Here is a 72,089-nt window from a genome sequence, read left to right as displayed (position 1 = left end):
AACAAATGTCAACACATATTTATAATAATTTACAATAATATTAAGTTGAACCTTATTTAATTCAACCTAATACAATTATGTGTAATTTGTTGACATAATACATTTAATTAAAGTCAACGTTTCAGTTTGTTCAGTATTTAATACCACCGTACTCATTTTTATACAAATATACTTGATTTTGATTAAACTAATATTATGTGTATCCATCATTTGTACGACCATGAAATAACTTGACACTAACACAAGTCCAAAATAATCAATACAAAACATTTTTTTAAAGTATTTATCTCCAGACGTATCTCTCTCTGCTGCTTCAACTCCCGAATGTCCCTTGTGGGGATCAATTAAGACTCATCTTATGCTGATATATCTGTCAATGTGATTTCTGGCTTCGCCCCAGCACAATGTAGGTGCAATGGGAGCAGATTCACCCATTGCATTAAAACATGTCATTGTGGGTCCTGGTAACAGTGTTTAAGAGAAACTCACAGACCTTGCTGTGGACGGTATTAATTAAAACTACTGTATAGCCTTCTTTCTTCCAAATAAATAGTTCCCATGGAAGCTGCCGACTTTGTTGTTTGCAAATTATTCTTTTCAATTGCCTAGGCTCTCTTAACTCTACACATCGGTGCAAACACAACCCTCGGTATTACACAAAACAATTCAAAGCACCCCTTGAGACTGCTAACCGGTCGAGGGGGAGAGTGTTTCAGGGCATTCAGATGGAAAGGAGAGTTTGACATGAAAGACCTGGAGATTATCAAAGAGCTTTAAGAGAATAAATTGGCTTGACTCTTGTTGGAAAAAAGGATTATTGGTGAAGAAAACAGATTGTTTAATGGCCATACTTTCTGACTCTGGCCCCTTTAGTTCTTGGACCATTACCTTGTGGCCACACTTACCCAGTATAAAATCTGGTCTTTCTACTCGCCTCCCTATTTTCATTTTAAATCCTGTCATCCCAAGCAAGGGACTGAGACTGCAGGACGATTAAAGATTACCCTCATCTCTCCTGTGTGCCACCCTTTAGCCAGCACGGGATCATAAATCCTCACACTCTTCCAGTCACTGTAACACAAAACAAGGTTCACAGAGCAAGGACATCTTGGGATTAACCATTAAACAAGGCCAAAAGTAGACCTTTGTCCCTTGGACTGATTCTAGAGCAGGGGTGTCAAACTCAAGGCCCGGGGGCCAAATCCGGCCCACAACTTCATTTTATGTGGCCCACAAGAGCTTGCAAAAAATATATGTTTATTATACGGTTACATGCCGATTTACAGAGGCACGTTGCCCATACATGGTGCACAATGCATCTCAAATTTGACTTGTTTCTCAGAATTTGACTTTTTTCCATCTAAATGTCACTTCTTTTTTTCAAAATATCACTTCTTTTTTTTGATTGTGACTTTTTTTCCAGAATTCCATGCTTTTCATTTGAAATCATTTTGTGACATTCTCACTGAAGAGACGAGCAATTATTTTCCCTAGACTTCTGCTTTCAGTCGTAGTTAATCATGAAGTTATTATTACTTTACCCAATAATAATCCAATGCAGGCAATAATGTAATATAATACATTATTTTATATATAATATATTTATATATGTATTTTTATAGTCTTAAAGTTACAACCGGCCTTTTGAGTGCAACCATAATGCTGATGTGGCCCGCGATGAAATTGAGTTTGACACCCCTGTTCTAGAGTATCTCCAACTACTTCTCATCCTCGGTTCTTTCTTTGCCTCCACTTTCATGGTTAAAAACTTGATCCTGTAAAAAGGTACTAAACTGGAATGATTTTGTTCCTGCTTGTGGCGTCAGGGTTTCATGCGAAAAGCCAAAAGGATTACAGATATTTTCTTTTGAAATACAATGTGTTTTGTGTTGCATGTGAATAAAGTAAGAATATGCTTGGCTTGAAGACCTGCAGTGCAGACCTGTCGTATTTGAGGTATTGTTTTCCTTACAAGATAAAAATCAGTTTCTACTATAAACATATATTTGTGTGTTAAACAAATAAACCATACAAGTAAACGCAGATAACTTCAGCTGAGCTCTTATAAACCTCTTGGGAACTACTTAGAAATCAGTTGAGGCGTTCATTCCTAAATGTGTTTATTGTATAGTTACTAAAAGATAAAAATCAGTTTCTACTATAGTATAGTAGAAACAGATTGTTATCTTGTAGTAACTATATAAGAGCTCAGCTGAAATTATCTGCGTTTACTTGTATGGTTTATTTGTTTAGTTTCCTTTCAGGCTAGCATCTGAAACAGGGCCGTTCTATGGAAGCAAACAAGAGACAGAAGTATTTGAATTTGTATCAGACACCGAATTTATAGCATTGAAAATAATTACTTTGAAAATCATGTATCTGAATGTTTTTGCTCCGAATTTACCTATGTGAAATAAAAATGTAAAAATTCAAGTGAAAAAAAGTAGAATGTTCAAATTCAGATGCCAAAAATTCAAGTGAAAAAAATTCGACGTCAAAAAATTCGGTGTATAAAATTCGATGTCCAAAATTGCGATGCAGCATCATCCGGGCTACTCAGACAGGAAAACCAATCGAGCCCTAATGCAATCAAACCGACTTCTGGCCTATCAGAGCACGGCTTTGTCAGTCATGTGATCACAACAACCTGGGAGAAAAATGAAGGAGAAGAGTGGGGCTCGCCGCTCGGGTAAGTAGTCAGTTTGTGCTCTTTATTTTACAAGCAGTGAGGGCTCGACAGCATTTGTATCTTACATTAGCTAGCTAAATGAGTGAAGTAGCCTTGTGCCTTGCTGTTAGTAAGCTCCGTAGTTATCATTCATTGAAGTGAATCACAACGTTACCGTGTCCTTTTGTGTTTGTGTGTGTGTGTGTGTGTGGGGGGGGGGGGGGGGGTGACGGTTTGCAAAGTAACGTAACGATCACTTCTGTTAGATAAGTCAAGTAGACACTACATTATACGAAATAGTATCTTGCAAAAGCCCTGCATTTAAACATGTTAATGTTACTTTAGTAAAAGTATGCTAGTATAATTAGGAAAGTGTTGTTAAAGTCGACACAAGTTATACTATTATATAATTAGTTTTATTGTTATTACCGATGCACGAGTTGACTTAACTGTTGTAGTTGGAGCTCATTTTGAACAATGAGCTAACTAATTACTTTTATAATGGTTTAATGTGCTGACTATGTTCTACATTAATAGATGAAGGTCTGGTTTGTTCAAACTCTCAAAATAGTAGGACATGATGTAATAATTACCCAGAGTCCGAAGTGACACCTTTACAATGTTAAAGCTGTTAGATAAATGTAGTGATGTAAAAACTAAAGTATTCAAGATAGTGTAGTGGAAAAGAGAATGTTTTAAAAAAAAAAAGTTACTAAAACAAAATCTCTTGTTTTGGACTGACAGTAATGATTCAAGAAATAGTAGATACATAAATAAATACACACACATCTGATTTGTTGTGGATGCAACACAACAAATGATGCTCTTACCTGTGATGCCTGCTCCAAACATTATAACCAGACTATCATTCAAACTATAAGTAACAGTTCTGTACTTGACTTTAGACATACAACTCAAAAGACAAAATCAACACGATTTATTGAAAGACCAATCTTTATTTTACGGTGCCTCTCCTTTTGTTTGTATTATTAAACCCTGTCAATCTAAAAAAACTGAGCAACTCAACAGTTAACTTTATATTTCTTATTGTCCAAAGCATCTATTACACTATTTGTTCCCCTCTCATATTCACAGGATGGATGATTAGAGACTTTGTGGGAGACCTCAGCTTTATGAACGTCCTGTCTGTTGGTTTGGCCAGAGAGGGCTGAGGGTCTTTCCCTGCGAGGAGGACCTGGGGGGTGTACTACGAAGCAGGATTTTCTCTTAGCAGCTAAATTCAGGGGAAACTCCGGCTTTCCGGTCCTACGAAGCTGGTTCTCTTTTTAGCAGGCTAGATCTCCATGGTAATATATGCTAAGCAGCTAACCTGGTCGGGACCAGGTTAGGTTGCAGGCTAAGAGCTCAACTCAGTGGAAGCACCGCCTGCTGACCAATCAGAGCTCAGTGTGCGGAGTTTAAAGCGATCAAGTCATATTACAGGAGAAAGGAAATACAGAAAAGCTGCCGTTGCAGGAAAGACGGCCGACAAAAATCACCGACTGTGTGAACGTGAACATTAATAGAATATCACCTCCATCTTCAGAGCAATCTGACTATTATAACATTAGCGTTAAGAAAGCTTACTTAAATATCGGCCACAACATCAGTACCCGGATCAGAGTACATTAAGTACAGTCCGCGGCATCACTTCATAATGTATCATATATCTCCTGATCTGAGTCAGCTGAGCCGTATCTGGCCGTGCAACACTCACAGTGTCACAGACTGTAGGCAGAAGTATTATTTTAAGCAACACATTAAGTTGACGAAACACTCGAGACAAATGTAATTGAAGTCAGATCGTGTTTTAGACGGGCAGTGATATCATAAACCTGTTAATGTACGCATTCAAACACTTGTTCTGTTCCCAGCTGTATTCACCTTGCAGCTGCAGCTCTGAGGCTTTTATCCTGGATAAAGTGTTTAAGTCATGGATGTTTAAAGTTTAACTTCTTCATTTTTGACTAGTATTAAAGTTCACTTTTCATTCAGGAAGTATGACGCTGCGCTGTCAGTACGCTTCTCCATGTTTGTGATTGGTCGAATGCTCCAAATACCACCCCTTTCATGTGAACGTGCACCTAACTAGATAGGACACGGCTGGCTTGAGCGATCCACTTGATAACCAGCGTCGTAGGACAGTTTAGCGAGAGCGCGTATGTTTTGGATTAGGCCAACCGGCTAACTCAAACATATCCAGGTTAGGTTGAACCAGCTTCGTAGTATAGGCCCCAGGTGAGGTTGCAGGCTAAGAGCTCAACTCAGTGAAAGCACCGCCTGCTGACCAATCAGAGCTCAGTGTGCGGAGTTTAAAGCTATCAAGTCATATTACAGGAGAAAGGAAATACAGAAAAACTGCCGTTGCAGGAAAGACGGCCGGCAAAAATCACCGACTGTGTGAACGTGAACATTAATAGAATATCACCTCCATCTTCAGAGCAATCTGACTATTATAACATTAGCGTTAAGAAAGCTTACTTAAATATCTGCCACAACATCAGTACCCGGATCAGAGTAACATTAAGTTGAGGAAACACTCGAGACAAATGTAATTAAAGTCAGATCGTGTCTTAGACGGGCAGTGATATCATAAACCTGTTAATGTACGCATTCAAACACGTGTTCTGTTCCCAGCTGTATTCACCTTGCAGCTGCAGCTCTGTGGCTTTGATCCTGGATAAAGTGTTTAAGTCATGGATGTCTAATATCATAGTTGACTTTTCATTCAGGAAGTATGACGCTGCGCTGTCAGTACGCTTCTCCATGTTTGTGATTGGTCGAATGCTCCAGATCCCACCCCTTTCATGTGAACGCACACCTAACTAGATAGGACACGGCTGGCTTGAGCGATTCACTTGATAACCCGCGCCGTAGTACCGTTTAGCGAGAGCGCGTATGTTTTGGATTAGGCCAACCGGCTAACTCAAACATATCCAGGTTAGGTTGAACCGGCTTCGTAGTACAGGCCCCAGGCCTGAGGGAGGAGGACCTGCACCAGCTGCACCTACAGAACTTAGCCCATGCTGGGCATAGCTATTACCACCTGCACAGGCCTAGCCGGTCACTTTATTTGACAAAATGTGTTTACTTAATCAATTAACAGATTAACATTTAGTGTAATTTATGTATATTATTTCATTTGTATTTAAAAAAAATTGTGATGGTTCATGCTTGATAACTTTTAGTTCATATTTCAATAAATTGTATTTGCATTTGCACTCCTTTTGTCCGTTATTCTTACTGAAAATGTTAAGTTACACATTCACATCTGACTGAAGATTGGCACCATTTATTTGGGTATATCCAGTCTCTGATAGTGTTACGTTATTATGAGAGTGCTCCGTTTGATTCTGAAATTGTATATATTTATATAAATATATACATATATATGTGTGTGTATATGTCTGCATCTGTAGCCTGTTATTGTCTCATTACACCGCACTGTGAATGAATCAAAGTAGATATAGAAGTGGTCATGAACACACACAGAGGCTGCTGTGCCTCCTGTCATCATTAATGGACGTCTCTTTAAAATGACCGCTCAGAGGAGAGGAGTTCTCCTTTCTCTAACCGCCTGCTGCTTCCCCTCCTCTCTCCTCGGTTCTCCTCCTCTCTCCTCGGTTCCCCTCCTTGGCTCCTCCGCTCGCATCTCCTGTGGGTGGGACTAAGTCTCGAGGAGGGCAATTAGTGAAATGAGAAAGGGCCTAAGTGTCTCTTAGTGAATGTCCTGTACTGCTCTTAAATCTCATCACATCAGCTTCTCCTTTCCCTCTTGGATGTTCTTCTGGACCCTCAGAGAAAGAGAACATGGTGAAGCAGTCCTGTCTCTCAGGCATGTCAAAAAACATATTATTGCAGAGCAAGTGTGTTATTTAAGAAAGAGGTGTGTTTGTTTGTTCAGGGGCTATACATATAATGATTTTTTTATTTTAATGTGTTTTTTAAATCCAACAGTGTACTACAAAGATAATCAGATTATGAATAAACCGTTCTAAATTCATCAACATTGAAATAAATGTATTATTAAAATAATATTGAACTGTTATCAAAACGTAGTGCAACTGTAGAAGCTTGCTCTGTCCGGTTGTCTCACTGAAAGACAAAGGGTCGCAGCTCTCACTATGTTCAATAATTTTGCCTTAAATACATTGAAATGTGAAAGTTGAACAAAAAAGTGATGTTGCTTGGTAAAATGTAACCTTTAGCTAAGAAAGTACACTCCACATCACTGATGTGTAGGTGGTCTAGTATTCAGTCATGTTTAATGGCATGTGTATCAGTGTATTAGAGTCATTACTTTATGCATTCTTTGTAAAGCATGAAAAAGGTGTACCTTGGAATCCGTGCTGAAGTTCTCTGCTGGTAGGAGTCCAGATCTGTCTCTCCTCTTCTGGTCCAGCCTGTCTGGGTCACCTTAAGGACACTTTGAACAAACAGATGTAAAGTTACATGCATGGCTTACAGACTTCTTTACATGCAAACAACTTTTTATCTTCTTTTAAAAACAGGTCATAATCTTATTGTTCTACTTAAGAAATTGCTGGATATCACAGTCCTTATACTGTATCAGTTTGATTGAGTATTATTGTGTAGGTCCTTTTTATTTTACTGTTACTTTGGATGAGTTTTTAATAAGTCAGTCAAATTCATTTGTTTTCATATGCCATATTCATATGTATCTCACACGTAAGGGAAAGACACAAACCTATTGAACAAATGCAATGGATAAGCTTAATTTTCACTGAAGTCACACATAACGTCATGTCTAATATTTAAACGAATCATTTCCTTGTCACTAAAGCATTGACTACGCTATTCATCGTCCTTAAGTTACATGTTCTGTTCTACAACCACGATAAGGCTGTTTCTCAAGTGTGAGGATAATACAATTAGGCATTGGGTAATAATAATATTAAAAACAACAATGTTTGTGTCGTTCGTCGGATAGGCGGTTAGCTTCAATAAATAACTCCAGTTCAACAAACCATATTACAATATCTAAGGGAGCGTTATTTCTGGACCATCTTGAAATGTGACGCTCATATTTTAAAGATACACACATTTCATTGTGAGGTTGATTTAATATACACTAAGCCTCTCTTCAACAATACGTTGACGTTAGCTAGTCTATTGTATGCTATAGTAGAGCATAGCGAATTTAAACGAACCTTAACAATGCATACACTAACCTAACTATCTAACGTACAAGGATGACCTTATTTTAGCAACCTCGCACAGAAGCCTTTTGGTATACAGTAGCATCCCACTTAATGTTATACACTCTTGGATGCTACGCATAGCATCGTTAGCACAGATGGAGCTACGATTGCTCAAATGCTAACCCAACTCTAAACATTCATTAACGTTAGCTTAATAAAAACACCAGTAACATAACATAAGTACTTTATGTACTTATGCAGGGTTGACTTACCCAAGAAACTGCATTCACGGTCGGTCTATTTTAACCGCAGATAAATCCTATATTTGCATGACGAATAGTCCACCAGGAGCCAACACAACAAACACGGCCGAGTTCAAGTAGTGTTCTCCTCATGAGCTGAGCCGCTGTAGCATCACGGAGCCAATGGAGCTAACGGAGCTAGCAGTGAGACAGAGGAGCCAGGAGAAGCAGCCCTGTTGTCATGAAGGGGGAATGTAACTATATACAGAATATGTTTTTGTGGATCCAGGCTAGAAACATGTTCATTTTCTGATGTTAAGTTGGACATTTTAACATAGGGTCTACGAGAATTGCTCCCATATGCATCCATCGCCTACAGTTTGCGGCATTGAGCTTCACAGCACTGTCCCCCAGAAGTCGGGTTGATTGCATTCGGGCTCGATTGCTTATCCTGTCTGAGTAGCCCGGATGATGCTGCATCGCAATTTTTGACATCGAATTTTATACACCGAATTTTTTTACATCGAATTTTAAACACCGAAATATTTGACTCAAATTTTTTTCACTTTAATTTTTGGGATCTGAATTTCAACATTTTTATTTCACATAGGTAAATTCGGAGCAAAAAACATTCAGATACATGATTTTCAAAGTAATTATTTTCAATGATATAAATTCGGTGTCTGATCACATTCAAATACTTCTGTCTCTTGTTTGCTTCCATACATATCTTCCGATAGGCGGACTATGCAGAGGCATAGGGCCCCCGCGGCCACTAGGGGGCACAGTTCACATGCGCCGTGTTATGCATGGCTGCTGCACCTCGCGGGAGTGTGCACAGCGTAAAGCCAAAACTCACAGACATTTCAATGATTTGTATGGCACAGTTAGGTTTGGAAACGGTATAATTTCCTTTTTGGAGGGCATGCACAACACGGCAACACCCATAAGCAGCCTGGCTGCGGAGAAACTTTGGCGCTGTTCCGAGTTTGTTCTATTCTGTCAAAATGACGGACTGCTTTCAGATTTGTCCGTCATAGACGGAAAATATTCGGTTAACGCGACCTCTGAACATGTTAAAGAAACATGTGAGTTGTCTGACTGAAATGGGGCGAAGCCTGCGAGCTAGTTCAGGCAGTCAACTCGAACACTTATGCTGCATTCATACATAACGCCCCTTGCCACTCTACAACCAACCAAACAGAGTTCTCCTAATACGCTGCTCTATTTAACCTGCCAGATCTCTCTCTCTGCTTTGCTGCAGCTACTGTACGTCACTGCTTGCCTGCCCCACCACCACCCCAGCTTCCACCTGTAGGCTCGGGGGTTAGTTATGTATATCTGTAGAGTGATGAGACCCGAGCCTAGATGCCAAACTCAATTATATGCTGCTTCTAATAAACATGTTAAAGAAACACGTGAGTTGTCTGACTGAAGTTCAGGTACAACCCTGATCAGGAGTCAGAGCGTTCAGCTGGCTCCCTCTCTTTGGAACCATCTTCCTGTTTTTATCAGAGCTGGTTTCCGATGACTCCGTATGTATGTCCTCCTAGGTCCTCCATTTTATAATATTTTGTTGTATTGTTTGATTGTATTTGATTGCATTTTTGTTGTCTTTTATCCCATTATATTTTAATGTTACACTATCTTGTCTTTTTATTATTTTCCTGTAATTGTATTTTTTCTTTTAGCACTGTCATTCATGTTTGTTAATCTGTAGGCTCAAACACATTTTGTGATATTGGGCAATATAAATAAACTTCGATTTGATTTGAAAAGTAAAACCAACCTAAAGTTTTGGTAACCCCATATTGCAAAAGTAAAATTAAGTAAGGGAGTGGGACAAGGAGGTTGGGGTATAAACTGTAAGCAGGGGAGCCCCTGTAAAGCTCACCCGGTAACCATTAGGGCTCAGTCCCGTTGCAGACCACATCGTCCCCGCTGTTTCTCCAAAGAAGATGGCCCAAAGAATAATCTCTAAAAAAAAAGATATATATGACAGAAAGGAGAGTGCCAGGCTGTGTTTGTACACTCATGAATTATCATGCATGCCAGGAGCTTTTATTATTTAAACATGTCTTTAACTGTCCTAATTCTGCCAGGTAGATTAATTTAAAGTCATATAATAATGATATGCTATTATAATGAGAACTCCAGGCCAGGAAGCAGGTCTTTGAGATAAAGATTTCATTTTGTTGTATCGCCACGCTGAGCTGTTATGTCAGGTGGGGAAGGGGGGCATGAATTATGGATTACCTTCATTCAATCAGGAGAGACGGTGTTGATTTAAGAATATATATTTATTGCAGAGATACACAAATTAATGTAATGGTGAAGTTGGTGATTAGGCCCCGTTGCACAGGAGTATCATTCGGGAGGGTAGAACCGATCCGATGAAACCCCCCTGGGGTCTAGACACTGGTGGCGATGAATGGATAGTTGGGTCGGTCTGAAGAGGAGGGGTTTAGCTTGACCCTGGATTCAGAGGGACAGGAGGTGAAAAGGGGTGGAGGAGGGTTGCGTAGAGTCACCTGAAATGACAGCTGTCAGAGGGGGGAGAGCAGACTTAAAAGGTTTGGCAGAGCGCTATGATAGGCTCTTGGGAATAGAGCGATTGGTTAAACTGGAGAGTGACGCCCCGATCTAGGGTGACCAGATGTCCCGCTTTGCGCGGGACTGCACAGCATTTTCCCGACTTTTGGTGCGTCCCGCAAATTGAGACGATGTCCCGCATATTTCATTTTGATTGGCTAAAAAGCTTTTCTTTAAAATCAGATTCATCCAATGGCTGTTGAGAAAGCAGGGAAGGCTATCATCAGGGGCTGTGTTTGCTGTCAATCAAACTGTAACACACGGCGCGGCGGGTGCTGGTCAAGTGTTAACCAATGAGAGTAACTCACTCACACCCCCCCCCCCCACCCCGCCAAACAACAACAACGAACGCAGGCGACGCAGCAGGTTATGGAAAATGGAGGAAACTGAAACTACAGCTAAGAAGATGCACATACAACAAAGACTGGGAAGACACTTACCCGTGGGTGCAGCCAGTGCAGGGCGACTCTCAGAGAGTTTTGCAATCTTTGCAAGAGTAATTTTTAAATTTCACATGGCGGTGAATACGACGTCAAAAGACACAGAAAATGCGATTCTCACAAGAAACGTGTCGCTCAAAAAGAGACATCCCACTCTATGGAGACATTCCTACTCAAACCAAAACATGATGGTCACTCAGACAAGGTAACAGCAGCAGAAATAACCAGTGTTTACCATACGGTGCAACACTCCCATTCATACCGGTCAAATGACTGGTAACAAGCTAGCGCCGACCATTTTTCCAGACTCTGAGATAGTAAAGAAAATGTCATGTGGTCGTACAAAAGCAGCGTCCATAATAACAGATGTGCTTGCCCCTGCCTCTGTGGAGAGTTGTTTGACAGAGTCAAAAGCCGCGTTCACACCGCAGGACTTTCCCTGGTACTTTAGTTATTTAGTTCCGTTAGTACCAATAATGTCGCGTTCACACCGCCGGGACTACTCAGTGCCGGGAACTCTTTTGGTACTTTTTAGTCCCTGCTAGAGAGGTGGTACGAACCTGGTGACAAAAGAGTGCCAATTTCTATTCTATTTCTATTGGCTGGGCGAATTGCAAACCACGCCCCGTTAGACTCTGAATTTGTTTTGTTAGGCAGCCATTTTTTTCCTCGCTACAAAACCACATCCACACCTGAGCGAGTGGTTTTTTTGTACTTTAAAGCAGTTATGACCACACGTACTACAACACCGGAGCGGTGGAATGATGAGGAAGTGTCGGCACTTCTGGCAATTTACTCCAAGGACGGGATGCAGCAGCTTCTACATAAAGCAGTTCCCAACTCCAAATGTTTTGAGCGATGTTCGCTACTTGAGCTGGGAATCGTGCACAGTGCACACGGATGCCGGGTAAAAATACTGACACCTAACTTGCACTAAGGCGTGTCTGCTGCTATATATATTGCCACTGTTACATTGTTTTGAAACTACTTACACTTTATTTTACATTTCACACTGTTATTTAACTTCAATTTACATGCATACGACACACCTGGAACAGCATGATGCCGTTATTGTTATGTCTTGACTGTGCAATAAAACAAACAAACTGGCGAAGCTTTATTTATTGTGTCCCACCCCAAATTTGCAGAATAGAAGAATGTGAGAGCAGACAGGTGGTTGAATTGATCAGAAACACAAGTCTTACTCACATAAACACAAGTAATTTATCATGTCATTTGTTTTAGATAAATAAGGGAAAAACACCAAACAAGGGTTGATGTCCTTTTCCAAAATCAGCCTGAGGGGGTAATATATAATAAATACATAAAGATAAAGTCCATTGTTATAATGGGGTATTTTATTTGTAAATTACCCTTATGAACTCCATCATGTCTGAGGTCGGAAAGTAAACAAACGCCTCATACAGCGGATGGGCTTTATACCCCCTCCCCCCGTGTAGTTCTTCTTCTCTCGTTTTTTTGTTGTACTCGCCGTGAAGTGGTTTTGCGGCCTGCCAGTAAACCCAGAGAAGAAGAAGACGAAGTGACGTCAGCGTAATCGTGCCTCAGGGAAAGTACTGCGGTGTGAATGCGATTGGCACTAGCCCCCTGGCGGATTTAGTGCCGTGGTACTTTAGTGGTACTTTAGTGCCGGCACTAAAGTGCCGCAAGTCCTGCGGTGTGAAAGCGGCTAAAGACACCAGTGGTTCTAGGTGACAAAATAGCCCACACACTCTGTGGGGGGGCCCACCTTCTGTTGCTGTGATGGACAAAACTGAAAGCTATTTTATTTTATGTATTATTATGTTTCTGTTCCCTCCTGGCCAGTGTTGGTCTTATTCTATCTATTAATTTATGTTGTGCCTACTTGTACAGGTAATACACTAGTTGAATTAAGAAGATGCATTTCTAAACACTTGAAGTGAATAATGCCTGCTGCCTTAGTTTACTGTTCTTTATTAAAAAACTGCATTTTGACTTCACTTTCTGCTCAGTTGTTATATATTTGTTACGTTTTTTTTATTCCGGGAGTTGGGGGGTGCTGTTGAGAGGGTGTCCCACATTGTCCCACACAACCATACTCCTTGTCCCACATTTGGTTTGTTGGGATCTGGTCACCCTACCCCGATCACTTATTGAGAGGAGAGAGAGGAGTTACATGGGAATAGTGGATAGACGGTCTTCCTGGTTGAACTTACGCTGAGCTTCATGTTCCTCAGTCTCAATAGAGGTTTCTCAATACTCTAATTTCCCCTCCTCGACTCCTATCCTTGATACTTAGTCCCGCCCACACAGGGCCGGCCCTGACCAATTTGCCGCCCTAGGCAAGATTTTAGCTGGCGCCCCCCCCCCCAAAATGCAGACACTCACTATGATTCGCACGTGCATGGTTGTGGCATGACCACAAAAACAAAGATATTGACACAAGATGTGTGCAACTGTATTTAGTTTCCTATCCATTTGAACATGATTTAAGTGTGGGGGGGGGGGGGGGGGGGCTCCTCTAGGGGGGTCAATCTGGTGCACTTTGAGAGCAACATGAGGAGATCTATGGATACATCTCTCAACACCCATATGAAACAGAACTGTAAGCAGATTTTCTTTTTCTTTATGGATATTATACAAATCACTCCCCTTTCAAACTGTATTCTTGTTTATTAATAACAACATTTTTGTACTGTCAGTATTTTATACCTGTTTTTCACCTGTTCTCTTATTTTTGTATAACTATAATGATCATATAAAGGTGTGCCTTTACCTCACTGAGCTGAGGTTATCAGAGCCTCTCAGTCTTTCAGGAGAGAGCTATCTAAAGCTCTCCCCCTCGCGGCCGCTTACACAGTAAATTCCAATGTTAATAAAAGCACACAGAAGCTGTGTACGTTTTTTGGGAGTTTGATTTATTTTAAATGAATACAAATACAAAATTAAAACCTATAATTGCACACTAAAACCATTATTTCAAAAAAAGAACAATTTCACATAAACCTTTGGTTTTTACTGGGACTGGGGCAGTTCAACTTGATTTTGGGGGGGGGTGTGTGCCATAGTTTATGGATGCTGTACGCAATATAGGCGTAGTTCTGTTAGTATAAGATAATAAGATGTACTTTGTTGATCCAAAATCGGGAAATTGTGTTGTTATGAAATAACTTTTTTTTTTCTTCAATTTTCGGCGCCCCCTATGGGTTGATGCGCCCTTAGCATTCGCCTATACTGCCTATGCCGAGGGCCGGCCCTGCACGGCCCACAGGAGATGCGAGCGGAGGACTGAGGAGGGGAAGCAGCAGGCGGTTAGAGACATGAGAACTCCTCTCCTCTGAGAGGTCATTTTAAAGAGACGTCCATTAATGATGAAAGGAGGCACAGCAGCCCTCTGTCTGATGGACGACTTATATATTTACTTTTAAGTCATTGAGAGTGCGGTATAATTAAGCAATAGCTCACGACAGGCCATGTTATATGCTCATTATATCACAGCTAAGGGGCGTGGTTTGGCCAGACGCAAATTATGTTTGTCAATTTAAAAGATGTCGTAAAACTGTGAAGTAACACTTTTTTTGTGTGAAACCGCTCAATGAACTACATCTCCCGTCTCGCACCACACACCAAGACGGCCGTCACGTTGGCACATTTCACTTCTTTCTTTCAGAATGAGGCGAAAAGTATTAAAAGAGGTGAAAGTCACTACAAGTGGAAATTATTAGTTAAGATTGACAAACATCATATGTGTAATTCGTGGCACAATTCAAACGGGATCGAAAGATAATCTTTCTCTCTCCATTGAAGTCAATACAAACTTTTTCCGAAATAAGGTCCCATGAGTCCCACCGGAAGGGGAGGGACTTCGCCTCTCTATATCCAGGGGATGCATGCAGAGCTGTCATTGGCTGAGATAAGTCCGGCCGTGTGTAACGCCTCCACCGTTCCCGGAAATACATCCGCGGTGGACCCATCAGTGTATCCTCGATCATAGCTCCTCCAGAGAGCCTCGTTGTGCAATTAGAGAAATGAGATGTCCTTCAATATGGCGCGCTGAAATCCATTTCCGGGTCACTACCAGAGGACCGAGGAGTCGAGGAGGGGACATTAGGGGAAACCTCTAGTGTGTGTGGATGACATACTGACCCCAGACTGGACTGCATGATACATTAGATTGGTGGAAATTAGTTAGAAAAAAAAGATTTCCTAATAAAAATAACTCAGGATGTGTTGGTCAACAAGTGCGTCATCGGGCTCGGAAAAACTTCTTTCAATTGACTTTGATTTGGTAAGAGACGTATTTTAATAAGCAGAATTTCTTTTGAGCTAAATAATTTTTGAATCGATTTTTTGAATGGGCGTTGTGGCCAAGTGGTGGTACTACAGCTTCCATGAGGTCAAAATACTTTTTCCCATTGACTTACATTGTCAAAGAGAAATGTAGAATTGTATGTCAAAAATGTGCCAAAAAACATGCAAATGAAGATACATCAACTTGACAACACATACGGCCACTGTACATACCCTTGTAAATCTGGGTGTTCCCAGTGATGTACGTTTGGATTCATGGGCCACTGAGCAACTTAAATAGGAGTGAACAAGGGTGTTTCTCAATGTCGAGTACGCTTGCTTGGTAGCACATGTCTTCCGAGCGTCTTGCTTCAGAAGCGAGGCAAGAATACTTCCAGGTGTGCGTCATATGAGAGGCCCCGCCTTACATTTTCCGCCACAGATTTGGGGAAATTGGTCCGTGCGCAAAGCATTGTGGGGATTTTAAGACCGCGGAGTCTACACGTGTTTCTCCAAACGAAGTACGCCAGGCTCGGTAGAATTCCAAGTATGCTGGACATTGGAACAGTACTTCGGCGGCAATCGATGACGTAGTATGCTTGAAATAGTGGCTCTGGAGCAGCCTTCCTCGACATTGAGAAACACCCACTGTATCCATCCATCACACAAGGTCAAGGTTCAAGTTCCTGTTTAATCGTCATTGCAGTGTGCCGAGTATAGAGTTATATTATACTCTACTAGACCCTCAGAACGGGACAATACATTTCAAAAAACGTGTCACCTCCAAACTTTATTTTGTACATCCATGTCTGGTAGCAGGACAGCAGTCATTCCATGTTGTGTTTGACACTAGAAAGTTTGTATTTTAAAAACACTGACAAAAAGAGCAGAGGTTATTATAAAAATGGTATTATATACAAAATAAATTGCATGGGCTATACAAAAAAACACAGACTATACTTTCAATGAGACCTCTGAGGGATCCTAGCACCACAATCACACGTGAAGAGCAGGTGGATGAGATTAAATAACAAAATATTCCTGCTTTGAAATATCTAGGCACCATTCGATTTAAATAACAGCGCAACATACGCTAACTTCCCTTTTGATGATTCCTCTCAACATACCCTAACCCAATACCTCCGTCTATAGACTACAACCATCAAAGACCAGTTCTTTATCGTCGTCCACCATGGCAAACCCTTTTTATATTTATTATTATTATCACTTTCTCATCAATCAAAATGTGAACTCATTTCTTATTAGGGGCCAATCTTTATTATAAATATGTGTAATTTGTAACTAGTTTACCGTTGACTTCTATTCAAACTGAAGTATACTACATTTTGACAGGTTATGTTTCCAAGTCGACAAATCAATAATGTAATTGTGTCTAGTTGTAATTCTAATAAATTATATCTACAAGTAATTTCTACTAGTAAATATGTTAATTATTCATATCAACAACAAAATTGTTACTTTTTGACATATGTTGTGTTCAAAATATCATACATTCTAGAATGAATCATTGAATGTTCAAAATGTCATCATTTACATTTGGTTTGTATTTTTAACTAGTAAGAATGTGATTTCTGGAATTGAACAACAAAATGTGCTACCCAAAAACAGATGTTATATCAGTCATTGTTATTCTAATATTAAGGGGAATATTGAAAATATTATTAAATTAAAGATATCTGTAAATCAGTTGTGACGTGTTTAAATGTAATATCTACATGTGAAAATATATTTGTGACATGTCAAAACATTTCTACAGATATCTCAAATTAATTGCTGGCAAAATATTAAAAAGGATTTGCCATACTTCTACTTTTCTTTGACAACTTTACCTTTTTCCTCTATAGAAATATAATAAAATAATATGTATGATCAGACTAGTCAGATTACAGTCACACATACAAAAACCCCATTTGCCTCTAAAGAATTGGCATAACGGAAACATGCATACAAATAAAGTGATAAATATTGAATCCTATGTAAGCTGCGATAGAAGCCTGTTCAGTTTGGAGCTCCTCAACCGTGTCAGTTCAAATACAATACATATTACAAAAGCAATAAGAGAGCTGCCTCGTGGTCGATATATGAAATAGACTGGGAATTGGTTTCCCCATTTCTGGTGAGGGGTTGTATGGTTTGTGAGGTATGATTTTGTCCCTGTATGTAGAGAAATAAACTTGGTTAGAGCTCGGGTTTCCCTTGACATTTAAATCACTTCCCTACAGACATCTTAAAGTAAGAAAACGGCCTAGAAAATTGCTATCATTTGTACGAAATCCCTTTTAAAAGGATGTTACGCTCAGAAAATAATGTCATTCTGAGAAATGACAGTTTCTACGGGAGATACTTAGGGCCAAACGAGAAAGAAGTGTCGGGATGTGACCACAAGAAAAGAACATTTTGAGTTCCGTCTTTCACTTTAATCTCAGGATTCTGAGTATAAAGTCACAATTTTGATTAAAAAAAAAGTCTTCTCAGGATTCTGACTTCTTTCTCAGTGTCTTGAGATTAAAGCCAGAACTCAAAATGTTGTTTTACTTTTGCTCACATCCCAAAGTGTGTTTCTCATGTGGCCCTAATCGTCTTCCGTACAGTTCGGTGGAACAGTAGCCGTGAAATGTTTAACACCTTAAACCACCTTGAGGTAAGGGAAACATGAAATACTTTAGAGGGCAGCAGTTCAGTGTTATTGTAGAGAGGGGGGGGGGGGCCAGCTGTCACTCCGCCGCCTGTGCTTGCTGCTCCTTGTTGAGGATGATGCTGATGATGTCGCCCTCGTGCTCCTTCATGTGCTCCATCAGACGCTCCTTGCTGGTGGACTCGAAGCCGCAGATACAGCAGCAGAACAGGAGGACGCAGTACTCCATCCCAGAGCCGGGGGCCTGACTGGAACGCTGCTGCAGCAGAGCGGAGTCCTTCCTCTGGGGGCTCAGGGCTTCACCGGGCCACTGTGAGGGGTCCGCGGTAGGTGTAGGCAGGGTAGCTGAGCTGTCCATTGCCAGGCCGGCTGCTGCCTCCACGGGGCCCTTTGTGGGGGGGGCCCCCGCAGGCCGCTCAGCTGCTGACTCCATCACCGCCGGTAGCTTCTGAGGAGCTCTGAGGAAAGGAAGGAATCAGCAACAGAGGGAGAGAGGTTAACTGACTGCTGCACATCTCACTTTAAGGACATTGTTGGCTAATTAAGGAACGTTTCATAAAAGCACACCGCCCATTTTTGTTGACATCTGTTGGATATATAAAAGTGACTTGCAGCCAAACATCTATTTCCCTCTGACGCAGAGTGACAGATGACGGTCACTGCTCCTTCGGCCAAACACACTTTAAAGGTGCCTTACAAATTAAAGCTATATGATGATTATATTTTTATATTATATGTTATTTTACTTAATATAACATTCTGCTTTGTGATAAAAAAACAACATGATAATATTTGGATGCTTACTAAATAAGAATATCAGCAATAAATAATAGAGAACATTTACAATTAAACAATCAAATGTAGTATATGCTGTACACAAATACAAAATCAAGAAACATTTTTTTTTTTCCAACTGTGCAATATAATAATAATTATAATAATTATTATTATTATTTTTATTATTAATGGTGTCAGAACAATCATGAGCCTAGAGGGAAACCACTTACTAGGGTAAAATGGCCAACTAATATTAAATTAGCTTAAAAGTTGTTTAAAAAGCATACATTCAATTCATAAAAATACTCTTACATTTATTTTGTAGAGCTTGAAAGTAAAAGTGTATATGAAATCCAAATATTGGCTTTTATCAAGGGCTCACAAATGTATTGTAATATGTATACATATAGAAAGGACACATGAAGAAGTGTTTTCCAGGGTAGATGTCTGCTGAGTCACAGAGATGAACCTGAGAGAAACTCAGAGTACAGCCACGGCTGGAGCAAGTAGTCTGGTGGTATGGTACTATGGTACTATGGTAGTCTGGGTACTAGGGGTAGTATGGTACTATGGTAGTCTGGTACTATGGTAGTATGGTACTCTGGTAGTAGGGTACTATGGTACTATGGTGGTCTGGTACTAGGGTAGTCTGGTACTATGGTAGTATGGTAGTGTGGTACTCTGGTAGTATGGTACTATGGTACTAGGGTACTATTGGTGGTCTGGTACTAGGGTAGTCTGGTACTATGGTAGTATGGTAGTATGGTAGTGTGGTAGTATTGTACTGTGGTAGTATGGTAGTACGGTACTGTGGTATTCTGGTACTGTGGTATTCTGGTACTATGGTAGTCTGGTACTATGGTACTAGGGTAGTTTTGGTACTATGGTAGTCTGGTACTATGGTAGTCTGGTACTATGGTACTATGGTACTAGGGTAGTCTGGTACTATGGTACTGTGGTAGTATGGTACTATGGTACTAGGGTAGTTTGGTAGTATGGTAGTCTTGGTAGTATGGTATTATGGTAGTCTTGGTAGTATTACCGGCTGCTCTGGGTGATGGCCTCGTTGATGGCTTTGTTGACCTGCTCGTAGTTTAGTTTGGTCTGGCTCCGGCGTGCTTCCACATGTGGGATTTGAGGGAGGGGGGGTGACTGCACACATAGCCACACAGGGAGCACCTGGAGCAGAGGGGGGAGAGAGAGGCCACAGAGTGAGAGGGGAAGTTAATTCAATTTGCTTCCTGATTTTATTAAGTCAAAATTAATCCTTCTAGCAGGAGAATTCATTCTGACTCGAGACTCCACACGGAGTACTGAGCCTGACAGAGAGTGGAGGGAGGAAAGAGGATTTACTGTAGACGAGTGAAGTAAATAGACTGAATTGTATAATCGCCATAAACAAAGAACGTTTGTTGGTTTTGGTCCCTAAAAAAACAGTTGTCAAGCCAGGACATCCTAAACTGTGGCTCCAGAGAGGGCATGTCGCTGTATTATCTGCTGCTTTTGCTGAGCAACTTCAGCTACCGCTGAACACAAAACATGTCTCGATTTCGAGCTTCAACATTAAAGCTAAAGTGAATAAAATGTGTTTTCTTTTTCCTACAGACTATTTGTTCTACTGGTGTTTCATCAAATAACATCCTTACACGTCCCACCTGGTGAGGAGCTTTCCTGCGCGGTTTCCCTTATAAATCACAATCAACTAGAAATGTGGCGCAGCTTTTGCGGGCTTCACGTAACGCACATATTTGCCTATAGATAGTCAAAGAAACGGCCCTATTAATATCCATTCTGACTGACTGCATGGAGAAGATCGCAGGACAGAACAGCTACAAAAAACTCCCACCGTGTCAGATGTTGGTTCTTTGGGGAGGCGCAGACAAATGATTTCAACCAGAGTAGCAGCATGAAGGTCGGATCGTCACCAAAATAAATAAATTAGTGGTCCGAAAAAAATTAATTACAAAAAACACATAACCTTCCTCAAGCAGTGTGTCAGTGTTGATGTGCCGGGGACAGGAGACCCCCCCCCCCCCCTCAATGAGAAACTGTAAGAAATAATCGGGGAATCCCTCCGGAGTGGAGTCATGACGACTGGATCAGAATTTTTTTATTTTATTTCGTGGTTTGTGTTCCAGCTGTCGATCAGCTGTGCGCAGCGTCTCCACTGCATCTCAAGCCCCCCCCCCCCCCCCTCCCCCCAGCAACTCTATCCACCAGTTAAAGGAAATAAAACTAATGTGTTATATTAGCTGTACAAACTTACCAAATTGGTGTTCTTAGTTTGCATACCTCCTGTGTTTTATGAGCGACTTATCAAGTCTTGGCGAACGGCATTAAACATGATAGTATAAACCATGCTCGTATCCACAACCTATAGAAATGCAACACGGCGTCAGTTTAGACGTAATTCTGTCCTCCTGCTTACCGTACATTTAATGAGAAAACATTTCATAAACCCTAACCCAACATATTCGAGGTGGTTTTCAATAACATATCCGTATTTATTTATTTCTCCAAGTTAATGTTTTTGTGTGCACTGAGGAGTCGCAAACAGGCGTTTGTTTAATCATTTTAAGATTGGCTTTAATCAATGTGTGAAAATGAATTATTCATATATGAGAAATGAAGAGGTAACATTTTATTTATGGAATTATTTCCACATATTTCTCTCCATTCTTCCTTCTTCTGCCAACGGGGTCGCAGTTTCTCATCCTCTTCCGTTTATGTGCGTACCGGTACGGATGGGTCAGAGTGTCCGTGGAGGATCGCACATTTTCCCGCCAAGTTTCTTTTTTATAAATCGCAAAGACTGCTTTAGAAATTGGCATAACGCCATCTTTTGAGCGTACACTTTATATATGTGTGTGTTGTACAGTCTACGAGCTCTCCGGTGATAGACAGATTGATCCAATCACCTGCAAAGTATTTTTGAAAGTGCCTGCCTTTTCCAAATGGCTTCCAATGGAGCTTCAGATGGTTTGGTGAAACCAACCATCTGAGTCAGGTTAGTGATGCTCCATCACATGTTTCCATTACAGGGTGAATCTTAAACTGAAGCTCGACTTTAAAGCGACCCAACGGAAGTTTCATGTAAGTTCATTTCTTCACTCGTAGCTCGGGCTGCGGGGGTGCTAGAGACGGGAGCATGTTGATGCGACCTTCCTAGCCGGAGATATGGCCGGATTTTACAATAAACTTCCGTTGGGTCGCTTAAAAACAAATATCACAAATCGAATCGCAATATTTGTCAGAACAATCACAATTAGATTCTTTCCCAAAATCGTGCAGCCCTACTATCCTTCCCCACCCGCACCAAGCACCGGACCTGGGGGGACACACAGAGCGGTTTCCAAAAGTTGAATTACTTTTACAGGTACCTGTAAGTCTGAACTTACTGCTTCAATTTGCCCCACTTTTAAACACTCAAGTCCTCTTACTTCATGAGTGCCCTTAACAGAGTGTATTTTCTAACGGCATTCTACACCTGCAGGTACGGATGAGTGTTTTAGTGAAGTGGAAATCACCAATCAGGGGCTTGGTCAAGGTACATTTTAAGGATGACAGAGAGAGTATTTACTCCCCATCACTTTCTCCCCCTGCCAAATAGAAGCCCATTCCTTCACAGGCTGCTGGGACCATGCGACACAAAGTGCTCACACGCAGCTGGAGCCCCACAGAGACTCTGCTAAACCTCAGCTTCTCTGGGCTGGGCACAGCTCTTCATTCTCACCTCGGGGGTCCTGCAGGGGCTCTTATCACGCCTCTGTGTGCTGGATTCTCTCACCTGTACTGCTCCAGCAGCTGCACGGCCTGGTGCTCCTGGGGGTGTCTCCTCATGTGGCTCTTCAGACTGTTCATGTTGGTGGTGGCAAAATCACAGCTACAGCACCTGGAGAAAGGAGAGATGAGAGAACATGAGTTTAACAAGCGAGCCCTCTGAGGTATGGTGTTGCTTTTACACTCATAGCCTGAAGGGGAGAGAAGGGATTAGGCAAGATAGTGAATGGCACTTAAGGAAAAAATTGATCCGAAACGTTTCTTCCACTTTGTGTGTGTCCGGTTGGGGGAAAGGAAACTGTCTTTTGTTAGTTGCTTCGAGACACATAATGTACAGGTCTGCAGAAAACTCACCACACCTCAACTCGCTGCCACTTACAGTGCGTAAAAGAAGTCCGAGAAAACAAAAAGTTGCACCTAATCAATGGGGGAGTTACTGGGGCTGGAACAATAAAATGTGGCATTTAACCAACAAAAACAATAAAAATCAAGTACTTGCAACCAGACTTGCAGCCTTGCGTTTCAATAGTCATTGTTTGGATTAATTTATTTTAGACTAAATGGGGATCAATGCATAATATATATACGACATACAGAAATATGTTTTGATTACTTTTTCTAATGTTTTTAGTTGTACTGTGGATAATTTTAAATACAAGTGAATTGCTTCGACCTCATAAAAAATGTATTTGTGTTCCATGTTGTTACGTTTGAATTTTATTACATTTCAATCAGATTAAAGACAAATCATAATTCATGTCAAATGTGAACACTTGCGCAGTGTGCAAAGTTAAACCGCGTAGTGTTTGCAGTATTTACTTACTGCACCATCACTAAAACATCACTGGAAATGATGTTATGTACCTGTAATTATTATAGGCATATACAAACAGCCCAAACAGTGTCAGACACATTTTCAGTAGAATGTGATATTTAATGCATTAAGGGAGTGAAAGCTTATGATTCTTACAACCTGGTAAGTGAGTTTGTCTCACGCTAAAAAGAGCAAAGTTTCTGGCATTTTTACAGCACAGTTACACAACAACAGCGAGCACTTTAAATGGAAATGTTTTGGCATTTCATTTCCGTGGTGGAGAGGAATGAATACCAATGGAGCTTCAGTGCAGTGGAACATAATCGTAATGCACTGTTGCCAGGTACCAACAGCTTAAACTTTATTTATGGCTGTTTACAACTAGATAGAATGTGGAATAGTAGCCCTTTCATTACCCCTCGACATAATAGTATTGCAGGAATGAGTTCTAAACCTGGGAATGAGTTAGAATTGGAGCACTCCCCCTCTGGAGGTCAACGGTTTTAATAACATGTTTTTGGTTAGTGTTCTGTGGTTAAGGTGGGCTAGGTAATTTTGGAGAAACCAGCTCGATGCGCGAGAATTTGAAAATACACAGCCGGAAAAAAAACTGCCACTTCCTTACAGAGCCCCTCCTCCAACACACACGAACGCGTGTGAGAGCATTCCATGGAATATAACAAAAGTTTATCTCGAGCCGGTTTTCTCAAACTTGCCTACCCCACCTTTAATACAAGCCAATGAGATTTTACGTCTACAACATGAAATAAGTCACCATATTACATTACATTGCATTTAGCTGACACTTTTATCCAAAGCGACTTACAATAAGTACATTCGACCAGGATAAGTCAACGTCTGAATCTTTTATGTGTTCTAAAAGTGGTAGTTGCTAACAAGTGGCTAAATAAGACTAGACACTTCCGAGAAATTAGCCAACTTTAGCTTAGCGGTGGTGACGTGAAGTAATGCGGCTGTTATATGGTTAGTTTATATCCTAAATGTAGCTTTTACTTCTGGTAATTGCATGTACACCTGAAACTATTACAAAAGAGGAGATTATTCTGCTGAACGTATAAGTAATAAAAGTGCGTTTGCCACAAAGCTTATTTTCTGCAATATTATGAAATCCATTTAAATTTCATTTTTTTTTTTTTTTTTTTTAAATGGTGATCTTTTATGTCATTAAAAATAGTTATTGTCCTAAAACTAAAGCATTATTTTTTTTAGACTGCTTATCAATAGAATTATACAGGGTAAAAAGCCGATTATCATGAATTATAAGTATGTTTATATTACACCGTGGACATTGGCCTCATAGAAAGTGCTTACATTTATTTTAACATCACTACATTGCAGATGTGTTGCTCTACAACAGGGATAGGCAAATGGCGGTCCCCACCTTCACTTTTTGCGGCCCTCAGATTAATTTATAAACAACGTAATTAATTTACCGTCTACTAGACTCCTAGTTACGTCGCGAACTGCATACATGATTTCGTTCGGCAGCCAAATACCGCAAAATAATCTGTGACGCGTTTGTGTGTATTGTGTTTGTTTCCCGGGGAAACACTCACAAGAAACACCGGCTGTTGTTATGCGTGCTGTGACGTTAAGTTACCGCTTGTAATTATGCCTTTACAAGCTTAAAAGTTGCATTTATCATCTGAATTTGGCGAAACAAGTTTAATATTCTAAAAACCAAGACTTTGTTTATTTTAAATCAGATGAAAACAAGCTGTCACGGACCCTGCCGTGTTATCTATGATTACAATACGCTTTTCATTCATAATTTCAGGGGAGGGAGGGGGAGCGGCGCTGAGGAACAGCAGAGTGCGGGTTGACAGGTGTCTGTGTTGACATTCCCCTTATTGTGGAATAAGGGGAATGCAGAGACGGGCTATAAGTGTCTTAGGTTCAAGTTAGACAACTAATGTCTGGGTTAGTGTTCATGACTTCATGTGTATGTCATCTTGATGGTTAATCTTAATGCACACACATTTTCCGTGCTTTCTAATAGTTTAAAATAGTTGTATTCCACTGTTAAAGGTGGGGTAGGTAAGTTTCAGAAACCGGCTCGAGATACACTTTTTGTTATATTCCATGGAATGCTCTTAACATCCCGATAGCAATGAATATCTGAAGTGCTTTGACAAAAAATCCATAAAAAATGTCATCTGTTGAAGCCGTAATACTGTAAAAAGTACAACCAATCTTGTGCACGCACAAATGTATCTCGTGCCCTCATGGGCGTGCATTGCGCGTTCATGTGTGTTGGAGGAGGTGCTCTGTAAGGAAGTCTGAAGGAAGGGGCGGATTCTTTTCGGCTGAGTACTTTCAAATTTTAGTGCACTCGAGCCGGTTTCTGAAACTTACCTAACCCACCTTTAAATAACCTGTTCGATACAAACATGCCACTTGTCAAAATTAAATAACATTTCTGTGAACTGATATTGTTTAGTGAGATTATTAGAGGATGTTCCCTGAAAGATTGTAAAATGTCAATGAAGATGTCAGACTTAGTATATTTGTTAATAATTACATACAATGTGTGTGTGTGTGTGTGTGTGTTCCAAGTGAATCTGCGCCCCCCTGGTGGCCAGTACATACATTATGTGGCCCCACCACTAGTGCTACGTACCGGTACGCCGAACCGGTACTGGACTTGTAAAAAGTTTCGGTTCAAGTCCGGTTAAAACCGGAACGTCGGGAACCGGTACTGGACTCGCAAAAAAACTAGCACTTACGTATATTCTCCTTTTTGTTCTAAACCATCTAAAACCTTCCATAGATCGAGAAATTTGCACTGAGAAAAGACGAAAAACATCGTGTCGGCTTCTGATATGGCGGCCATTACTGAACTCACTAAGTCTCGCAACTGCTCGCGAGATCTGTGTGACGTCTAGGGAAGCTAGCGATGTGATTGGCTTAGACATAGTGGACAGCGTGGGGCTGCTGGTCGCCATATTGGATATTTGGTAGTGTAGCCAACTCCTTTGTTTGGTGAAATAAAGTGTTTGAACTTTGTAGTAGTTCACTGTAGTTGCTGTCATAAGTCATTTGCAGACTAAGTATTTTTACATTTGTACTTTGTAGAGAAATGTCGACACAAGTTGGAAGGGAGCACAATAAACCTGACGAGTTTGAATTTGAGTTTATTTCAGCCTCTCTGAAGAACCAGCAGCTTACCGTGGTAGAGAGGTTTGTGTGCCCTGATGACCTGGGGGCTGTGTTGTCTGGAACCTTGTGTTCCTGGTAGGGTCTCCCATGGCAAAATTGGTCCCAGGCAAGGGACCAGACTAAGATTGGTTCAAAAGACCTCATGAAAGAAAAAACAAGAAGTGAGGATACCCGGCCCGGAGGAAGCCCGGGGTCCCCTTCTGGAGCCAGGCCCAGAAGGAGGACTCGTCGGCGAGCGTCTGGTGGCCGGGCTTGCCACGGACCCCGGCCGGGCCCAGCCCGAAAAGGCAACGTGGGCAACACCTCCGCTTCTCCGTCCCGCGGGCCCACCACCTACGGGAACAGCGATGGGGTCGGGTGCGCTGCCAGAAGGGTGGCAGTGAAAGCGGAGGTCTCGACGGACCAGACCCGGGCGGCAGAAGCTGGCTTTGGGGACGTGGAACGTCACCTCTCTGGGGGGGAAGGAGCCGGAGCTTGTGCGGGAGGTGGAGCGTTAACCAGTTGGATCTGGGTTGGGCTCACCTCTACGCACAGCGTCGGCTCTGGAACCTTACTTCTGGATAGGGGTTGGACTCTATTCTTCTCCGGAGTTGCTCAAGGTGTGAGGCGCCGGGCGGGTGTGGGGATACTCACAAGTCCCCGGTTGGGGTGCTTCGTTGTTGGAGTTTACCCCAGTGGATGAGAGGGTCGCCTCCCTACGCCTGCGGGTTATGGGGGGGAAACTAACTGTTGTGTGTGCTTATGCACCCAACAGCAGTTCAGAGTATACGGCCTTCTTGGAGACCCTGGAAAGAGTCCTGTATGGGGCTCCTGAGGGGGACTCTTTAATCTTGCTGGGAGACTTCAACGCACATGTGGGCAATGATGGAGACACTTGGAGGGGCGTGATTGGGAGGGAACGGCCCCCCTGATCTGAACCGGAGTGGTGGTTTGTTACTGGACTTCTGTGCTAGTCATGGATTGGCCATAACAAACACCATGTTCGAGCATAAGGATGCTCATAAGTGGTACGTGGTACCAGAGCACCCTAGGCAGAAGGTCCATGATCAATTTCGTTATCGTATCATGGGACCTGAGGCCGTATGTTTTGGACACTCGGGTAAAGAAGAGGGGCGGAGTTGTCAACTGATCACCATCTGGTGGTGAGTTGGGTCGAGTGGCGGGGGAAGCCTCTGGATAGACCTGGTAAGCCCAAACGTGTAGTTCGGGTGAACTGGGAACGTCTGGAGAAGGCCCAAATTCAGGAGGCCTTCAACTCACACCTCCGGCGGAGCTTTTCGGGCATTCCTGTGGAGGTTGGGGGACATTGAACCAGAGTGGTCGGTGTTCAAAGCCTCTATTGCCGAAGCCGCGGCGGGGAGCTGTGGTCTCAAGGTCCTAGGTGCCTCAAGGGGCGGTAACCCTCGAACCTCCTGGTGGACACCGGTGGTCAGGGAAGCCATCCGACTGAAGAAGGAGGCCTTCAGGGATTTGTTATCCCGGGGGACTCCCGAGGCAGTTGCAAGGTACCGACAGGCCCGAAGGGCAGCAGCCTCATCCGTGGCCGAGGCAAGCAGCGGGTGTGGGAGAAGTTCAGAGAAGACATGGAGAAGGACTTTCGGGCTGCACCAAAGTTGTTCTGGAAAACTGTCCGACACCTCAGGAGGGGGAAGCAGGGGACCATCCAAGCTGTGTACAGTAAGGATGGGACGTTGTTGACCTCAACTGATGGAGTATTAGGAAGTTGGAAGGAACACTTTGAGGAACTCCTGAACCCGACAACTCCGCCCTCTATGTTAGAGGCAGAGCTGGAATATGACGGGGGATCAACACCAATCTCCCGGGGGGAGGTCACTGAGGTCGTCAAACAACTCCGCAGTGGCAAAGCCCCGGGGGTGGATGAGATCCGCCCGGAAATGCTGAAGGCTCTAGGTCAGGGATCACCAACTAAATTTGTCCAAGGGCCGAAATGTAACCAATAGACACTATCGCGGGCCAGCGATTTTTATATAGTCCAGAATTTTATAAATAGTATTCAGATTACTTTTGGAATACTTTCTTTTTCCATAACAGATGGGTATGTTTTGGTGCACAGGAGACACTTATTTTACTGTTTTAATGGCTTATCAAGAACTCAAACACAACATCTTGGTGTCATTCTGGACAGCTTTCTCATCTGCACACCACATAAAAAACATCACCCGGACTGCATTCTTTGTACCGTCTTAAAACCTGTCCTTGGAATATGTTATGAATTGTAAGGTGTCCTTGGGTGCTTTGAAAGGCGCCCCTAAATAGAATGAATTATCATTATTATTTATTATCTGAAACGATGTAATAACTTTAAAAACTTTTCCAGTCACTTGCCCTATGCATTCAGCAGCAGCAGGCCACTCACTTTGATTTCATCCCGTTATGAAATGTCATCATTTCGACAATAAAGAAATGATACATTAACGTTATCTTGCAAATGTTATCTAACCATCTCCGTTTCTAACTTTCAATATATTTTAAAAGAGATCTTTCTCTCTCATCTGCGTGTGGGGGCGGGGCCTCACAGACACGCTGCATCTCTCTCTCGCTCACAGACATGCCGGTAATGAATATTACATTTTGTGAGGAAACTTTTCCACCAATAATTCCAATAAGTATTCCAAAATGTATTCACTTCAGGTTTACGAAAGTAACTGTAATCAGATCACTCGTTTTTCAAATGTAACGCCAGCAGAATACAGTTAGCCTACTTGATTTTTGTATTCTGATTACGTAACGCCGTTATGTATTCCGTTACAACCCAACCCTGCTTCTAGGCTGCTGTCCCGCAGTTCCAGCCTCTCTGTTGGACTCTGTCGCAGCGGGGCTACTGCTGTGGTGCGGAGCGCATTAACCAGACTCTTCACAACGAAGGATCACTTCTTCTTCAGGGGAGGGAAGGTTTCGCAGTACGCAGTCTACTGTCCCGCAGCTGCTGCTTCTCTGTTGGACTCCGGTACTGCATCTTACTCACGAGACGTTGTAAACAAAGAAATGGGTGGGGGGCGAACGCAGTAACCACTCCGCCAACGCCACAGTCACCCCCGTCGTGCGGGCCGGATGAGAATGTCTGGCGGGCCGCCAGTTGGTGGTCACTGCTCTAGGTGTTGAGGGACTGTCATGGTTGACACGTCTCATCATCATTGTGTGGAAGCTTAACACTGGTTGTGCACAAGAACTTCTGGTTTTTTCAGTATAAAACAGCATTTAAACTGACGGTATGTTTATGGTACTTTATGCCATCAAAACATTGATTTAATTTCTAACAAGTCCCATTCAAATCCCCCGTGTTTCCGCCACCTGCTGCACACCTTTTAATTCTCCATTGTGATACTGCACTTTAATGTACTTACGTTTCAAAGGCTAGTAAGCTACAGTTTTGCAACTGTTTCAATAAATGAAACTAATTTTCTCACCACATCTTTTGATTCATTTTGTCCAGCATTTGCAAGCTGTATACTCTCTGTCAGAGCCATATATTGTATAATTGATGCTTTCAGTTGAATTAATTCAATGGAACACTCACAAGATTCACCAAAATCACACTGTCCCCACACACACACCACACACCACACACCACACACACACACACACACACACACACACACACACACACACACACACACACACACACACACACACGCACACACACACACAAACACCACACACACACTACACACACACACACACACACCCACACACAGCACACACCACCACACACACACACACACACCACATCCACACACCACAAACAACCACAACACACCACACACCCACACACCCACCACGACCACACACACACACCACACACACACACACACACACACACATCACACAATTAATATTTTAATAATCTTTCCTTTCTATGTTTTTTTTTTTGTAGAGGTGTTTTTTTTTGAAACTTAGCAGCCTGCATTGGAGAACACAGTGAAGGCGGTGTGTACGCGCTGGTGCTCGCACTTCTCAGAGGCTGCCTCCTGATCCTGCAGCCATTTCATGAAGTGAAGGTTTTACAAATACAAAAATAGCTCTACACCCCTGGCCGCAATGTCCTTAAAATGAAGTCCCGAGTTCGAAATATAATGTATGCACTGCCATTCTCCCCACATAAACAAACATCTACGATGAAACCTGTTGTCTCCTGTGTGCTCCACTTCCTATTGGCGCAAAACCGTTAACTTTCTCTGCGCACGAGAGGGCTGAGACCTTATGCCAACCAATTTTGATTTATTTTGGATGAAATAATATGACTGGTATACGTGCGTAAAAAAAAACTGACGCAATAGCCCCGCCTCTCCTGCTCAGAGATCAGGCTGCTGGGCTGTCAGAAGAGGGGGAGGAAAAGAGAGGCTCCGTTTTTTTATTATTATAATAGAGACGTTACTCATTTGTTTTAAAAGCTCAATAAATAACAAAGACCTTTGACCGGCACTTTTCATTTTTTTCCGGAAGATTTAAACTTTAATGGACATGTTGACCGGCGAAACAAAATCTTAACTGAAACTCTGCTGCACGGTCCCCTCGGCCCTTGGAAGAGGTGGGTGTTTTTTTATCTGCTGGTGGACTACCGGAGAGATTTACAGCAGGAGCAAACGCTTGCCTCGGGGAGGGAGAAAAAGAGCCAGAGTGTCTACAGCGGAGAATAAACAGAAGGGCAACCATGGTAACCATGCGCGGAAAGTCTTCTTCGCTGCTTTTGTGGCAGGACTACAGCGCCACTTACAGGCCTGGCATATTTACAACAGCGTCTCCAGTGTTTTCGAGCGGTCTTGTGTGAACGGACACGTTTCTGGTGCCTATTGCGTGTGGACGGAAGACTTTTTTGATAACGATTGCGGTCCGTTTGCGTTATTGTCCTCGTGTGGTTCCAGCCTTAGACACAAACGCCCAGCTAACACTTTTGTGTGAACACAATGGGGAAGTTCTAACAAGAGTTGGAGGGAGAAAAGCAGTGTGTGACAGAGGCCCGATTCAATCTGGTACCTACAACTTAATTTACTCACTTTTACTCTGTGAGTACTGTTTTTGCGTTGAAGTGGAGGGTCTGCCCATAAAGGGCTGTTCCAAACCAACAAGTGGAGAGTGGGCGTTGTCTCCAACAGGAAGTTCTTTAACCCTCAAACAGGAAGTTATTCTTACACATTAAAACATAGATCTTCCCTCAGACTAACCCCTTGATCCACCGGGTCCGTCTGCGCCACGGTTTTGGTCCGGCCTCCTCCGACGTCATACCCTACCGGGCGCATTTCAGAAGCGGAGCGTCTTGCCTGCTGGCTCGCAGTTTTTGTTGATTTGGGCATATTTGCTTGACAGGCTACTTTGTACAGACAAAGTTAATAATAATTGTAATATCCCAGTTATAAACGACATGCATTAAAGATGTGTTGCTGTATTTTAGTGGTAAAAAAATGCATTCATCATCATAATTATTCTATATATATATATAATTTACACAGTGCCTGTAAACCGGAGGAGAACGCTGGCATTTCTCCTCCTACTTGAAAGACTACGGAGGGATAGGGTCTGCAACGTTTTATTTTGGGGATGGGCTGGATGCTCTGACCATTCCACTTCCTGCCCGGCGCCTCTGCAACGCGTCGAAAATATCCTATTTTGAGCGGAGCCCAGCGTCGAGACGCTTCTGGTACGCTTCTGAGCCGTAACGCAGCGTGTCTGGTGGAATAGCACCCATTGACTAGAGTGGCCGCAGCCGTGCCGCAGCCGTAACACGGCGCAGACGGACCCGGTGGAATCTAGGGGTAAGTTTTAAGTAAAACTATAGCTTATCTTCCAGTGCATTATCGTGGCCTTCCATTCATTCATTTACACTACTTTCATTCTTTAAATGCAGTTGGTGGACACCTGATTTGGCAATCAAAAATACCACGCTTTTAATTCATTTATTCAATTAAAACAGCATTTGATAACTACACTATTCTGTAGACCCAGTTTATTATTTAATATGGAATCCATAGGCCTGTATTATTGCCTGTATTATATACTTTGAGTGTGTCTGAGTCTACAGGGAGCTCTGTGCTTCGCTCAGCCTCAGCAGGTGTGTACTGCCATCTAATGGACATTTCTGAAATGACAAGTGCATCTCAGACAGACTGACAACTACTTGGTTATCTTACTCTGCCTAAAACAGGAGCTAAAATATAAAAATGCAATATTCACTAACAAACACTACTACACAGGAATGAGGAAATCAATTAACGACAGAGCCAACATTTTTAAAAACACATGAAATGTACTTCTAATATGCGGAAGAGAAATCAAACTGGACAGCAGAACTCAGAGTGTAGTCTAAAGAGGCAGGATAATGTGTGCAGGATAATTAACACAGATGTATGTAAAGTTCATAACTAATTTGCAACAGATTAAAAAATGCAATCAGTCCCCAAAAAATATGCAATCAGCCGCACTAAAAACACAACATAATGTCTTCACCACTAATGTGCCTTCCTTATACAGTAGCTAAATGTCATGGGTAATTTCAGCAAATATCATTAACATATTTAACAATAATTCAGAGAATGAGTGCAAAAACACTTTTTGTTTTATAAAACTCAAAAAGAAAGGGAGAATAAAAGTCACACAAGGTCGAAGCTACAATAACGTCTATTGGAACTAATGCCAACTGCAGATTTGAATATTACAATAAATATTGTAATAACACAGTACCATGTCCTGTAGTAACAATAAATGGAGCGCAGGTTTAAGTATATCGTTAAGTAAAACACATAAGAGCTCATTGTATTTGTGACATTTAGGCAAGTTTTGATACTATGAAGACCAATTTCAAATCACAAAATTAAAACTAATATATACAAAACTGATAACTCCCTATATACTGTATGCTTTACTCCAGTGGAAAAACTGAAAATCATCGAGTGCATGAAGTTTGAGTATTTGATAAATTATTTATAATGTTCATGTTCTTGTTACATGGGTACTTAATAATTTACATAGTGTTATTTCTCTTGCACACACACAGAATCTGCCTATAAACAGCTGTGTACGCATGACTCAACTCTGGACTGATTTCTGATGGCAGCTTCCATTTCAAACCAGTTCCGACATATTCAAACGCACAGATTCTCCGAACGCCAAAACATTCTCCATTCCCTCGCCGTTTTTTGATTAGCAAAGGGTAAAACATTCATGAGTCATCGTGTAGCTTGTGAATGTAGAGTTATTTGAAGCTGTATAAATAATGGAGGTATGCTGTCTTGCAATCAACTGTTGATAAACTCTCCCTCAATTGATTCTATGTTGTACATATTATTTTCTACATTTTCTGGTTGTGGGATTAAAGTCAGTGTGGCTCCAAATAAGGGAACGCTGCTCCACCTGGGTGTCTCCATTTATTTGAGATTGAAATACATTAGTCTAGTTAGTGTTACAGAGGGAGGACGGTGGCTTTTCAATGTCTTGTCCATACTAGTGTCAGGGTTCATACACTTTTTCACCAATGATTTTCAATGACTTTTCCATGACTTCTCAATGACCTTTACCTCATTTTCCATGACCAAAAATTCCCACTGAAAATGGTTTATTTGAAAATGGAACAGGAAAATAAGGTCTGCATATGAAACATGTTGTGCCTATCTAAAACAAATCAAATAGTAGGCTTACTAGCTTCTACACGCTAAAGCAACTGTAGTCAGGGAGGCAAAGTCATCAGGTATGAAAAAGGTGGCAAGGACCCGACCCCTGACCCCCTGAAAGCAGCAGTGTCAATAATAACAGAAATGCCAAAGAGTCACATCTAATAGAAATATATAAAAGCATTTATTTTAATTGTGTAGCAGTCAGTTTATAATTCTGGCAGCACTGTTGAGCATTTTGAAAATGTATTGTCATGCCTGTGCAAGGCTTAGTCTTTCTATCTTTATAGCCACTGGTGTAAAGTAACTAAGTTCATAAACTCAACAAGTACTATACGTGGGTACAATTTTGAGATACTTGTACTTTATTTAAGTATTTCAATGTTTTGCTACTTTGTACTTCTACTCCTCTACAGTTCAGAGGTACATGGTGTACTTCTACTCCTCTACAGTTCAGAGGTACATAGTGTACTTCTACTCCTCTACAGTTCAGAGGTACATTGTGTACTTCTACTCCTCTACAGTTCAGAGGTACATGGTGTACTTCTACTCCTCTACAGTTCAGAGGTACATGGTGTACTTCTACTCCACTACAGTTCAGAGGTACATGGTGTACTTTTCCTCCACTACATGTATTTAATACCTTTAGTTACTCTACAGATGTGGATGAACGATGTGAAATATAATCAAGTGTTAAATCAGACTTTAGTTCCACCTGGAGTAAATCCACCAGCTACCCTCCAGTATACAAAGTCATTCAAACTAGCTGCACCTTCACCAGCTTTGAGAACACTTTCATGATCAATAATTATAAAACATATCATATATATTATTCTGAAATGGACCAATCTGCACAACGACTACGTTTACTGTCGCTACTTTCACTATATTTTGATGATAATACTTTTCTACTTTCACTTGAGGAACATTTTGAATGCAGGACTTTTACTGTAACAGAGTATTCCTACACTCTGGTACTTCTACTTTTACTCAAGTACAAGATCTGAGTACTTTTACTTTTACTACAAGATCAGAGTACTTCTACTTTTACTCAAGTACAAGACCTGAGTACTTCTACTTTTACTCAAGTACAAGACCTGAGTACTTCTACTTTTACTCAAGTACAAGATCTGAGTACTTCTACTTTTAAGAACAACATCTGAGTACTTCTACTTTTACTCTAGCACAATAACTATACTTATACCACCTCCGTTTATAGCCTATGAAAAAAAACTATTAGAAAACGAAGGCTAAAGCTAACGTTAGCGGATAGTGACAATGTATGCTAGCTAGCTAGCTCAACGATTCCTTAATGATATTGTGACAGAAAAACATTTCAGTTCACATCACGCTCTGCCGCTCTGCTCTGAACACCTGAACGGCCCGTTCTAACAGCTGTTCACCAGCGGTGCAGTCTGTGCCACAGTGACTCCGCACAGTTAACGAACGCACCGTAGATAATGTAGCTGACCCTCATACCGGAGCAGCAGAGTTCAACCGACAGGCAGGAAGACTCGAGCACACAGCTCGCGCTTCATATATTAAAAAATAACACCATGCGCGTCATGATGGCACATAACAGCTCGCGACCGCAGATTATTTTGGCGATGAGATAAAATGTAAATTATATTTTAGTTACATTTCCATGACTTTTCCAAAACGTTGGGAAAAACATCGTATTCCAGGGCCTGAAATTTGCATTTTGAATTTCCATGACTTTTCCAGGTTTTCAATGACCGTACGAACCCTGTAGTGTCTTTGTGTCTTGATACCCCTTTTCCACCAAGGTGGTAACAGGGCAGGGTTGGAACCGGTGATTGTGAACCCTTTTCCGTGTTTCCACTGCAGCAGTGTCAGCTTTCAACCCAGAAAACTGGTTAAACTCGAACAGACTATCTTCTCAACCCGCACCAAAAACCTAAAGTCTTGAAGGTCAGAGGCTGGGGCGTGATTAGTCTAAACAACAACGGTTCATGCAAGTACGGCAAAGAGTAGAAAGTTGTTACAGAAGCAAAAAGTCCCAAGACCACCAACCAACTCATAACCGCCCGAATTGATGTCTTACAATACTGAAGGTTTAATTAAAAGATTGGCCGAGAAAACAAACTGTCATTACAAAACAGCTTCACTGTCAGTTCTGCCAAACTCTCCCCCTCTATGCATATTTCATTAGGCTGGTCATACATATATATTCCTTGAGTGTCTACATGTCTAAACGCTAAATATAAAGGCGCCACCTCAAGATTAGGATGGATGGCAAAGCTGTTAGTTTGCCTGTTGTGCCCTCGCTGTGTCCTGGGATCTACTTAAATGTTGTCGAAGTTTGTATATTGTTGTACAGGCCAGTGACCAGGAGGTGGCACAATAGGTCATAATATCATATGCATCACAGCCAGAACTGTGATAAAGTAAATACAAATGCATTTCAAAGAGGACATATTCTTGTCATTTTCAGATTCATATTTGTATGTAGTGTCTCTACTGTGACATGTCTCCATGCTTTAATGTTCACAAAGCTCTTTATTGTTCTCATACTGCAGCACCTCTTTTCACCCTCTATCTGAAACCAGAGCCCAGTCTGATCTGATTGGTTAGCTGGCCGGCTCTGTTGTGATTGGTCAACCGCTTTGAGCTGTGTCTGATAAGTCCCATCCCTTAGCATATCTTGTCAAATGTGTTGGAGCACTAGCCAATAGAATTGGCATGTTTTATGTCATTGCTTTAAATCACATGGAAAAATCACAATGTTAAATGTATTGTCTCTCACTAACCTTTGTTACAAAAACTCATTCTTAAATTCTAAATGAACAATTATCCTACTTCGGTTGACAAGCAATGGTAACCTTTAAATGCTTTTAGTTTACTCCTGAGTTTAAAAGTCCCATGTCATGCTTTTCCGGTTATTACCCGTCTCCTTGTTAGTCATGTGGCTTGTTCTGCATGTAAACGGTCTGCAGAGTCACACACCCTCAAAGTACACCCTGTAAAAAAGACCTGTCTGTGCTGCCCCAGAACGCCTCGTTGGAGATTTCTCTTTTTCCATTCTTTACTTCCTGGGTACAGTGACGTAACGACGACCAAATGGACCAATTTGTGGAGCATTTGTGTCTAGTAGACCTCAACAATGGAATTATGATCAGTAGAAATGGCCATGACATGGGACCTTTAAACATTTAAGACTACCTTCAGGAAATGTAGACATTTCATAACTGTTCATGTTCATGTTCTTTTATTACTTGCATTTCGTGGTGCATTTTTTGTAACAACTCACCGATAAGGCTTGTCAGAGTTATGAATCCGACGGTGGTTCCTCACGCCGACATAAGTGGAGCTGGTGTAGTCGCACACATCACACTTATACATATTCTGCACACCACATTCTGTAAGAGAGGACAATTCATTTAAAAATAAAATGAAGCATGTGGCAACACAAGGAAAAGTCGCATGGAGGGCAAACTGGTTTGTGTCATGAGATGATTGAAATATATTGTAATCATTTCTTACCACCCTAACACATAATGGGGTTAGGAAAGCAGATCTTACCATCATCTGTGACCCGCTCAGCGTCCTCCACCATGGAGACAGTTTCAGTGACGGGGGGTGAGGCCGGGACATGTCCTCGCTGAAGCTGTGCTGCTCCCTCTCATGGCTCCTTAACTGACTTCTAGGAAAGGGAAACACACATATCCAGCATTGAGATAGTCAGACATGCCGTCAACTACCCAGCTGCAAACTTATGAGGTGGCAACTTGAGACGAGGACAATTAAATACAGACAAAACATGATAATTCATAATGGTTTCCCCATTTATCGAAAACATTTGATTGTGCCTCTGTAAGCGTGACAAACGTAATGTCCTTCTATTGAAATAGTCCTCACAGCTGGGCAATGTGTATCCCTAATATATCAATGATCAGATTGATTTTAGAAACACAATATGGCCTTTTCCTGGTTTAAAATCAATCAGAATACTTTATTTATCCCAGGGGAAATGTTGGTTTAGTGACAGTTGCTGCATTTTAGAATGAAATAAAATATAAAATGTAATAAAAAAATATAAAATAAATTAAAAATATATGAATTTCATTTAAAAAGTGCAATAAAAATATATAATGAAATAAATATATTAACATAAACAGAAAAGGTTACAGTAAAATATCCATCAAAATGTTAAAAAAAAATTGATGTTGTCTACATATTATTGTTCCACTTGGTATCTGCAGATTTACCACTGCTTGGCAATCAGTGCTATATACGACATTCAGAGTGCACGGCTCTCTCCTCTGACATCACAAGCAAACATGGGAGTAGTTGGAAGCACTTCAACTGCTACCAAAAGCTGACAGTGTCAACCTGAATGGGAACCAGAGGGTTGGCATTATGCTTTTGTAAGAAGAGCAGTATGTGTTATACGAGCGCAGAGAGAGGATGTGTAGGAGGTCAACTTATTGTGGTAAAATGACCAAAATAAGTTGCTAAAACCCATCAAATGTGTTTCTTTCCATTAACCAAAAGCCCAAACTCATTAAGAAATGGAAATGAAATGAGTAAATTTACAAACTGCAGGTTTTTGGAAATATCTACACAGTTCTACCCTAAGCCAGCGTTCAAATTGTTTCTGGGAATACATAAAGAATTTCCCCGCACAGGAACCAGGATAGGACATCTCTTTCTATTTTACTATAATGAAGACCTGGGAGGCCAATTCAGAGTACAACATCAGCTGTTTCAATGGCTTCTATAACGCTAAACATTATAATATACTATTAAACAATCGTCCAAATGAAAAGCTGTGTGAGCGTTGTCTGCTCACCTTGTAGTGGAAGGCATCTGGGCACTGCTTGCACTGGTACATCCTGGTCTTGCAGTGGTGGATCATGTGGCTCTCCAGGTCCTTGCTGTCTGAGGCGATGTGCTCGCAGATGGGACACTGATAGGGCTGTCTCTGCCTGTGCACCCGGAGGTGCTGTTTGATGTACCCCTTATTGCCGCTGCTGTAGCGACACAGGCGGCACCTGTACGGCCTTTCATTTCCGGGGATGTAGTCCACCAGTCCCCCGTCGGAACTTGCCACCAACCCGTCCATTCCGGGAATGCTACACATGTAGCTCGCCGCTCCGTTTCCTGTCACCACACTCTCCACAGCTCCGTTATGGAACTGAGCGTTGTCCTGAAGCTCCTTTAAGATATCCTCGTCGGAGGCGTTCTCGTCCGAGCGTTCTCGGAGTCTCTCGATGACGGTTAGCAATGACAGGCTGATTCCCACTTTAGTGGCAGGGCCCTCCTCGTCTCCCTCCCCCAGGCACAAGGACCCCAATTCTTCTTCTCTGGCCTCGCCGTGAAGCTCTAAGTCCAACAGAGCTGCGGTCGTCTCCGCGTCAGAAGTCCTCTGTGTCTGGGCTGTGCTGGTCCTAAGACTTACCTTTGTGCTGGAGGGGGGGGGCTCGGTGGTCCTCATAGGCATAGCTACCAGGACCTCAGCCGCCAGAGAGTGCAGGCGCAGGGACTCAGAATGTGTCCTCTTTCGACCAGCTGGGGGAATGTTTTCATCCCGTGGAGAGTCGCTACCCACAGCAACAGACGGTTTAAAATCTGCTACTAAAGGTATGCTGTCAGGAGTGCTACCCAGAATGCAGCTAGACACTACTTCACCCTTTGCAGCTCCCACATTGCCCTGCTCCTCATTCGCATCCAATGAGTTCTTCTCCATGTCCACGTGCGGGCTAAGAAGAAGCGGGTTGGTCGCCATGACGGAATCCTCGGCTGAAGGAAGGCGTTCCACGATCACGTTGATGTGTCCGGCACTGTTGGGACTGCTGTTGATGATCTTCTGTGCCGATGACAGTAAGCTGTCCGTGACGAAAGCGCTGTGGTGGTGATTACCGATCTCCACCTTGGCGTCTGCCTCCGTCGTCACCTGCACCTCTACCATGGGCTCCTCTTTGATAGGGTACACGCTTTCCTCCTCTTCCATTTTCAAACTTTCTTTGAGATCGGAAACTGGACGATTCAACGCGTCATGTTTATTCTCAGCATTCATTGGCTCGCAGAGCTGGAGCTTGAAGGCAGTGGGCAGCTTTTGGAGGCTTTTCTCTTGAGGAACTGGTGAAAGAAAGACTATTTCCTCTCTGGTTGCAGCACTGTTAGGTGCAGGCTGGGACTCTTTCCTTGGGGTATTGCCGTCTTCCCCCTCGAAGATTGGGTAAGAACAATCCACCAAGCCGGCATGCTTCCAGGCATGAGTTTTGAGCATTCTCTGCTGACTGCAAACATAGCTGCAGATCAGACAGCGATACAGCCCATACTCCTCGAAGCTATACCACTTCTTCTTCTGCGGGAGCTCTTTCGAACCGTCCAATGGGCTACTACCGTTCCAGTCCCCATCCTGCGTTCTTAACACCTCCTCCTTGCCCTCGCTGTAGGTATCGGACAAATTGCTCGTCAGGTTTCCTCCGTTGTCGAAGTGCAGCCTGACGTGGGCCTCCAGCTGCCCCTGGTCTCGAGAGGTGAAGCGACACTCGGAGCACATGAGGATGAGGTCACTGTGCTGCTCGTTGTGGTGCTTAAGGTGCTCTTTCAGCATAGGCAGTGTCTGGGAGAGGTAGGGGCACAGGCTGCACTGATAGCAGGTCACCGTCCGTTTGTGGTCGCCACTGTTGGGGTTGTTTGACGCCTCCATTAATGCGATGTTGTTGTTATGGTCACCTTCTATTCGCACCTCTTCTGCGTTATCCTGCACCTTACAGTTTCTCTTAACTTTCTTTAAAGGAGAGCCACCTCTGCTCCCTCTCGCCCCCTCCTCACCTCCTCCCCCTCTTTTCTGTCCCGCCATGGTGCAGCGACGCTGGGGCCGCTTCTCCACGATTTTGCTGAGCTTCTCGATGACCTGGATTAGAGAATCTGCCGCTCGTTTCTGCTGAAGACTCTGGGAGGCGTCTTCCTCCACAGCATGCTGGGCTGAGGGCTGAGAGAGAGATCCCAGTGCTGACGGAGCGGAGGAGGAACAGGTGGTGGAGGAGGAGTGTGTGATGAGTACAGCATTGCTGACCTCCTCCATGACCTGGCAGACAGCAGGGGAGAAAGACATGACTTTGTTAACTGCTTGGAGTTATAGATTGTGCACTAGATTTATATACTGAAATGTATGAACACATTATTTAAACTCACACAAACAATTTCAATGATTTTTAAGACGTAGTATTTTTGGACCAAATTATCCAAATGATTTTTAAATCGATTATCTGTCCACGTAACGTAAATGATTACTTTGTTTTAGTATGGGATAACATTCTAAGAAAGGAAAGTCCTCCTCACAGTTTGTCGTAGTGACAATGACATCTTCAAATTGCTTGCTTTTCAGCAAGTTATCAGTTTACGATAAATTAATAATCGACAATTTTTGCAAGCCTTAACATTTAAGTATGTGTGGATGCTTGGTAGATCAAATAATTATTGTTATTATTTGAATTATGATTAGCGAAACAGTCACACGTTTTCTTATGGATTCATTTCATAATATTAGATATTGTCAAGCATCTATAGAAACGACGAACAATAACAGTTTGTAACTCGCAAGGGTTAATATTGACTTGACAAAAAATTGCTTTGGCTCATATTCACATTTTAAACTAAATGTTGTCAACTCTTATCTTAACTATTAAAGAAGAATTCAGTATTTCAAATCATGTAGTCATGGTGACTTTTGAAAACGTATTTCACATTCATAGAAGACAAACATTCCCTACGTTTCTGTTCTGCTTCTACCACAACTTACACTACTGTGCGTTGCAACATTTTAAAAGGAATTTAGGTAAAAAGGCATTGCGTGTAGTGCTGCGTACCTGGACTCACATTCAGGTTCAGGTCCGGACTCAAGTCCAGAGGTTCAGGTTCAGGTCCGGACTTATAAGTCCGGACCTGAACCCATGGCTTGTGTCAAGTTGTGTGAGTAACTAAAGTGAACTTATTGTGAGCTAATTATCAATTGAAAATTAACTCATAATCAACTCAAATTCAAACTCATCAGGTTTATTGTGCTCCCTTGCAACTTGTGTCTACATTTCTCTACAAAGTACAAATGTGCCACTTAGTCTACAAATGACTTATGACAGCAACTACAGTGAACTACTACAAAGTTCAAACATTTATTTCATTTACCAAACTAAAGTAACCAAACAGTCCCTGAGCTGACTGAGCCTAAATCCCTAAAACGTTGCTGAAAGGTAGAGTGTAGAGTAGACTATACGCATCACACTGTTACACACCTAATATACAGTATAGGCTACACTCTAGTGACTGTACAGTCAGAGTGTACTGTACTGTCTGTGCACCATGTATTTTCTACAACTCTACAATACATACTGTTAGAAATTAAAATCAATGTTGATATGGCGTAATTTTGAATTAAAAACACTAATTTAAATCACTTTTATTCTGAAAAAACCGAAAGTTCACACTATTAACTTAAAACTTTTATTCTGAAAATTCTTCACTTCCGGTTAGCATTAGCATGTGGCGAAATTCTACGTTTTCAAACCGTAAATCGAAGGTGAAATGACATGTGATGTTGTACACTGAGCACACTGGGATTAGCACTCATTTATTGACGCTGAATAACGTTTATCAGGGAATGTTTAAATAACCACAGACACCAGAATATACGTAAGTGCTAGTTTTTTTGCGAGTCCAAGTACCGGTTCCTGACGTTCCGGTTTTAACCGGACTTGAACCGAAACTTTTTACAAGTCCAGTACCGGTTCGGCGTACCGGTACGCAGCACTAATTGCGTGCATGTTTTCTAATGCCATGCATTTAGTAAGGGATAATGTCGCTGCACATTATCCCGCTTATTACATGGCCATATTCTCAACAAAGTAACGTTATGACTCCCAATATTAATTGAAATGCTTTTATGGATTTAGAAAATGATTTTATTGATTTAAAAAATAGTTGTATTGATTTAAATTGACATGCATCCACTAAGAAAAATAGTCCGTTGTTACCGTTTGAACTAACGTAGCAACGGCAGGAACTGCTTCGATAGCGTTTTTGAGGAGCTTTTTGATTACAGATTTGAAAACATCGCTGCTTGCTTTAAAAGTAGCACAATTTATTATGTCAAACCTCGGAAAGTATCTAGATATCCCTGCCCTAATGCCAAAGTAACTGCACACTGAATATCTGTCGCCATTTGATGTCTATGTCTGGACCGCTGCTTAAAAAGGAGGGTTTCTGCCCCGTTACTTCTCCGCTGTTTTTCATGTCCCAGTTCCCAACTGTATACAGTTAAATCGACCGGACTTCTTTCTGAAGATGTGAGCGTCCTTAACAACGGTCAATAAGTCCTTGACAGTCTGTCTGTTCGGTATTAACAACGTGTCACATGTTCTGAATTGACCAATCAGAATAGAGTATTCAACTAAGCCATGTAATAATAATACATAATGTGTTATGTTGCTGTACTGCACCCTAAGGCCAGGCTGATGAAATAGGGAGAAACGTTTGCAAACACATGTTGCTTGTTAGCAAACTGTATGCTTGGTTATAAGCATGGAACACTGTGTATTTTGAGAACTGATCATGTGATTTCATGTTTCACACTTTTTATGTTTATCAAAACACTCTTTGTGCGGCTCTTTGCATCAAACGTTTTCTACAGTGAAAGTAAAGCATTTCAAAATCTAGCAAGAGTCTAACAGTGACTATTTCTAGTATTGACCTTTCTATTAAGGGGGGGGGGGGGTAGTAGTAGTAGTAATCAGCAGCGAACCGCTTCAACACGTGTATTTCGGTTTATTCACGGAATTAATTTTGTTATTCTACAGTATTGTTGTTTTAGAGTTATTTGTTAATGTATATAACCCAATTTATGTTCTTTGAAATTGAAAAGGATATTGCATCGTGTTTGTTACTTTCGTTGCACTTAAAGTGGACCTATGATGCTATATTTGAATAATATATTGTTGGGCCATACCTATATAAAACATGTCTGCACATTTTTTTTTCAAAATACCAAACAGATCATGCATTTTAGCCATGCCTCATTTCGCTCTATTTGCTCTTTTTTTAGCCCTGTTTTTGCAAGGGATGAATCTGTGAGAAGTCTTCTTTGCTGCTTTTGTGGCAGACTACAGCGCCACCTACAGGCCTGGCATATGTACTACAGCGTCTCCAGCACTTTCGAACGGCAATGGCCATGGCTGTCTCCCCCTAATAGGTGGAGAGTTGGCCATATAGGCGGAGCTCCTCGTTCCTGACCTCAGAGAATTTCAAATCTGTATCAGTCTGGATCAGATCCGTTGCAGCCCCGTTTTTAGAGATTTGGGTATGGAGGAAAAGAGAGAGGGTTGTGTTTTCTGACACTTTAAGTGTCATTTGGCTTGGCTTCCTATATTTTATGGACATGCTTTTATTTTGAAGGAGAGTTAGCGCTGTTGACAGGAAGTTGTCGTTGCTATGGAAACAACCTGATGGAAATTAACGGAGAAAAGTCATATCTACATATAAAGACGGAGAAAGTAAACGATAAAGTGTATGGTTAAGTGTTAGCACCCCCCGAAGAGGCACAAGCTCTTACGTTGATATTGGAGATTTTAATCAATTCAATAAAAAAAATGAATAACGAAATTGAAACCCGAATAGTACTACAACGAATGAATATTCGGGTACAGCCCTAAAAAATAAGATGTCTTTTTTCTATTTTACAGTATTTAGTGAGGGAGTTTATAAAAGGGAAGTAACACAAAAGACTTAATCAGCGTGATAGCTTAACTCATTTAATGTAAACGCTGTCCTTGCAAACATGTGCATCTGTTTACATCTCAGCTTGAGGGAAAGTGTCACAACTCCTGTGGTTAAATTCCTTTTATCTGTGAATCCAAAACTTCCCTCCTTCTCACTTTTTAACCTCAAACTGCCTTCCTCTTTTCCTACTTCTGCTTCTGTATGATGATCAAAATAGTAGGAAGGATACACATTCAGAGAAGGGTAACCACATGCAATAGTTGTTATGAAGCTATCATCCAGCTTCACTCAGAAATATGTGAGCGAAGCTACACAAGTACTTGAGTAAATGTACTGTACTTAAGTAAAATGATGAGGTACTTTACCTGAGTATTTGAATTTTATGCTACATTGTAATTCTACTCTACTACAATTCAGAGGTAAATATTGTACTTTTACTCCACTACACTTACATAGTTACTTTGCAGATATGGATTAATAAATATAAAAAACATATAATCAACTCTTAAGACCTTAGTTACACCTGGAATAAATTCACATGCTACCTAGCAGTAATACAAGTTCCACATGTACAAGTTTGATCAACAAATTAATACATCAAGGATTATAATGAAAATATACACTACATATGATTCTGAAATGGGGCAATCTGCATAACGAGTAGTACTTTTACTTTTGGTTCTTTAAGTTTATTTAGAGATCAATACTTTGGTACTTTTACTTGAGTAACATTTTGAATACAGGACATTTACTTTTAACAGAGTATTCATACACTCTGGTATATTTTACTTAAGTACAACATATGTACTTATTCCACCTCTGAATAGCACTTTTATTGGAAACGCCCTCATCAAAGCATCTTAAACCTACTAAATTAACAACTTATAGTCAGATAACAAAGTGTGTCACTTGTGGAGATAGAAGCTAGGCCACCTGTGGTTCATATGGTTCACTTTGTGGTCAGTTGAGCCTCTCTGGACTCTCATGAGGTTCAGCCGGTTTCAGATGAGCACCTGTTATGTCAGAATCTAAAAATATTTCATCCACTCTCAGTCCCCTGTAGAATGAGGAGGACAGCTCCTACAGAAACCTCGAGGAGCAACTAGGCTAAATGTACTACTGTTAGCTGATATGCTAATGCTGCTACGACAATTAAGCCAGTTCAACATGAACAAATACATTTAAGTAAACAGGAAACACTATTAGCTTCACAGTTAGCTTCATAGCCTGCTGTTCAAACACAACACACAAACACACACACACACACACACACACCACACACACACACACACACACACACACACACACACACACACACACACACACACACCCACGAGTCCAAACACGTTGCTAGCACCAACACACACAAGTACAAGGACATTTTTACTGTGTTTTCAGTTAATGTGTGACGCAGAAGCGCGTGGCTCTGTTTTTAATAAAGATATACTCACTGACACGGAAAGGCTCGATGCTCTTTGTCCTCAACACATAAAACTGTTTTGATTTATTCGTCAGCCATAAAAAGTGGCCTCCCTTTCTCCCACATTGCAAAATGGCGAGGATGGAATATCAGTCACGTGACCTGGAGTTTGGTCAGGTGACCAATGCGGACCGCTGAATGACAGGTTCCCTGGTGATACCTTCAAGTTCTGCTCGTAAAACACCGCGTCGTGTTTTCGAACAAGGAAATGATTACGTTTCCGAAATGATTATCCTCTACTGCGCAGCTACAAAATCAGACATACAATGTAACAGACAGTAATCAAGTATCATTTGGAGCAGGATTAAATCAAATCAAGCATTTTTCAAACAATTTGTCATGGCTTTGAGGGGTTTGAGTGAAATTGTACAAATAAAGTGCCCAGTATTGCCATTGCGAATAAAACAGACACAATTAAAATGAGGAATAACGTAACCAAGTAAGATTTATGCTCTTAATTATTGATATCATTTCAAATTATTATCGAGCAGTGAGTTTTTTCAAAAGTGAATAGCTTTCTTAATGGGCTTTTTCTATACATTTTATTTGTAAATGCACCCCTTCTATGTCCTCCCCTAATAAAGCTGCATGGCCTATAAACGTTAGCATGCAACAATCGAGCTGTTTTTTCTTAGGTTAAGAAATTAAGTTGTGTAGATAACTTTAATGATGTAATAATTAAAACGGGCGCCCACTGCTCCGAACACTAGGATTGGTCAATCAGTCTATGGTCAAATGCAGAGAAACCATTTCGTCACATAGTACCTGTAGCCTACTGTGTAACGACAATAAAAGTGAAAAAACAACCCTAATATCTTGGTTAAGGAAATAGAGATGAAACTGAATGAAAAATGCACATGTGAAGTTATAAAAGTGGGAAAAAACAAAGCTAATGGTGAATAAAATGTTGAAGAAGGACCCAAAGAAAGAAAAGAGAGCAGAGCTATAACCCACTTTCTGTCCACCTCATGTGATGTCTAAAGTTATGCCTAATTATTTTTCAAAGCCTATTGGAACTCCAGAAATGTATGGTTTTACCGTTTAAAACTATTTTCTGGGGAGGTTATGCTTTGGGTAAGTTGTATTGCATTTATCGATTTTAAGGTTGTGATTGGGCTGAAAACGATCACCACTGACTGGCACGCGTTTTCAGTTAATGAGGACAATGTGATTCATCATCATTGTAATAAAGGTTAACTGTAGCTACACAGCGTTTTTCTTAAATGGTAAATTGAAAAGTAATGATGAACTTTGGTTGAGCAGGCAAAATTCACAAACACTAGCTTGATATATTTATATTTCATTTTCAATACATTTACAAATGAGTGCCTTATTTTAATCTTCCATCATATTATTGTTGTTACACTGACAGAGTACACGTAAGAGCCGAGCAATGAAAATGACTGTAATTCTTTAAACCAAAAAGCCAACAGGAAGCAGAGACATGCTCTTATTTAGCTGATCATTAACAGTCTTAGAAACATTAACTATATGTTATGATCAATGGTGCAGCGCTTATGTAAGTCCACATAGTTCCACGTGGTCCAGAAAGGAAAATTGTAGCAGGAAGTAGATGACATAATATTGTGACTAAAAGACAGATGGGTCTATTCACTGATCTGTAATGGCGTTATTTGTTGAAGGTTGTGTACATGTATGGTAATCACTAGTGCATTACAGCAGGTGTCAAGGCCTCTGTGTGTACTTAATTTAATTTATAACCTTTTGTCTAATACTGCCACCTAGTGACACAAAGTGAAACTGCATAAAGGAGGAGGATAAAGAGGAGCAGAACGTGCACACTTGTTGTCAAGAAGTGTGCAAGAGAAGGATATTTGTGCACACTTGCCTCTGAGATCCTTAATAATACTGTTTTGGGCCAGGTCCGAGCACACACACAGCCAGGCTGCGGGGGGGGGGTGTGTGTGTGTGTGTGTGTGTGTGTGTGTGTGTGTGTGTGTGTGTGTGTGTGTGTGTGTGTGCGCGCTGCGCTGCGTGTGTGTGTGTGTGTGTGTGTGTGTGTGTGTGTGTGTGTGTGTGTGTGTGTGTGTGCGTGCGTGCTCCGGCCAAACTCGGGCCGGTCCTCGCCGTCCCGCAGACCCCACGCAGCAACCAGGAAACAACACAAGCAAGCCAGCTCACACTGTCCGCTCCAGCAGCGAGCCGCGCAACATCCCGCAAACACGGCACCCAGACCCCACGCAGCATTCTCATCTGTTAGTCATTGCTTGTGTCATTTTCTGGTTGCTAACACGCATTATGATAACACATTTCCGCTGTAACGGTGGTAGACTCATCAGAACAGAGTGGGCGAGCTGACCAATCAGAGCACACTGGGCTCACAGGGGGGGGGGGGGGGCAGGAGCTCCAACAAGCCGTTTAGGACTCAGGGCCCTTCTCACTTTGGTTAAATGGATTCCTTGCATCCCTCACTTGCGTCGTTTCCCTGTGACTAGTCCCTCCCACCAGGGAAGCATGGAGAGATGCAAGGAACCCACGAGAAGCAGGGCAATGAGTTTTAAGAGCAATGGGACCATGGATGTATAATCCTCCTCGGTCCTTGGTCTCACCGGAAGTTGATTTGTCTGCGCCATCTTGAGTACCGTCCCATCATGGCTCTTATTTCTGCCGGAGGACCGAGGATCGAGGAGCGATAATGGAGGAGCGATAACCGAGGAACCATCCTCCGATGAAATCCTCAGACACTCGCCCCGCCCCCTTACTGTGTATCGCTCACTGATTGGACGATGCAGTTTATATCGTGTTTTGTTTCAATTCATGTTTCATTTAGTTACAAATATTTGATATATCTGAACAACAAAGTGCACAAAAAGCATTTTATTCATTTATTGGAAACATTTTCATGATCACTTTTTTCGTTTTACATTTATTGTCATTTCCATAGAGAACCGCAGACGCGTCCTAAAACCCGGATGTAAACTCCTTCCGGTTCCTTCGTCAAAAACGCAATGCAATTTCTCCATAGGATTTTGGAAAATAGCTCGAAATAAAGTCTGTGGTTGACACACATTTAAGAGACGGATCACGTTTTGTTCAGTCGGATAATATCCACATGTCTATGCTACTTTTATAATTTTTGAATCATAAATCTAGTCTCCAGAAGCAAAATGCTAACGTTATGCTATAAACGAACTACAAAAAAGTACAGCAGCAGGGTCGCACGACTTCAACGTCACGCCAACTTTAGATCGTTTCAACTGACTTTCGCGCGCTTGCATATTTTAACAAAGCTTTTCATTTTAGCCACACTGAATTTCACTAGAAGTCATGGCTGTGTCAATTACCAGTCTGATATTGTTTTTCAAAGATGACAAGAAGAGTGTAGATAGAGGAGAGAACCACTACAAGTCAGGACACGTACAGCAGTGCAGCCTAGATGAAGGTGTGCTTACCGGTGTTGTCAGGGCCAGCATGAGAGACAAGGTTTATAGAGTGTCGGTGAGTAGTGATAGCAAGAGTACCGTTAACCTAGAGTTAATTTATTCACATTAGTGACATTAATTCCCATCAACAATTCCATTTTATGTGTCACATGAAATCTTTATTACAAATATTAAACACCAGAAAACACAGAAATATCCATGAAATAAACATACAGTATGCTATAAACAATTAAAGGGATAATTGGGAAGGCATTACAAATGTAAATATATTTTAAATAATAAAACAATCCCACCACCACAGGTATCTACAGGAGAAGAGGGAATTCTCTCCACAGAATGTGAATGCCCACGTGGAGAATGGAAATGCAGTCATGCAGCTGCATTAGCCATCTTTGCCATCCACACTTTCAGCTGCACTGACACCCCGTCAGTGGAAGAAGCCAAAGGCAGCTAAATGTACGCATTCAGTGGAGGAGCTATTTCCTCCAACCAATAAGTCATTCAACCCGCTGACAAGAGAGCCCACCTCCGAAGATCGTGACTGGCTGAGGGACAGACTCGGGGGCAGGTTCTCAGGAATGTCTTAGCTTCTCTCCCCCGAGCCAGAAGAGGAACACTACAGCTTGGAAACACTTACTGTTCCTGAAATTATCAAATCTGTTGGGCATCAGGGACCTGAGGCAATTGTGGCAAGCATGGCATTGTCTGAGGAGCAACAGAGGGCAATTCAGGTGGCTACACTGGTCAGCGAACCAACCCAAACTGGCATTTGTTCAGGAAAGGAAGGTTGACTGCCAGCGACTTTGGAGCTGTCCTGAGGTCAAAGCGTGTGACTGCTGCCCTTAGTGCCAGGGTGCTAGGGCAACAACAGGCCCTTGATGGTGTTTTGTCTGTGCAGTGGGGGACTATGAATGAATGTGAGGGCGTCAGGGCATTCACCACTGCAACCCAGATGCAGGTCCATGAGTCAGGTTTGTGGCTCTCCCAATCAGGAGTGTTGGGGGCATCTCCAGATGGTCTGGTAGGGTCTCCCGCTGTGCTGGAGGTAAAGTGTCCCTACGGAGCCAGGGAAATGACAATTAGTGAAGCATTGCAAATCAAGGGCTTCTGTGTCAGTAAGGAAGGAGTAACATTCAGCCTGCGTGAGGAGCATCCTTACTGGCACCAAGTGCAAGGTCAGCTTCACCTCACTGCAAGAGAGACTTGCTACTTTGTGGTCTGGACTACGAAAGACAGTGTCATCATTCCGATAGCCCGAGATGACAATTGGCAGCCTAACCTGTTGGCTCTTGAGGACTTTGTCAAGGCCCACATGCTTCCAAAGCTGGCACTGCCGGAATAATCACCTTTGTCACTGTTGTGGTTATTTTCTGAAAAAGACAGAAAAACAAAAAAGCATATTAATTGACTTGTTCCGAGTTCAGAGAGCACTGCTGTTAAAATTAAATATTTTTTTTAGAGAAAACTCATCTTCAGGATGTTGTGGTTCCCCTTTGAAGATCTTTCTTGGAGCTGCTGCGATCCTTGTTTGAGTCGTTCATACGTTCGATGAATAAATCTCTCATTTTCAAATATAGTAATTTTAAGAAATTGTGAATAGTTTTTAATTTACATTTACTCACCTTTGCAATGTTGTGGTTGTTAGAGTGTTAGGTTTCTGACTACAGAGAATAACATATTTACAAAATAATATTTCTTAATAAAAAAAGGCAGTCCATGCAGAAAACTATTGTGGTTTCTTGATTCAAGCCTGCCTCTGAATCCCAAATCATTCTTTGGAGTAACGTTTTTGATAGAGAAAGACAGAAAACAAACATGAGCCTACCCGAGAGGCCAGACTGTTCAAGGTAAAAAGACAGTTTAAAGATTTATATTTGCAGATATTATCAGCACATCTGAGTCAAATTAACATGTGTATTAAACAGAACCTAAATAAAAGAAATAAAATGCACCCAGTTTAAAGACATTGTTTGAGTTTAATGATGAACTCAAAATGTAAAACAAAGTATGAAACATGTTTCTGGATTGATTAAACAGCAGAATCTAAATAAAAGAAATAAAATGCACCCAATGAAAAGACAGTTTGAGTGTAATGATTAACTCAAAATGTAAAACAAAGTATAATAATACATTTTATTTATATAGCGCTTTTCTACAACTCAAAGACGCTTTACAGTATGAGGGAGGGTCGAGAAACAAGGACAGGCAAACAAATAAATATAGTAAAATAAAATAAACAGAAAAGTCAGTCAAGAGGAAGTTAATTGAGAGGGGGGAGGGGGGCTTACAGAGTTGAAAAGATGTGTATGAAACATATGTGTTTACATGTGAAAAGACACTATTTTTCTGCCACCTCTTTTATGAGAGGACGTTGGAAGTTCACTAGTGCGCAACATACCTGCACCAGTTTATCTGCGAAGTGCCTCAGGTGAGATGGAATGAACTTTAGGATCCTAAATTCTTTCAAACGAGCATTTGCTCTCTCGACGTGAATCCTATTTTGTGCGATAAGCTTTGTAGCCTGTGCTTCGCTGTGTGTCAGCTGGCCATGACAGAGGAATGGGGGAATGTTGACAGCGACTCCTTCAGGAAGAATGTTCTGGATTAAGAATCCCTTGTCAGCCAATATCAGATCTCCAGGTTTGAAATGCTGAAGAACACCAGAATCCCGTACTATCTCTTTGTCACTTGTTGATTCCTGGGTATAGTTTGCTGCAGTATGTGATCACAGCATGTGGTGCTACCCCCAGCAGTAGTTTGAAGGAGTGCATGCCACGGCAAGCAGAGTAGGTCTCTTTCTGGATATACATTTGCTTGGGGATAGCAATTTTGATGTCCGTACAATCCACTATCATTCTGCAGTTTTGGATGTGCCGAAATGAAGAAGGCAAGCTGGTTTTATTTTTCTCCCGGCTGGGAACAGTACTCATTATGTCCTTCAAAAGTAATTTGTGGAGAACCTCTATAAATGTTACTATCACATTTCTGACAGTGCTTTCACCGCAGTGAAAGAGTGCAGCCAGATGAAGGTGTGTGTAATTATGACGCAGTTTCATGAGGGTCATGAAAACGTGGTCTTCAAGACTCAGTGATTTGGGGAACCAACCTTCTGGGTATGTAATGGAACCCTCAAAACGAGCAACATACTCACACACAGCACTGAATGTGTCTCTATCTGGCAATCCTGTCTCCATCCGAAGAACCTTTTCACTCAGCTGAGAGGCAGAGTACTTGTCACGGCAGTAACTCTGCTTTGCCTTGGACTCCTCGAGCTGGATCTCTAGCTGCATTATGTGTCTTTGCTGAGATTGAAGTGTTTCTTCTGCCGTGGTTGCTTGCTCCTCTGCATTCTCAGATAGTGGTTTAGGATCTTCAATAGCAGCCGCCTGTGTTGATGGACCTGCTTCCTCCTCAGTCATTAGACACGCAGCTTCTTCCTCCATTCCATCAATTACCCCTCTCAGACAGTAGGAAATAATGCTCTTCTACATTCTGTTCTTTAAAGGAAACAGGCCTTTTTTTCTTTTGTAAAAGAAAATGACAGCTGCAGATGCGGGAACAGGCATTGGGCTTCCTGTCAGCTCGTCTGTTGGGAAGATATCAAATATTAGTTTCATGGAAGTCACACCGTCACATATAAGAGCATTAAGACATACAGTACATAGGCTAAAACAAAACATCTAAAGATATAACCTTGCACTTTGATAAGTCTCGTGAACATTTTCACTATTTTGACATTTGTATAGATCAAAATTGAACTATAAGAAATAAATGGTAGATTAATCCATATTGAAAATAGGTGTCAGCTGCTACACTAATTATAATAGTTAGATTTCTTAATTAAGATAATATATTACTTTATTGATCCCAATTTGGGAAATGTTTGTGTTGCAGCAGCATAAAAAGAAAATACAAGTTATTATATATACAAAAGTATGTGACGGATGGAATATTAAATTGAATATAAATGTAAAATGTACATGTGATTTTACGTCAAGGAGAAGCTATGGAGCAGAGAGTTCTCTGCCAGCCAGAGGTGATTTGTTATTAGTTCAATATGTCAAACTGATTTCCCTGAATACAATCTTTAGTCACATGGTGAAACATTATGCTGCTTGTACTAATTAGACTTATCATATAAGCCACACAGGTTTTAATAGGATGTATTCATTCTCTTTACTTATGTTGCGGTCTTTTCAGCAGTGCCATCTCTAAAACGGCGATACAGTCACTATCCATCATTTAATTTCACCGTGACATGGACAAAAATGTAACGTCAGCTTACCTCATGGCACGAATCCAGACTCTCCTTTGGAAAACATTGGCCGGGAAACGATAGAACGAGCACGTTTTATGCGAAGACCTGTGGCTGCAACCCGGAGCAAAGCAAAAAACCATTGTGTAGCTAACTAGTAGCACTAGCTTTAGCTAGCTTTAGCTAACATTAGCTAACGAAACAAACTGCCGAGTAAACTTGGAAAACACTGGTAATTAATTATTCTATCATTTGTAAAACTACGGTGTTAAAAAAAAAAAATACAGATTCTAATGGTCAGATATATAGATATACAGATGCTAGAGATAGGCAGGTACTTGCTTTCAAGCAGAACACAGGGGAAAACAAACTTAGCTGGAGTGTTTACGTGTTCGACGTAATGACGTACAACGCCCTCGACAATTTCTGTAGTCCTATTCAGCCACTCGGTAACAACCATTGTTTTTCAGACACGTAAACTCTTCAAAAATCACCAGTGGGGTCACTGCTGATGTATTTAATGTCGTAGAACAAAACGTGATTTATCTCTCAAATTTGTGTCAACCACAGACCTTATTTCGAGCTATTTTCCAAAACCCTATGGAGAAAATGCATTGCTTTTTTGACGAAGGAACCGGAAGTGCTAAAAATGCTAACTTACTTCCGGGTTTTAGGACGCGTCACTGCGGTTCTCTATTCAGTCAGTCATTAAGTGCTATTAAAATGTTAATGTGATATCCACACAAACAAACAAAGTGTGCAATCAATCCAATGAATGTTAATCTAACTGGGTTTTGATAGATAATATCTCTTTTTTTTCTCTCAAATATTTTATTTCTATTGTGCACTCTAATCAATATTAATCAAACTATTGTTCGTTTATACATTTTAAGAATGGCGTTTATCTTTTTTGAGAATGAGTTCTTATTTTATTTGTATTTATTGGGGTCTACAACAGATGATACAAATGTTTGTGTCAGTATGGCCCAATCCCAAACCACTCCCTCGACCCTACCCCTCCGTGTTGGAGTGAACTCCGTCTGTAGCCACACTCGCAGCTCAACGAGGCTCCCTCCTGTCAGATGGAGGGAGTAAATACAGCAGCAAGCTTTGGGACGGCCTCCCCTCTCTCCGGCAGAAACAGGAAATGCCGTAACTGTATCTAACAACGGTTTCAAATCAGCATCTCTTACGGAGCGTCCACACTACGGCCCATTCCCAAACCGCCCCCTACACCCTACCCCTACACCCTACCCCTCCGTTTGCGCGTTCACGCGGAGGCTCCGCCATATTGAGGGCTGTTCCAAAGCAACGAGTGTGGAGGGGGAGTGGGCTATCAAGCCCTCAAACAGCGAGTCTGCAGCGGTGCTGACTTGAGACAGGTCTCTACCTGACCGGAGTCACGCTGTGTGTGTCCGTCAGGAAACACGCTGTGTACAAGTAGTTCCAGCAAACATCCACTGATAAACTGCGATGTTAACAACCTCATGATGACCTCATATGTTTTTAACTTAGGATCAAACCTGTGTTTAGTCTAGAAAAAGGTAAATTTGTGCATTTTATTATAAAGTTGTGTATATTTACAGACCGTTGCAAAAACTAAGAAGCTTATAAACATCAGGTTTAAAACTAAAAGAGCTTTGAAACACAATGAAAGATGTTTGGAGTTTTATTTGAGTTATTCATTTAAACTTTTTGTCTAAGAGATGCTGATTTGAAACCGTTGTTACATACAGTTACGGCATTTCTTGTTTCTGCCGGAGAGAAGGGAGGCCGTCCCAAAGCTTGCTGCTGTGTTTACTCCCTCCATCTGACAGGAGGGAGCCTCTTTGAGCTGCGAGTGTGGCTACAGACGGAGTTCACTCCATCACGTAGGTCGAGGGAGTGGTTTGGGATTGGGCCTACAGCTTCAAAAAAAGCTTGGAGCTGGGCGTGTCTGTAGTTTGGGGATTTTATTCAAGCAACACGACCAACAACCAATCACATGAATCTCCCGCCCCCGACCTACCAGTTTCACCCACTGTCTCTGCCACCTCCCTCCTTGCCTGGTTCCTCCGGTTTGTATCCCGGTAGGTGAAGAGGGTCTGGTCATACAAAACCGGGTGATTTGCTACAGCGATAATTAGTTTCTCCTCCAACTTTTTTTGAAATATAGAAATGAACGGCGGGATATCTCTCCCAGTTTAGACGCGGTTTGATTGGCTACGGCTTGAGCTGTCAGATTTTCCGAAACGGGATTTGATTGGCTGGCGCTGGCTACTCCGGCGTCAGAAGTTGAACATTCAACTTCTGACGGCGGAGACGGACCGCTATGCTACCCACAATTCAGTTCGGCGAAAAAGCGAGGCAACGTGACGTCACCCCATTCAAAGTGAATGGGCAGATTGGAGTTGTCGACGCTGTCGACGCTGTAGTGTGGACGGGCCGTTAGACAAAAAGTTTAAATGAATAACTCAAATAAAACTCCAAACATCTTTCATTGTGTTTCAAAGCTCTTCAAACCTGATGTTTATAAGCTTCTTAGTTTTTGCAACGGTCTGTAAATATACACAACTTTATAATAAAATGCACACATTTACCTTTTTCTAGACTAAACACAGGTTTGATCCTAAGTTAAAAACATGTGAGGTCATCATGAGGTTGTTAACATCGCAGTTTATCAGTGGATGTTTGCTGGAACTACTTGTTAACAGCGTGTTTCCTGACGGACACACACAGCGTGACTCCGGTCTCCAGTCAGCACCGCTGCAGACTCGCTGTTTGAGGGCTTGATAGCCCACTCCCCCTCCACACCGCTCCACACTCGTTGCTTTGGAACAGCCCTCAATATGGCGGACCCTCCGCTTGAACGCGCAAACGGAGGGGTAGGGTGTAGGGGTAGGGTGTAGGGGGCGGTTTGGTAATGGGCCTAAATGTGTGGCGGGGGTGTGTGTGAAAACAACGGGGACAGAGCTGCTGTCAGACGAACAGCTGTGCGGCGTCATCACAAACGGACGTCGCTTCACGTGACGCTCTGGAGGAAAGGACGTCCCATTGCTCTTACGGCCCGTCTACACTACAGCGTCGAAAGCTCCAAGCAGCTCCAAGCTGCCCATTCACTTTCAATGGGGTGACGTCACGTAGCCGCGCTTTTTCGCCGAACTGAATTGTGGGTAGCCGAGCGAGGCGTCTCAGGCGACCCAGGCGACCAGAAGTTGAACATTGTTCAACTTCTGGTCGCCTGGACGCCGGAGTAGCCAGCGCCAGCCAATCAAATCCCGTTTCCCAAAATCTGACAGCTGAAGCGCTAGCCAATCAAACCGCGTCTAAGCTGGGAGAGATATCCCGCCGTTCATTTCTATATTTTCATAAAAAAGTCGGAGGAGAAACTAACTATCGCCGTAGCGAATCACCCGGTTTTGTATGACCAGACCCTCTTCACCTCCCGGGATACAAACCGGAGGAACCAGGCATGGAGGGAGGTGGCAGAGACAGTGGGGGAAACTGGTAGGTTTTCGCCTGTTTGGGGAGTTTATATATATATTGCTCGCATAAAATCCCCGGGGGTTTTTGCTTTGTATGTCGGGGGCGGGAGATTCATGTGATTGGTTGTTGGCCGTGTTGCTTGAATAAAATCCCCAAGCTCCAGACACGCCCAGCTCCAAGCTATTTTTGGAGCTGTAGTGTGGACGCTCCGTTAAAACTAATTTCCCTGCCTCTCATGGTTTCCTTGCATCCCACCATGCTTCCCTGGAGGGAGGGACTAGTCACAGGGAAACGACGCAAGTGAGGGAAGTAAGGATTTCATTTAACCGAACTGAGCAACACACTCTCACTCCATAATCGTCCAGGAGCGACGTTTGGTCAGGGTCCCATGGTGTGCAATTGTGACGCTCCTAGGCTCCTTCAGCTTCATAAAGGGACGCAAATAGCTTTCAACTGATTGCAATGTATTCCCATCTGCGGCGGGATTTGACGCTCATGGAAGCACGGCATTCGTTTGTGGGTCCTTCTCACTTCGGTTAAATGGATTCCTTGCGTCCCTCACTTGCGTCGGGGCAGCTCATTTGCTTTAGAGAATATTACACCGGGAAGTAAGTATTCTCTCCGCTTCGCTTGACAAACCCCGTGATAGTCCTCAAGCTCTGTGATTGGAGAGTGTGCTCCGAGGGTTACGCCGAGCTTCGAACAGCACTTGAAATGGGATGGAACCACGGCAGACTGTCCAAAACTGGATTTGAACGGGTCCACCGCGTCCCCCCCCTCCCCCACCCCGTCCCCAGAACTACACATGCTGGCTATTGTGTTTCGCAACATGTTCTCTATCTATGGCACGTCTCGACTGGGAGTTGTAGTTTTAAAAGACGTTTTCGTATTTCCCATAATAAAAAGTTGCCAGTATTAAACTGTGTACATCCCTGGAGGTTTAGGGGATAGGAAACACTCAAATTTAAAACATATAATTAATAAATGGGTGAAAATTGCTTGTGCCCATGATGGGCAGCATTAATATATATATACCCACATGCCAGCTAAGGTCAGACGAGCTTTATTTAACAGCTGGTCTTATGTTTGTGACCCCTGTTGTTAATTGATAACATTACATTACATTAATTGATAAGCCTGAAACATGCACTTGTCAAGGTTCAGAGGCACATTTTGCAAATATGGCAGTAGCCATCGATCAGCTTAAGATAAGATATACTTTATTGATCCCAAGTTGGAACATTTGCGTTACATCAGCATGTGTAACAGTTGTAAATATGCAGTGGTGTTTATTTGAAAATAATATAGTATAATCACACAAATTCTGTGTTTTATATTTAACAATTCTGTGTTCTTTATTTATTGATTGTTGAATACCTGACAAGGCCGGAGATGAAATATCTACATACATCTTATAAGAGTATAATACATTATGTATAATATCAGTTAAAATAAGTGCTTCAACATAGTTAACATTGCTGGAGGTATGCACAAATATTGATAGATGTCTTGTAATGCACTATTGAGGAACCTGCGACCCAAGTTTTTCATTCATTGCATAACTACACCGTTTGTGAATATAATACGTCAATAAACCTTAGAAAATCTTGAAATCTTGAATGGGATGTGCAAAATAGTCATTATATACAGTCTTTAATTAACTATTAGTAGAGAATAACGAGTAATGAATATACTTTATAGGGATCGTATTAATATCTAATAATAAAAATAATGAAATTCAATAACATGCTTTAACCACTAGGTGTCCCTTTATATCAGCTGTGCACCTTTATGGTGTAAATACAGCCTATCTACTAATTGGATCAAATATAAAAGTCAGCCGAATTAGTGTTGATACTGCAAGGAGACGTATTGTGTGAAAAGAAATGTAAGATGTTGTTTAATTGCTGATATATTTATGATCCACGTCACGTTTTCAGTTCCTCATGTTTGTCTAGAAGTCTTCTCATCAGGGCTCTATAAATACAGAACTACGGCAGATATGTAATATTTAATAAAGCCGAACCGTGTATTACAATGACGTTATGTGATGACTTTCAAAGAGAAAAGCAAGCACACTCGGAATAAAGTATTTTTATTTATTTTTTAAAATGTTTTCGGTCTGTTTCCGGTATTTGTTAATGACGATGTGCTGTGAGATGTGAGATTGGAATTGCAGGGGAAAATAACGTATCTTTAGATGCGGATTTTGTTAAACTAATATGTTTGCGCTGTGGACCAACACTATACATTGACGGGGAAGGGGGTAGCAATAAAGATAACACCGTTAAACAGTTACACAACATAACAGAAATAATATCGATAGCAGCGTCCCTAGCAACCACCTTGGTAACAATGAAAACGTTCTATGGACGCAATTTCCTGAAGTAATCTTCGTAATAACTAGAAAACTAAAGATCATGTACATCCACTGCACACATTATCTGAAATAACAACTCATATTTCTCGCATCAAATGACATCAAAACTAACTTTAAAATAGGCATTTTCCACCGAGAATAAAACGAAGTTCGGCCATGTTTTTTTTTTCTGCAGGGAGAAATTTGAAGATCACGTGACATAGACGCCAGCCATTGGAATGAATGGTGAAAAAAAACGGGGTTTGTCAAACAGAGCACATGGTGTAGTCCTAAACGATAGCTGGGGATTCTGGGTAGTGTAGTGTCTTCTGCCATCCTTTACTCCGAAAAAACATTTGTTTCTCCGAATCGAAGGGGAAAAATACAAAAGCATTGCACACAATTTAAACCAATCAATGTTGTGTAATTAACAAGGATAATCTGGTGTTTTTTAGTCGATGAGTAGTGCAGATATCACTGTAAAATCAATCGACAGTAAGGGGAATACTTACTTCCGGGTGTACAATTCTCCGTTATCCAATGGGAATGGACGCTCTCATTGCCTTTAAGGGCAGTCGACACAAACGAATGCAGTGCTTCCATGAGCGTCAAATCCCGCCGCAGATGGGAATACATTGCAATCAGTTGAAAGCTATTTGCGTCCCTTTATGACGCTGAAGGAGCCTAGGAGCGTCACAATTACACGCCACGGACACTGACCAAACGTCGCTCCTGGACGATTATGGAGTGAGAGTGTGTTGACCTGAGACGGGGCCAGAGAATCAGCACTTTTGAAACAGGGCTGAAACAGAGAGGTTTATGGGATTCTACAATGCATGATCTGTTTGGTATTTTGAGCAAAACAATTCAGAGACGTGTTTTATATCTGAGACCTATAATATATTGATGAAAAACAGTATAATAGGGGACCTTTAAATCAACTTATTTCCAATTGAGGATAACAAATAAAAGTAGAAGTTTAAATAGAAGATAAATATGCCTATAAATATATATATATATATAATTGACAGGCTTATAGTAGGCCAAAGGCTAATGCTTGATTGAGAGCAGATCTACAATTGTATCCGGATAATGGGATGTTAGAAAATAACAAAAAGACCCTAACATTAAGGTGATTTCCATCAATGACAGATACCCAACTTGAATACATTCACTCATAGGTCCGGGCATTGTGGATCACTTTTCTGTTGTGTTTTGAGCGTCTTGTCTCAATCTTGCAAATGTTACACCTTAAATAGGACATATTTTGCTCATTTTCAGGTTCATATCAGTATGTAGCGTCTCTCCTGGGACATGTCTCCATGCTTTAATGTTCAAAAAGCTCTTTATTCTTCTCATACTGCCTGTGCTGCAGCACCTCTTTCCACCCTCTGTCTGAAACCAAAGATTGGTTAGCTGGCCGGCTCTGTTGTGATTGGTCAACCACTTGGAGATGTGTACAAAATCTCCCGCGCTGGCCTGCCCCTTTGGTTGACCCCTTCCCCACCATTAAGGCCTTTACCCAGCTTATGATCAATTTTTCTATTAATGTATTTTTCTCTGGAACAAGGGAACAACAATGTCCCTTGTTTCAGATCAATCATTGTGTGTGGAACGAGTTGAGTTGCCCTTTTATTTATTAGAGTTATAAAACAACAACATGCAGATTTCTTAGCCAGCAACAAGAAACACACTGATGAGGACAGGCTTAGACCTCCATATGTTCCCCATTATTTATAGCAAAGGCCTAACTGACATAATTTAAATATTTGTATTATATGTTAACATTTCTATATTTCTTCAGCTGGTTTCATGCACCACTAGTTACATCTCGGGATGTTGGAAAAATCACCTTTTCCAATTGGTCACACAACTTTTTCCCCAATTGCACACAGAAGCCGTCCCCCAATTATCAGTGTGTGGTTGTGAATGTGTCCACAGAAGTAGCCTAAGCCAGGAATACTCACACTCACTCACACACACACACACACACACGCACACGCACACGCACGCACGCGCGCACACACACACACACACACACACACACACACACACACACACACACACACACACACACACACACAATGTAATTCAGGCCCAATTGGTGGAAAACCCAGCCTGTGCTAAAATTGACATCTTTCATTGTTGGCTATGTCCATTCATACAGTATGTGTGATTATTGTATGAACTGTAATCCCTTCCACCTCCTATTAGCTGTGCTGCCTCTCCGTCAGAGGCACACGGAGGCTGTTCTCTAATCTGAAGTGACAGCCCATAAACTCTCACTCACACATTACAGCGCCGCCTCGGGCAACTCAGCCTGCTCCTTTCAAAATGTTGGAAGCAGGTTATTTCTATTGAAGTATTAAAGTAATACTTCAGTTTGAGCTATTATTTCAGGGTTTATTATTTTTTTCCAACTGGAGCACTGAGGTGGGGATTGATTGATTGAATGTGAATGAGGGAAAGAAAAGGACACACTGTAGAGTTTGAAATCAGGAGATGTGGGGAAAGGAAAGCAACAGTGAAGGTTTTAGTATACCTTTAAGTATGTGTTTGTATTGAACTCTTAGCTGGAGGAAGATGTGTGTCTCAGTCGCCATTAGGTCTTAGGACAAAGGCACATGAAAGGAAGTTAAAAAGGACATTATGCAAATGTTTCTATTTGTGCCTCTACTGTAATTATTACTGTACTGTTTCCCTGCTTCAATGTTCAAAAAGGTATTTATTTTACTTTTATCCAAAAATTGAAAATAGAACAATGCGTTATCTTTGGTTAAAGCACAACAATGTTATTCTATGCAGAAGCACAACAAAGTTGAAACTTGTTGATGGTAAATGCTTTGTTAGTAAATGCTTGTTGCTATGTTGTGAATGTCTTGTAAATGTAATTTTCACACAAGGTTGGCAAAATAGGCAACACAGTCACTCTCACACATACTGTAACTAAGGAATCTAAGGATTCCAAAAGAAAGAGAAACACCAATTAGTGTAATCTGGTGATGTACATTTCCTCCTCCACTAAACATCCTTATCTTTAACTGTTAACAGTATGTTCTCTCCGTATGCTCCGTATGTTCCAGAGATCACCACAGGGTGGCAGTAGTGACCTTCTGGGTTTTGGTAAATACACGCATACACACAACACATACACACAAATCTGAATTGAACCAAATTGTTATTGAGTGTTTCTATATCATTGCTGACGACACCACCGTTAGTGATTTTTCTATTTAATTTATATCAATCATCTGTTTGAAAAATTAACCTTGAGTAATGTCAAGTTTTTCTCCTAACACACCACTGAGACACATTTGTAATGAGCTAAATACGAAGAAAATGAAACGACACATAAACACAATGTTGAGAAAAAAATGAATAAAGAGAGATCAATTATTATTATTATAACTTACAAACATGTAAATGTTATCATGTAGAGATAGAGAGTGAATGAGGGAAAGAATAAGAAAAATAAAGTTATAACTAAATGGAAGGCAAAGGAAAATGGTGAAGAGGCCATTCAAATTAGCCAATGTAGAAAAGGTGAGAAAGGGGGAGGAAGAAGAGAGGTCAGGCTGAGGACTTGTCCTTCTCTCATAGTATGTGATGATGGACTGAGGGCTTAGAGAAGGTGAAGAAAGAGGGAGAAAGAAGGGAGAATATAAGGGGAGCTAAAGAGTCAAAAGAAAGGGGGGTAGGCTATTGTTTTTGTGGCAAATTGATGTGATCCATCTGAGCCATGTGCCTCCTGCAGCACACTCCCTGAGTGACCAGCGCCGTGCCACACCCAAGGGCAACTGGAATTGCATTGTGGGGGCCCTTTTTTTCTTCCTCCTGCTGTTTTTTTGTTATTTTTCAGGCAATAAGAGACGATATATGTCCTCCATTTTGCTACGGGAGTGAGCAAACAAAACGACAGCCTGTAGTTATATGTATCGCAGTCCTTCTTCCCCTAAAAATATATTCCACTCACACACACACACACACACACACACACACACACACACTTCCCGGGTCATTTTCTGCTGCTTTATTGTGCTCGCTGATCCGATTTCCCCCTTCCTCTCCGGTGTGATTTCTCTTTCTGTTGCCCCGGCCGATCTCACAGCCACGGTTCACCTGCAGAAGAAGAATGGTGTGACCTCCACACCGGCACTAACTGCAGCAACAACATGGCATAATAATAATAATACGTTCACTTGAGGAGTGGGGAATAATGCGTCTTCGTGATCTATCTGGGCCATATCACACATGAATCATGTTAGTATGGAGGAGACGGGGGAGACTGCTGGGCTGCTGTGGCGTATTGGTCATGAATGCTGGGGTTAATGTTTCAATTCTGAAATGTTTCCTACTGCTCTGTTCCAAGGGTTATATTACTGATCATATACAGTGATTACAAATAGTTAGTTTCAGGGCAGTTAAGCCTTTATTAAAAAGATCCGTTTGAAAGGGAAGACAGAGGGGAAGACTTGTGTAAAGAGTCAACAAGCCAGGTTCTCATTTTCAACAGATCACATAAAAAGGTCAAGATCAACAAATATCTTTTTGTGTATCAAAGCCTGGTATCTGTTCTTCCTCTGTGCCATCGCGCTGCATTGTGGTCCAACACATAGTCAAAATAAGCCAACACTTATTACTTAGTATTACTAGATCATACATAAGCCGCCCTGCTGCTGGAAATACTCGAGCACCAAATGTGTGTTAATCCACAGGTGAAAATAGTCCCCACTAAGGAAAGCTCTGGTTTCAAACTAATACGCCCATTCTTATATATTAACTTATATATTAAAAAAAATATATACATATGCATTTGTGAGCTATTTATAAATGAGATTGAATAAGGAAACAATGAGCTTCTGGGATGAGAGCCCCACACACACACACACACACACACACACACACACACACACACACACACACACACACACACACACACACACACACACACACACACACACACACACACACACACACACACACACACACACACACACACACACACACACACACACACACACACACACACACACACACACACACACACACGTCCAAAAGGGTTAACTAACACAAACGCAAAGTTACTTGTTGTCTTTCTCCACATTTCAGAATGACATCGGCCTTATCCTTTTAATCAATCTGAGAAACTGGCTACCTTCAATTATTATATTCCTGATTATGATCAAATGCATTGTGAACAATATACTGATTGTACTTGTCCTCATTCCTATCAACTATCAGTCACAGCATTTCCCCGGAGAGACAGACATAGACCAACCTACTGTACAGCCAATGAATGATGAGTTTGATGTAAAAAGCTTTAATTGTATCCCAACCTGGGACATTGTTGTTAATGTAGGGATTCTTCCATGCAATGCTCTGTTTTAATATGCTTTGTTTTTTTGAAAGGATAGTTTGATCACATCAATTGGGCTACTTGTTATTTGAACTGGAAGGATTTGGCATGCCTTAGCTCTGAGTCATGTCAAAAGATAACGAGTCAGGTATTTGCAATAAAGACAAGGGTTTGGATGTTTAGATGTTTCATTTACTCTTCAATTTGTTTAAATCAGAACATTTGATAACATGCTAAATAACGCACACAATGATTAAAGCAAAGGTTTCCGGGGTTCATGCTTCAATGCCATCTCCAATCAAATAAATGAATGTTCTTTGATGCTTGTTGAATGTGGATCGTTGACTATGCCTCGAGCCTGTGTGGCTGTGAACAAAAGTAGAAGAAGTTGAAATGAAATGAGTAACAGGGCAAAGAAAGAGACTCCACCTTAGGAGTAACTTCCCTGAACACTAACTCAATTCTAAGTTTCCCGGTCCCGTCCTTGGCTCCCCTCCGACAAAACAAATACAATATTATCACGAGAAGTTGTCCGCTCTCTGCGAGGGAGAACAGAAACACTCACACACTTCTCAGAGAAATCGTGGTGAGACATCTATTTATCGCCTTCGCCTCTCTTGACTCGAATTTAAATGTTGAAGCTTTCCAGCAAAACCAAAAGAAAAGAGAAGTCATAGTCTGGAGCGACATTAGCGACATCATAGGGCCTGCTTTTCCCTGGCCCTGGGAAATTAATGACTTATTGATCAAGAGAGCGGGTGAATAAAATGAAGTGAATTAATAAATAAGTGAAAAGAGCGGGCCATACTGTATGTGAGCTTACTTGTTCACATTTGCAAACATCATGGTTGGCAGATTCCATTTGTTTTCCATTTCATTACAACATGAACAGGGCCCTGTTTACGCACCGGGGAACTTAAGGGTTCATATTTTTGAATATGATTCCTTTTAAAAGGAAATGTGAGGACAGCTGCTATAGGAAACCAATTTCAGACCTCTGTAAAATCCTGCATTAAAGTCAGCATTTAAAGGAGCAATTAAAACAAATTAATTCCCTTCTTTTAACGATTAGTTGTTTTGAATTATTCGAATAGTTAAACGGCAATAATTCTATCTTTCCTTTTAATAAACACTGGAAAGTTGCGCACTGATTGGAAGCTCCTTTAAAAACTTGCAAAGTACATATCATTAGGCCTCGGTCCAGGGTGGTCCCAGGCTAATAAACAATTATTTATAACAAATTATTGCCTAATGTATCAAATTAACAACATGCAGCATGCGAGATTTATACACCATGCTCGCCACATTTATTACGTTTACTTAAGGTATTCAGCGACACACACATTTGGTGTAAAACACGTCTTTTTTTCTGTTTTATAGATGCTACTTTATGGTGGAATATGTGAGATTAACAGTGTGAAGTGTGTTTTTGTTTGCTTGATTTATGGACACTATAAAGTCATGTTTATTGGGCCGGTGCAAATAATTAAATGGTGGAGTTTTAAGTGCAATATTCACCTAATGTAAAAAAAGAAAAGGGGGGAAAATATTGCGTCGTAAAGTTGGGAGTTATCTCCAAAGTCAAAGAGTCAAAATATTTACATCGATAAATCTGTCCTTAAAACAGGGGGTGGACCAGTTGGCTTTTGTAGCAGCAGGACGGAGATGAATGTTGGCACGGTTGTTTTTCAATGTTTCTAATTGCCTTTTTACCCTCCAGTTCGGAGAGTTTAGGACAAATAGGAGGGAAAGTTACGGAACTACACAAACACACACATTCATGCAGAGATTCAATATTCGCCAGTGAACAACACGCAACCTCCTGGCCACTGACACTATTCCACGTACTGTATGTGTGCATGCAAACAAACCAACTAGGTCAAAAGCAACACAAGACTGAACCGAGTCAGATTGATTCCTTAAGATATTCATAGTAATCTTAAAATTCCTGCTTGTTGGGTAATAAGACACTTTATCATCACATACGGTGACAAGGTACATTAGTCTTGACCTGCCACACAGGGGCGGGAAAAAACGGATGCAGTTTGATCACCATAACAACCGGCTTATTGATTATAACAATGTGTGGCTGTGTGATGTATCCAACACTGATTCTGCTCCAGGAGAGGGAAGGTGAGGGAAGAAGGGCAAAGGAACCCAAAAACAGACTGTGTTTGTGTTTGTGTGCGTTTGTGTGTCTTTGTTTGTCACAGTTAAGGGGGATACATGTCTGCTTGGTCAACATTCAATAGACATTTGGTGTTATTCAATAGCCAAATCAGACACACTTTGTAAATGTGTCTAAAGAAGTTAAAGGAGGCCCTGTGCAGTCATCACTTAACTAATGAGAACTGAAATCATCAACATGTCATCAAATGATCGTTCCTTTGCCCAATGCTCAACTTGGATAATAAAGCAGCCCAGCATTTTAAGTGAAAGTCAACAGTGAATACAAAATGTCCGTATCTCCTTTGGCTGAATCGCCTCAGTCAGACACACTCTTTGGTAACATTATAACACTTGCATGCGCCTGTATTATATGTATCATTGTGTTGTTTCATCACACTTATTGTTAATAGATGAAGTTGCATACTGGGCATATTTAATACAAATTGTGTCAACATCTTTTGCATCACGTTCACGACACACAGTCACAACCAATAACAGCAAGCTAAACAATACAAGCTAGCTATAGCATTTCCATTTCTTACTTTAGCTAGCTATACCATTTCCATTTCTTACTTTAGCTAGCTATACCATTTCCATTTCTTACTTTAGCTAGCTATACCAATGCCATTAACAAACTGCGGTAATGTTACAGACCAAAGGGATACACAATTTCAAAAGCTTAATGTTGCTGTATCAGTTTCAGCGATAAAATGAACTTGCTGAGGACTTTAGCATAGCTGACTAATTAAATCAGTTGCTAGCTAGCGTTAGCAAACTTATTAGGTTAGATAAAGTAAATACTCGCTACATAGTTTTATGTAACCTCACTTTTAAGGTTAGTTAAATTGGGGCTTATTTGGCGTTATTCTTTTTTAAGGCATGTGTCATTTCTTGTTTTATATAATATCTGTAAATTACAGTTAATAAAAGACTGGGTTAGGATTAACAACTTCAATTATTGATGCTGAGGGTTTATTCCTTTGAGTTGGTATGATTTAAGAGTTTTTACTTTCGTTAACAATTTGTTATTACAGTATATATTTTAAGATGAAAATAATTCAAGCAGTTAACATGGAAATGTTGGATACCAATTGTATCATCTGTTTTGTTGGTTTCAATGAGCTGTCATTTAATATATTATATTTATTGGCTGTTGAAGGTATGATATTGTCTTGCGGTAGATCCTACAATATCAATATATCAAAGACCACAAAAGAAAAATAAGTCTGGTATCTTCATTTGTAATCGTTGTAGTAGCTTTATCCCATTCTATGTCAATTTCTTCTCCAAATATAAAATACACCATCAGATTGTAGATTTAGTCGGTAAGGGTTAACATCTCTTTTGAAGTGTGCCAAGATAGTCAGCAATCACATTTACAGACTAACCAATAAACACAAATATAGCCTATGTCCCAAGATGTAGAATAAATAAATCATAAAATATAAGAGGACATCCTTGAAAACAAGAGAAACTGGGTGGGGTCAATGTTATTTTCATTATTTCCATCATGTAATGTCCTGGTATTTTTGCTGTATTTCTTTATGCCAGGTATGAAAGGAGAATGGACAGGGCTGCATTCGATTGACAGTAATATGAAATCAATGGAAGAACTAGATGTGATTTATATGTATGTATAACACGGATATACCGCATTAAAGCTAACGACCCAACAATAGCAGGCCATTTTCATATGAAGAATTGTTGTGTGTATGTGTGGTGTAATACGTTCACACATTCTCATGTATGTGCATCTGTTTACACACTCACACCGCTGCAGTGCCTGAGCTATGGGCTAATAGGATAATGAATTCAGTGTGTGGAGGCAGCGTAAGGACCTGTGCTGTGTGTTTGTGCGAGTATACAGGGCAGCAGTGGGGGTTAATACAACATGATAAATATTGGATTTCTGCTGGGGCCAGTCCCACCTACAGAATGGGAAATGGCTGTAATGCGATTCAGAACAGATTGTCCTCTGGGAGGGCCTTTGTGTGGTTTTGATCGGCTTGTGTATGTGAGGGTGGTGTGTTTTGTGAGCATACAGGCCCTGTGACTGGCATGTGTATGGCCAGGGGAAATAAAGGAACAAATCGGCTTAACAAATCACCACGGCACCATGGCGAGCAATGGCCCCTGTCTGACTACCACCAGCAGCAATGACCCCGAACATCAACGATCAAGTTGATACGGCCTCTGACGTGACATTATGTTGGGTTCAGGAGGACGGAGCGCGTAACTGCGGACTGGGACACACTCGCTGCACTAAATGATTTGAGTTGCACTTTCTCTGTAAACATATACTGTTAATGTGGGTTTAGGGTTAGAATCTTATTATAGCACTGCAGAGTGATAGGCAGTCCCTAAATATTCATAATGCTCTATAACATTATCATAACGCATAACAATCCTTCTTTTATATTGCATTATATCGCTCCTATAATGCAATATAATTTGATTATTTTACTTCTAAGGTGGGTAAGTAAAATGAAAATATATTATTAGTATTATTAAAGCAACACAAACCATGATGTAAAACATATTTGTACTCTACTTAAAGCTGGGACACATAACAGGTTGCACTCTTTTTTTGTACAATACGTACAGCAAACCTTGGGCCTCAATACACTTCACTTAAAAAAGGCATCTTAAGCATGATTCACATTTTATTCAAAGGACATATTGTGATCTTGGTTACCTTTTTAAACAGTTGAATATGAAGGATGGGTAGGATGTTTTTTTGGATTACAAAAAAAAACCTTTACCTTAAACATTCAATAACCGTTTTTGGCCACTTGGGGGCAGCACAACAAGCTGTAAAAACACATATTTGTCAGAATCTCACAAAGAAATTACCGTGAATATGTCAGCTAACTGTGGCCTTCTGAAACATCCACCAGATCCGGAGCACGTCCCCTGGTGTATGGACAGTAGTCTCTTTCTAAAACACCAGTTCTCTCATCTCAAAGTCAATGATTTTTTAAACATATTTGTGGTAAGACGCCTGTTGTAAACACATGCAGATATTGGCATTTGTCCTTATAATAGCTGCACTATTTTTAAATGCTCCGCTGGCCAGGGGACGTATCTGTCTCCAGAATTCAATGGATTCAAAGGCTTTATTTCCCATTATGCACAAAAGCTGTTGGCAATTAAAATATAATGTGTCAGGATCCTCCAACAATGCAACATACAATATAGGCTACTAACAAAACATACACAAATAAATAGTGTAATAAAACAGTGTAATAGACATTATATAATGGGGCAAGATAGAATCAGTTTTAAGAGAAATAAACACATATAAATACAGTAATATATAAATATGTGGACATGAGGAACAAATAAAAGAAAAAATTAACAGTGTATTACAAACAAAGGCTAAAAGAGATGTTTTTGAAAGAACACTGGACACACACTCCATATAAACACATACAGTACACTCAAACATATCACAACAACCCACACACACAATCCTGTTGAGAGGAAGGGGGAAAAAAGCCCTCAAACTCAATTCAGCAGGGAGCGACTGGTCCGTCTGATATATTTATAGACAAGTGTTCCACACAATCAAGAAGCATTTTGTCCTCAAGTGGGGGACATATGGTTTTGGTGATATTGGGTGGCAAGGGAGAGAGGCTAATGATTGATTATAGCCAGACACAACTCTTGTTGCTAATTTAATCATTGCTGAAAAACGACAAGAGCAGCTCTGCCACACACACACACACACACACACACACACACACACACACACACACACACACACACACACACACACACACACACACACACACACACACACACACACACACACACACACACACACACACACACACACACACACACACACACACACACACACACACAGACACGCTCCCACTCCCTTGTCTTTTCTTTGCCTGTTTGTGCAATTGTCAGAGCAAATTAATGCAATTAACGTGGCCTTGGGCGGAAAGCGAGGGGTTTTGAGTCACGCTGCAATTCTGTTATCTACAGATGAAAAAATAAATAAAAATAAAATCACACACACACAATCTTGTTCCTTCAGCTTGGACTATTTTTCTCCCCATCTTTCAAAGGAGCTATCTGTTTCTCGTGTGTGTGTGTGTGTGTGTGTGTGTGTGTGTGTGTGTGTGTGTGTGTGTGTGTGTGTGTGTGTGTGTGTGTGTGTGTGTGTGTGTGTGTGTGTGTGTGTGTGTGTGTGTGTGTGTGTGTGTGTGTGTGTGTGTGTGTGTGTGTGTGTGTGTGTGTGTGTGTGTGTGCTGTCATTGCGTCTTCTCTCGTTTGGGATGAGACGGAGACGTTGGCGTCAGCCCCAATGAAATCACTGTTAATGTGTCCTAATGAGTCAGGAACACTGACGCAAATGCTGGCCACTTGGATTCATGTCTAGACACACGTGCACAAGAAAATTCCACGTGCGCACAATGCATGACAACCACGCACACACAACCAATTGCAACAAAGCTTGATGACAGGTATCGCTAAACATTGGCCTCAATACATTCATACATAAATACATAGGGGAGAGTGGGGTAAGATGAGCCAATGTTTACATAATTGTCCTCTAGGCCAGTGATTCTCAAACTTTTTTCAATAATGTACCCCCTTCGAAAAAGAAATTCAGCCAAGTACCCCCTGATCAGTTATGGA

At 41.4% G+C, this 72,089-nt stretch overlaps 1 protein-coding gene across 1 annotated transcript; it reads right to left on the bottom strand.

Annotated features, from left to right (window-relative positions):
- Nucleotides 1-16,153: 16,153 nt before the first annotated feature.
- LOC117465816 (zinc finger protein 507-like) lies at nucleotides 16,154-46,515 on the bottom strand. Its single transcript, XM_034108854.2, is given in 9 exon segments — nucleotides 16,154-18,490; nucleotides 19,852-19,916; nucleotides 19,919-19,988; nucleotides 22,597-22,701; nucleotides 37,477-37,585; nucleotides 37,749-37,812; nucleotides 37,815-37,869; nucleotides 39,020-41,265; nucleotides 46,400-46,515. Coding segments are annotated over 8 exon segments (3,090 nt in total). The 5' UTR covers nucleotides 41,263-41,265; nucleotides 46,400-46,515; the 3' UTR covers nucleotides 16,154-18,111.
- Between the last annotated feature and the right edge of the window lie 25,574 nt (nucleotides 46,516-72,089).

This window comes from Pseudochaenichthys georgianus, chromosome 3 (genome assembly GCF_902827115.2).
Source record: "Pseudochaenichthys georgianus chromosome 3, fPseGeo1.2, whole genome shotgun sequence".
NCBI classification, from domain to species: domain Eukaryota; kingdom Metazoa; phylum Chordata; class Actinopteri; order Perciformes; family Channichthyidae; genus Pseudochaenichthys; species Pseudochaenichthys georgianus.
The sequence above is the reverse complement of the archived record's forward strand: the minus strand, read 5'-3'. Positions and strand labels throughout refer to the sequence as shown.